This window comes from Schistosoma mansoni, chromosome 3, assembly GCF_000237925.1.
Source record: "Schistosoma mansoni strain Puerto Rico chromosome 3, complete genome".
NCBI classification, from domain to species: Eukaryota; Metazoa; Platyhelminthes; class Trematoda; order Strigeidida; family Schistosomatidae; genus Schistosoma; species Schistosoma mansoni.
In genome coordinates, this window is record NC_031497.1 from 22,606,640 (window position 1) to 22,660,658 (window position 54,019).

The 54,019-nt window shown below is 35.7% G+C and overlaps 1 protein-coding gene and 2 non-coding genes across 3 annotated transcripts; 1 reads left to right on the forward strand and 2 right to left on the reverse strand.

The window, feature by feature from the left end:
• Positions 1-5,142: 5,142 nt before the first annotated feature.
• Smp_134750 (hypothetical protein) lies at positions 5,143-35,673 on the reverse strand (the record flags this gene model as incomplete). Its single annotated transcript, XM_018799677.1, has 8 exons — positions 5,143-5,413; positions 8,030-8,100; positions 11,023-11,556; positions 13,222-13,396; positions 14,428-14,565; positions 15,533-15,669; positions 18,564-18,890; positions 33,973-35,673. 8 exons carry the CDS (start codon positions 35,671-35,673, stop codon positions 5,143-5,145), a joined length of 3,354 nt encoding a protein of 1,117 aa, XP_018651442.1.
• On the reverse strand, positions 23,578-23,643 carry Smp_tRNA_01298_Gln_TTG.1.1. The gene has a single exon. It is a non-coding gene (tRNA).
• A 2,471-nt stretch (positions 35,674-38,144) lies between the features above and the next one.
• Positions 38,145-38,211, forward strand: Smp_tRNA_00850_Gln_TTG.1.1. Its single transcript has one exon. It is a non-coding gene (tRNA).
• The last annotated feature ends 15,808 nt before the right edge of the window (positions 38,212-54,019 follow it).

Genomic DNA, 54,019 nt, shown 5'->3' on the forward strand with positions numbered 1-54,019 from the left:
TATCGACAAACATTTTTGTCTCTTGTCATAGTGTTGTTCAATGAAAGTCTCAAGTACAATTATTCAGATTAGCAACTGGTCAACCGTAGAACATCTCATAAATTTACCATGACATTATGAACTGAAGCATGTTTTTATGTTATCATTTCGGACAAAATCCCCTATTTACCTTAATGTTTGTTTCATCATTTATATAGTATTCATAATATTGTAGTGTGGTCTACTTATATTCACATAAGTAGTATATGGTGATGGTCAGACATAGAATGTATTTTAGCAGAAGATCGATAAGGAAAGAACAGGAATGAAGCACAATCGGTACGAAAATGCATGAACAATGAAATTAGAGAAGATGGACTGATAATTACAGAAGGAACAGTGAAGATTGACACAATTGGTTGTTATTTTGCAAATTAACTGTTGACTGCATGGTTATCAAAATTTAGTGAAATAGTCTATAATTTGTGCTTAAATACATTAGATTGTTCCCCTTCGTGTTCTTGTGCACTACATTAGTGTTGATGAATAATACACTTAGATTAGTTTCTCCTTGTAAATACCAAACATTATTACAAATCTTAGTCGCCTCAATTGTGTTCTATGCTAATTCTTCTTCAACTTAACATTTGTGATAATACTCAACTTACAATGTGTACGTGTGAAAATTGATTCGTTTGGAGTTAATATTCTCCATAAGTGGCATTCTATGAACTTTTCTTATTTCTCCATGTATTCCACAAAAATTTCTTTGTTTATTTGTTTAAATAACATTGGAAAAGTCTTTTACAACGTATCATTTATGATGCCTACTCATCTTAGGAATGCATATTTAAGAATATTGTTTTTGACTTATCTTTATTTTTATGCATTAGATTTCATGAGAGATCAACAGATATAAATCGAATTGAAGCGATTACTGAAATCTTTCTTCTTAAAATTAGTATCATCTGTTTTAATTAGATAAGACTTTTTCATTGACTGGTCACCCAATCTTGTATTATCTTGTATCCTAGTTATATGATTGAACTTAGGCAAGGATAAGGATAAACAACATCGAACGATCAGTAACACTCCATGAATTTATTCATGTAGTTGTTTCATTACTCTGTACTTCCTTGATTTTTTGATATTGTACATGGTCTTGTTTTTGTAAGATTCTATCTGTCCTATGCTGTTACTCAAATGGCCACAATGGTTATCAGAATTTACTGAGATAGTCTGTAATTTGCGATTAAATACATTCTATTGTCCCCAGTCGTGTTCTCATTCCCTACAACATGAGTAAGGAGTTGACATTTGGTCAAAACAGAAAAATAAAAACAAATATATTTAGGATATAATTAGAAAATAAAACAGTTAAGTATCAAAGAACACAATTACATTTCATAAGTTGAAATATCACAGTTACACTTCTCATAATAATAATAATAATAATAATCAACCTTTCATTTAATGTTAATACATAGTAACTAAGGGAAACAAACAAACATACAAATAAACAGTATACAATTAGATGATCAAATTTTACAAACAAACAAAGGAATCTAACAAAAATATACTACAGATCTAATTTTATATAAAAACAAAATGATTTCATAATATATCTTATAAAGATTCAATTAAACTTTACATAGAAACATCTATATTACTTTTTATTGATTAATTAATGTATCCATGCAAAAAAATACAAAAAAGTAGTATATATATATGTGATAAAATTCAAACAAAGAGAATAATAATAATAATTCAATATTCACGATTATCATTTTCAATATTCAAAACAAATGGATTAAGTGTGAAATGTTCTAGGCAACACAAAATAGATATATTCGAGAAAATAAAAAAAGAACAATAAAGATTTCACTATTCCATTGAGTTATACTTTAAGGTTCCAGATCATAACTATTCAACACTTTTATAGTAAATTTAATATGAATAAATAAATAAAGAAGATCGATATAGTACTACTTTTTATGAGCGTTTGTCTTTGGCGTTTTTGTTGTTGTTGCTGGGATATCCACAATATTTGAATTAATAGATAAATAAAAAAATCGATATAGTACTACTTTTTATGAGCGTTTGTTGTTGATGTTGTTGTTGCTGGGAAATTCGAAACATATGAATGAATAAATAAATAAACAAAAAAGATCGATACAGTACTACTTTTTATGGGTGCTCGTTGTTGTTGTTGTTGTTGTTGTTGTTGGTGGTGGTGGTGGTGGTGGTGGGAAATTCACAACATATGAATAAATAAATAAATAAATAAAATCGATATAGTACTACTTTTTATGAGCAATTTTTGTAGTTACCGTTGTTGTTGCTGGGGAATTCGCAACATTTTCAATCTTACAAACATTATTATCCGTGTAATAAAATGTTGTCTTTTTTAAATTTCTTCTTAATCTGTTCAAATCAATTAATTGGTTTAAACAAATTATTATGAAATTGTATAAGTAAATAAATAGTGAATGACAAAAACGAAAAAGGAAACGTGGATTGGTAAAAAGAAAACGTTTAGGCTAGTAAAAGTTTTGGTATAAAAAATCGACAACAAAATACCATGCGTATATTTATCTACTATTCTAGATATAAGTAGTAAAAGCAAAAGCCAAAAAAAAAATAATAGAGAGAATTCTTGTAACAAATATATAAATTCAATATTTTTAATCCCTGAGGTCAGTTGGAGATTGTTACTACCTGTTAGATTAGTTTATTTTTCATTTTTTTCAATAAGTTCAATTAGTTTTATAATTGATCAGTCTTTAATTTAATGACTGATATAGAAATGACTGATATAAGATATTGGAAGTTGTTCTAAAAACAAACAAACAAACAAAGTGATCAAAAGAGAGTGAGTTGTTTAATTTTAAATTCACAATATAAACATACATATCATACACAAATAATAATAATACACAAGCATTATAAGCAAAGATGGATAGTGGCTGGCAGTGGAATCCAGGACGCGCGTTTCCAGCCAGTGTCTGAGTGGATAACGCGATGGCGTTTCAAGCGAAAGGTACTGGATTCGGGTCCCAGAGTGAACATCAACTCTAAGATGCAGGTACATCCAGCTGACGAGTCCCGAATAGGACAAAACGCATGTCAAACTGGATTCCACTCTTAGCCACTATCCATCTTTGCTTACAATGCTTGTGAAATAAGGCTATATTGAGGCAATACGCACAGTATGCACATATGCCAATTAGAGACTGACCAGTTGCAGTCCTAAACATCAATGGGAAGATTCAAACAAGTAATACTAAGTGAATTTAATAATAATAATAATTGTTATTATTATTATGATAAGGGTAACATTTTAAATCCCATAAGTTTCTGCCAGAATATAAAACATTTTAAAAAAGGATACACAACGTTACGTACTATATTTCTGAGTTGATAGTTTTGTGCTAATGGCTGATTATTGCATTTAGAACGTGGACTTCATAATATAATCTGTTATAACTATATTGCTAATAAACGACCCAGCTACTCCTATTGCTTAGTATTCTTATACAATGACACTCGACAAGACCCCAAAAATCAGAACACGTTGAACAGGAACGAAATTGTATTCAAAATAACAAGGGTAGGTGAACAGCAATCAATCATTAAGAAAAAACGTTCATGTATATATAGTATATGCATAAGAAGCTTCTAGATATTTCTCCAATAATATGCCAGAGCTGATTGATATAGAATTACCCAATCAGCGTGCGCCATCACGATCATGCACATAATGTGCCTTAATCCGGTTTATTTCCTGCTAACATAATCATACTCTGAAAACAAATAATATCAAGACATCTATCAAGGAAAAGCCTATATATAGTCACAGAATTTAATCAGATCGATACGTCTTACTGGTTGAACGCTATATTCGGATCCTAAGCTAGTTTCGTAATCCCCAAGCTAGAACTGCACAGCGACTTGAAGACGAGAGAAAAGGCACAAAATATGTGGGAAGCACTTTACTCCAAGGTTCGTTTTATGTACAGAAAATATAGGTATTTTATAGTATTTTAAAAGTCCTTGGGTTTTCCTGAAAATTCTAGAATACTACTAAACATAGTAGCAGTATATTAATCAGCCAATCAGAATCTCTACATGTGGCTTTTCATCTTCGCTATGTTACTAACAAAACATCTAATCAAACGCTGATTGAATGAAATGCTCCTTAATGTTTCCTGAGCTTGTCATGTCGATTGCGAGAAATTTTCAGGATCATCCCAACACACATTGAGTCTACCACATCTTAGATAACTTTGAAATCACAAATTACATTATTTAAGGAATTAAGTTTTCCTACAGATACAACTATCTGATATGATAAGCCAATCAGATGTATCCTAAAGGACAAATGAATTTCATTGGCTAAGAAATGGATTAATTCCTTAAGCGGGAGAGTTGTATATGTATGAATGAGTTCATTTTGTTCAGTTGTCCAACATACTTTCTCGATCACTCTTGTCTTCTCGCTCAACTAGTCAGTTGGTTGGTTAGCTGATAGCACATCGTGCATCAGTATCAGATTTTGGACACTGCCCATCATAACAAATATCATAGTTTCGTCACAACAATGTTAAATACATCACTTTAATCGTTACAATATAATAAAGTTCGGACATTGTTATATATAAAAAACGATAAACCAATTGAGTAATAGTTAATTCATTTCTGCACTATCACTTAAAAAAAAGAACCATTCCAAAATGCAAGTAGAAAGAATTACATGAAAGATTTCTTATTTGAAATAAACATAGTCTATTCATAAGTTTTGCAGTAATAAATATTAGTATCTTCAGAATGCGTTTTTTGGAGATTTCAGTAATTTCCTAGTTGAAATCATGAGTCAATTGAAGCCAGACCACCATGGAAAACCTACAAGCACTGGAAGGCCGATTCGTTTTATTGTGGGACTCCTCAGCAGTGCGCATCCACAATCCCGCCTCAAGAGATTCGAACCTAGGACCTATCAATCTTGTGCCGGAGCGCTTAACCACTAGACCACTGAGCCGGCATCCGATGGTGTTAATGTCTGACTTCAACTAATCCACAAAGTTAAACAACCGTCAATTCACCGATACATTTTTTTAATACAATAAAACAAACTTTTTTTTATATATGAAAGAAATTCTTACCTTAACTAATATTCCAAGTTGATCTTAATGGGTTACTGTACGGATGATTATACATATTAGGATGTTTGAAATATGGTTCATGTAGATTATAATGATTAATTTTTGACGAAACTGTACCAGATGTTGTTGTCATTAATGGTATTGAGGATGATGATAATAATGAATTGGTCGTTGTTGTTACTGATATTGTTAATGGTACAGTATAATCTACTTGTCTATGGCAGTTAATTGATGGTCGAAATGAATCAGATTTTAATTGATCTAATGTATCTCTATAATACAAAAGATATTAACGATATATTAAGATCTAATGGATTGTTCAGACAGAAGTCAATCATATGAGGTATACTTTCAAGAACTTTTTTGATTAGTATGTTCAGATGCATAGGTATTATTTAACTCCACTTTTACAATGCGTTTAAGTCATTATATTGTATGTATACTTTGCAAGGACATTCTTTTCATCAGGCTTTTCAATACATAGTACATCACCACACCATTAGTTTATTTATATCATATGGAACATTTAGTCAGTTCATATTACTAAAGGATGTCAGTCGTTAATATCAGTTTGGGAGTTACTCATTGAATTACACCTACATGTTATCTCTCAATGAAGATCTCAGATATGGTGGTCTTTTAAAGTACTAGAAGTCGACATCATGTACTTCGAGAGAAACTGAATAAGCAAACAAATTTACTCTTTAACCAACTGATAGATTACCACTTAAATTTAGACAAGAATAAAGGCCATTGTAAAGTTTTGAAATAAACACTAAAGGATTACTGGTTTTATACAATTATAATTTAAATGATCATATCTTTCTGAATATAGTTTATTTACACACTGATATAAATTTTAATAGTTGAAATCATGAATCAATTGAAGCTAGATCACAATGGAAAACCGAGAAGCACTGCTTAACGGCCGTTTCTTCCTATTGTGCGACTCCTCAGCAGTGCGCATCCAAGATCCCGCACTCGCGAGATTCGAACACAGGATTTACCAGTCTCGAGCCAGAGCCCTTGACCGATAGACTGCTGAGCCGGCATCCAACGGTGTTAATGTCTAACTTCAACTGATCCACGAAGTTGAGCAACCGTTCACCAATTGTCTTCAGTGAGTTCCTATCTCACAACAGACGTGCTTTGAACTCCACTGGTCACTGCTTCTCACGAGAACTCCTGGATGTACTTCTCGAAGTCAGTCACTAGTGAGCATATGATTATATTAATTATCAGAAGGGGTTGACTCACGCTTTCAACTATGAAAATACTAAATCTCCACAAAACCTCTTCTGATAATTAATATTATCAAAATATGTTTCTATACTACTATAATAATAAATAAGTAGTAAATTTTTCATAAATGATAACCATCATAAACAGCTTCAAAGATGTATCAACTAAAGATAAACAGTAATATAAATTGTGAATTATGTAACATCATATATAAATGTATTGTTATGTTATATAAACTGTATCACAAGACAAGTGCCAAATTGAAATTTCGAAGAGAAAAAGAAATGAGTGAAATCAAAGAACATTGCGTTGGGAATTGGAAGAAGACATAACAGAGTTTAATAGACAAGGCTGGTAGGTGACCTATGCTTCTCTATGAAGGGTAACAGAAGTAAGTAAGTCATATTGCAGTTTTCCTGGGGATTTTCTTTATATTGCTTGTTGTTTACTAAATTTACTAAAATTACCAGTAGCTGAAAATTTTTTTGATTTTTTTTACTATTTCTACGAAGTTTGAGCAACCGTTCACCAATTGTGTTCAGTAAGTTGTTTAACTCCACTGGTCACTGTTTCCCACTAGAACTCCAGGACATGTATCTTGAAGTCAGTCAATAGTGAGAATATGATTATAATCAGAAGGGGTTTTGTGGATATTTCAGTATTTTCATAGTTGAAATCATGAGTCAATTGAAGCTAGACCACCATCGAGAGACTGGTAGGTCCTAGTATTTATTTGTTGACATTAAAGAAGTTTCATGTAGTGTATAATAATGAAGGTTATGTAAACAAAAGCAGTCATAATAGGTCATTCAAATTCATAAGATATCTTCTCTTAAATCTAGAGTTAAATGTCCTCTTGTACATTACACTCCTTAACCCCATTTCGTTTCTTGTGAATTATATTTATATTTAGCCTTCCATAGATGATATTATATTCACTCGATTGTTAATTATCTTGTTTTGTCTTTTTCCTTTTGCTTGTCTAAAGTGTTTCAACTTTTACTAATGATCAATCGCGTCAAGTCCCATGTTATCTGGGACTAAATATGTAACTTAATAGGAAAATAAACAGATCGTTAATGTAACATGTGATATGTACTTTTAATTGATACTGATATCTTTGACATGAAGTTCAGTTACTGACTTATATGGGTAACTTTAAATTTGTTAACCTTTTAGGAATGTCGTCACCGTGATTAAAATTTCTAAACTCCAGTAAACGGTAGATAAAATTATAACAATCTACTACATTGAATTCACTTAGTGTTATTTGCTTGTGTCTTTCCATTGTTGTTTAAGATTGAAATCGATCAGTCACTTGTTCGAATATGTTCATCATATGAGGATTGTCTCGATATTGCCTTAAGTCACAAGCTTCATGAGCAAAGATGGATAGTGGCAAGCAATGGAATCCAGGACGCGCGTTACGTCCTATTTGAGACTCATCAGTTAGATGTACCTGTATACCAGAGTTGATGTTTAACGTTTGACTTGAACGATTTTGGGTTCAAGTCCTAATGTGAACATCAACTCTGGAATGTAGGTACATCCACAACATAATTCATATATGCACAAGTTCTTCTAATATCAATGAGAAAACGTTAGAATTCAAACATGAATAGATAACTTGGATTTATTCAACATACCTAGCTTTTTGTAATCTAAACATGACAGATTTATCATATAACTCGTTCGACTGTGATTCTTTATTAAATGACTGTAGTAGTAATTAAAAAAAAGAAAAACGGAAAGAAAAAAACAAAAAAGAAAAAATGAGAATGAGATTTTCTAAAATGCATCCGTTTTTCACTTGAATAGTCATATTTGATCCAAATCACTGACAAATATACTTGATGTTGTTTACTTGTGTCTTCCCATTGTTATTTAAGACTACAATTGATAGGTCTTTTATTGGCATATGTGCATCCTGTGCGAACTGTCTCGATATTACCCTAAATTACAAACTTTATAAGCAAAGATGGATAGTGGATAACAGTAGAATCCAATAAGAGACTGATCAATTCAAGTCTTAAATAACAATAGAAAGATACAAGTAAACAACATCAAGTGAATTTAAAACTTTACCCCATAGTACAAACAGGTGGCTATTAGGACTCAGTAGCTAAGTGAATAACATGATGGCGTTTGAAGCGAACGATTTTGGGTTGAAGTCTCATAGTGAAGATCAACTCTGAAATGCAGGTACATCCAGTTGATGAGTTCCAAATAGGACGGAACGTGTGTCCTTGATTCCATTGCTAGCCACTATCCATCTTTGCTCACTGACAAATATAATTACTCACTTACGCCTGTTACCCCCAATGGAGCATAGGCCGCCGACCACCATTCTCCGACCCACTCTGTCCTGGGCCTTCCTTTCTAGTTCTATCCAATTTTTGTTCATTCTTCTCATGTCTGTCTCTATTTCTCGGCGTAATGTGTTCTTTGGTCTTCCTCTTCTCCTTTAGCCTTCAAGATTCCATGTGAGGGCTGTCTTGTGACGCAGTTGGGTGATTACCCCAATGTGTGTCCTATCCACTTTCAGCGCTTCTTCCTGATTTCTTCCTCCAGTGGATGGAATCTGGTTCGTTCTCTCCCACAGTAGGTTGTTGCTGATAGTGTCTAGCCAACGGATCCGAAGTATTTTGCGTGGACAACTGTTAATAAACACCTGTATCTAATGGATGATGGCTTTGGTAGTTCTCGATGTCTTCGCTCCATACAGTAGAACTGTCTTGATATTTGTACTGAAAGTTCTGATTTTGGTGTTGATTGACAGTTGTTTTGAGTTTCAGATGTTCTTCAGTTGTAGATATGATGCTCTTGCTTTGCAGATCCATCCGCGTTTAAGAATAGAATTGATAAGTCGTTTATTGGCATATGTGGATACGTGAGGATTGTTTCGATATTGCCTTAAGTCAAACGCATTATAAGTTGAGATGGATCGTGGACGAAACGCGCATACTGGATACCACTGCTAGCCACCACCCATCTCTGCCTATAAAAGTAGAATGGTTTTCAATTTCTAGATGATAATTTCTTTGTTCAATGTCTAATTAATCACAGATACATTAATTAGCTAGTGATTTTTAACTACCAATGAACCAGTGTAAATTAAATATCTATTTTACTTCAGTTTTTGAAGTGTTATTAGTTCACTTCCAAAGATTATTATTTGAACACATAAATATTGGTACAAGGGGACAGCAGATGTATATGCGACACGCAAAAAATTGTCATTTCATTTAATTGTGTGTAGACTATGATACTGCCCGGGTGCCCAAACCGAAGGAGGTGGTTTTCTTAGGGGGCCACACCCGGAGCCTTTCACCTAAAGGTCTGATCCACAAGGTAGTGGAGCATTGTGAGGAGATGCAGTCCCATGGTAGCCGGTGACCAACGATTGATTCATACACCATTTGTTCTGTCAGGATACTTGAGCCCATGTGCATCATTGGTTTGGAATCAGTGTTTTCCAACTCCCCTAGGTTGAATTTCCGTGTCCACCAATCTGATTAATGCGCCGAACATTCGCTTTTCGTCCTCTCAATTTTGTAAACAACACCTCCGCCACGAGAAGGTAGTGTGTAGGACTTCCTTGGCATAGGCTGTACATGGGTGGCTGTGTAAGAGCACTTCGAGAGGGAGAGCGGACTCTCCCCACTCTCGACCGTACCATGGCAATTGGGGGCCACTTCAGAAGAACATCTAGATGATTTATTAATTATATTCATATGAATAAATAGCATTTTCATAGATTTCCTGAAATTCTAAGAAGAAGCAATCACTAACAGAGTCATGCAGTTCTACACTGTGACATTAATTTGTTGATGGTATTAAATAAAGATTGTGATATTTCACAAATTGTTTAAAAGTGAAAACATATGCACCTGAATTATGAAACCTGAATTTGTTACATTTCATTCAATGTATGTTTGTGTGTAAGCAACACTGACGAATACTGATTAAGGATGAAACATTCATTTAGTTCGCCTTGTTTGTGTTATATTCCGTGAGATTTATAAATGGTAACTTTGAGAACTATCTCTGGACCAACATGATATGTGTATTTCCTATTGTATAATTGCTACGCAACTAAACTATTCATATTTGTGTCCCTCTTATTATGAACTTTATTTTGACCTGTAGACTATTACTGTACGATTTACCATTCCTGAGCTATACCCGGTCTATTAATTACCATTCCCCCCATTCACAGTCACATTTGGCTAAATCTTGTACAAATGTTGTTTCCTATTTTATTAGTACGATGTGGTCTGTCTGTTTGGTATATAAATCCAGTATGTTTGAGAATAATGATTCATGTTGCAGAGGCTGTTATTGATGTTCTGGACTTAATTGGCTGGGCTAGGCAGATAGCATAACTGATAAGTACTCAAGACTGCTCATACGGCTTTTGTGTATCATTGATCTGATTGACAGTTCACTCCTCTCTAATTGGCGGTCTTATCACGTCATATATCAAACAGGGCACGTACGCACACAGACGCAATCGACATAACAGTTTGTCTACGGCTCTTCGAATAACATCGTTTCGTGGTGAAACAATCACTATTATAAACACTATTTCATTCATTCGTTTATTACTATAATAATTAAAAAAACGCAATCATTTTACCTCATATGAATCACTATTCGGTAATTGATTCATTGAATTAAAATTAACCGGTTCCATAATAAGACCCATTTGAAATTGTTTCAATAATGATTGTACAGAAGAAGCAGCATCTCTTGCTTTTTCTTCAATACGATAAACACTATTGGCTAAATCTGCATAATCTGAACGTAATTTTTCGAGTAATACATTGGTTGAATGATGATTTGTAAAATCAAATGGTTTCCGTTGATTGGGACAGTAATTATATGGTGAATGCTGATTAGAATGTCGACCATAGTAATCAGTGATATGATTTGGATCATGATGACATTGTAGATGATGTTGATTATGATAATGTCCATATTTAGTTGGTGTATAAGTAGGTAAATTCAATGAATCTTCTTTAATCATTGGTTTATATAAATTTGTTGGATAACTTTTTCTATTATGATCATCATCATCATCATTAATATCATGATTAGTTGTTAATAAAGTTGATGGTGTTTGTGCATAGTTTCGTGTACTTTCACGAATTATGGAAGCTTGTTTTTGTTGCTATGTAAAATTACATCCAGAGTAAAGTAAACAATTTAGTATAAAATATATAAAGACCTTTTAAAAAGACTGATTATAGCTTGCTTAAATCTCCGCCTGTAGCCCATCCGTAGGCTACTGCCGGTCCCAAACCCGTATAAAGGAGGAGGGTTGAGCATGGGGTTATCTATCTATCTATCTATCTATCTACCTATATATATATATAGATATATATATATATATATATATATATTAGTTTTGCACTCTTGAATCAAGGAATCGGCGAGACTACAATTTGTGGACGACCTTTGAACGAATCTTAATTAACCTTGAAAAATATTAACCAATCAGGAAACAGATGGCATAGAGTAAAAATATATTATACAAAATCAATGAATTAAAGTGGATACACTTCTTTTATATGGTCCTAAATCTTGTCAAGCTTAGAAAAAGGTTCAAAAGTTCTATAATCGTAATGCATAAGGTAGAGGAACTCATCCATATGGCTCCATAATAGTCGGTCTCTGGAGCCATGGTAAGGTCACAAAAACGCTCTCAGCCTCGACCACATAGCTTCAGTATTGTTTGTGTGTGCTCTGGTTGTGTAAGTTTATCATTTTTATTATGGGCATTTGCCTGCAATACTCGTACAACTGAACAGCCGAATCTTCAGTAAAATCTGCAATTATTGCATTCAATGTTGTTGGTGCTTTTATCGTGCAGTTCGTGGCAACTATTATAATATTCCTTAGACTCAATATGCATCGAGCGATAAAGTTTCCTATTCTAGCAAACGTTTTCCTTCAAAATATGTTACATCAGAGGACAACATCACGGTAGTCTGCTCGAAATCTTCAAGTCATTTAATTACCGCAATTACAAATAAAGGAACTTATTAGTAGTCTCATTTATTGTAGCTACCTAAGTGTCAAGTCCACTCTAAAATCCTCTGTGAACCGTCCGTCAATCAACACAAAGTACTAAAATTGGCGCTGTGATCGTGAAATCCTTTAAACGCTTCTGATTAGCTCGTCCATAAATTATAGTCTCACCAAGGAATCTTCACTAAGGTAAACTTGCCTTGTAAAAATAAATTTTATTCTGAATACTTTAGAAAGATATAAATACTTTTGTAAATGATTCTGGATAGTCTGTGGGCATTTTTGGTACAAAATAATTATTAGTACTAATGGATTTAAGAAATTATAACCTGAATTAAATATGCTAACATCCTGGTTAGTTTACGTTTCTGTATGTCGTTAGTTAACCTATGATAGTCTATCACTAATGTTATGATTCAGCAGAGAATTTACTTGAAAAATGGAACAAATCATTATTGATAGACGAATTTGTATTTTCAGAAGGGAGTTGGGGATATTATAGTAATTTTTTTTAATAGTTGAGATCATGAATCAATTGAAGTTAGACCATCATGGAAGTTAGACATTAGCACCGTTGGATGTCAGTCGGCTCAGTGGACTAGTGGTTAAGCGCTCGCGCGCGGAAATGATAGGTCGTGGGTTCAAATCTCACGGGACAGAATAGTGGATGCGCACTGCTGAGGAGTCTCACGATAGAACGAAACGGCCATCCAGTGCTTCCAGGTTTTCCTTTATGGTCTGGCTTCAATTGACTCATGCTTTCAACTATGAAAAAAATGTATTCCTTAACATTATTTTTACTTACTTTATTTAACAATCCATCAACCATTTCATGAGCTTTATTCAATGCATGTTCTCTATTTTCTTGTATTTTTTGTATATCATATAATCTTTGACGTAATATTCTATTAGCTGATGTTAAGGCATCAACTCTTGGATCACTTGGTATTGGATTACTTAAAGTTTGTTCATATTTATCTCTAAAAAAGTTAAACAAAATACAAAGATATAAAGTAAGTAGTTAATGGAAATAGATTATTTTTGTTATAATAAACTAAATATATTTTTAGAAGGGGGTTTTAGCAATTTTCTAGTGAGAAGCAGTGACCAGTGGAGTTCAACGACACCTGTTGTGAGATATCAACCCACTGAAGACAATATTGGACGGTAGCGGAATTTCGTGGATTGATTGAAGGTAGACTGTTGTATCCCCTGGCGAATTATGAATCATAAATCTGAGGTCCATTTATGGACAAATGTAATACGCCTATTCCTATTGGATAGTTGTTAAATGAGTAACCTAAATCTGATGTCTATTTATGGACAAATATAATATGCCTATTCCCTATTGGATAGTTGTTAAATAAGTGACCTAATTGTTCCGTGTTCCTCGTATCATAACCTTTATTTTGACCTTGGAACTATTATTATTGATTACTTTCCCCCTAGCTACAGCCACATTGGCCAATTACTGTACAAATGTTATTTTTCTATTTTTGGTATATTTTGGTCTGTTTGGTTAGTATATATAACCCAGTATGCTTGTGAATAATGATTCATATATTGCTGAGGCTGTTATTTGTCTTCTGGACTTAACGGGCTGGGCTAGGCAGATAAGAAGGACCGAATAGCACCCAAGACTGCTGCGTACGTATTTTCGGTATCATTGCACGTTCATATACAATAACGAGTTGTAAATACGTCATAACATAGACATTAATACCTTTGGACGCCAGGCGGCTCAGTGGTCTAGAGGTTAAACGCTCGCGCTCGAGACAGATAGGTCCTAGGTTCGAATCTGGCGAGGCGGGATCGTGGATGCGCACTTCTGAGGCCTCCCATAATAGGACTCAACAGCTGTCCAGTGCTTTCAGGTTTTCCATGGTAGTCTAGCTTCAATTGACTCATGATTTCAACTATATAAAATTACTAAAATCTTCACAAAACCCCCTTCTGTTAACTATCTATTAAAAAAAAACACAACTATGGCATTCATTTTTATAAAATATACCTTTCAATTGTACCTAATTCCCTTTCAATTGAATGACATCGTCTCCTTAATCTATCCAATGATCCAGAAGATAAGTCTGAATTTCGATGAAATGAAGAATTTGGATGATGAATAGGACGTAAATTATTTCGACGTGAACTAAATAGGTATATTTTAAAAAAAATAGAAAACAGTTACACAAGAGAATCTGTTAATAACCTAATGAATAGTAATATCAGTTTCTTTTTAAAAGTCAATATTATATTTGCATCAATCAATTATAGTACTCAAATTAGAGCATAATATAGTGAACAAGAAGATGGGTGGGGACAATCGAATGTATTTGACATGAGAATTACGGTCTATCTCACTAAAATCTGACAACCATACAGTAAACAGTTAATTTCCCATTTATCAACTAATTGTCTCAATCTTGATCATTCCTTCTGCAAATATCAGTTCATAGTCTCCGATCATTATTGTTCATACATTTCATATCAATTGCGTTTCGTATCCGTTCTTTCGTTATCGACCTTCTACCGGAATACATTCTATGTCTGACCATCACCATATACTACTTATGTGGATATAAGTAACCCATACCACAATAATACTTAATAGTATTGAAAATGAATTAATTTATGACTTAACAATAAGTAGAATTTACTTCTATATGATCAAAGATTAGATAATTGAAATAATGGAATGAAATAATTAATCATGAATTAATGATACTTAATTTCATATTAAAATATTTTGAATTATCAATAATGTCGGACTTCAACCGATCCACGAAATTGAGCACCCATTCACCAATTTATTCAGTGATTTATTATCTCACAATAGACCTGGTTGAACTCCACTGGTTACTGCTTCTCACAAGAACTCAGTGAGTTAAGGGCTCGCATGCGAGACTGATAGTTCCTGAGTTCGAATCTCGCGAGACGGGATCGCGGATGTGCACTGCTGATGAGTCTCATAATAGGACGAAACGGCCGTCCAGTAGTTTCATGTTTTCCATGGTGGTCTAGCTTCAATTAACTCACGATCTCAACTATATAAGATTCATTTTATTGTTAAAAATTATAGTCGAAAAGATTACAATAAACAACTGCCAATTACTTACTGAATACTCTTGTTGTATGATTCATTTTCACATGAATTGTTTTCAGTTTGTAGGTTTGTTGAATGAAATTGTTTCGGTAGATTATCTGCATACTCAGAATGAATATATGTAGGTGAATCTGCATTTTGTTTATTTATCTGTAATTAATATATATATATATATATACTTTATTATAACAAAACTATTAAGAACTTAGCAAAAACAATTATATACTCCTTGTTGCTATGCAAGAATCATGTAGGTACTTTGATGTCTTGAACTGTTATGTCCCGATAACAATAGTGAATGGTAACTTTGGGATCCATTTATGGACCAATATTATGCATATAATTTTTATCGTTTATTTGCTAAATAACTAAACTATTTGTATTCATGTTCCCCTTATCATGAGCTTTATTTCGACCTATAAACTATTACTGTACGATTTACCATTCTTGAATTATCCCTAGTCTATTCATTGCTGTCTCCCACATTCACAGCCACATTTGGCTAAATCTTGCACAAACGTTATTTCCTATTTTATTGGTACGATGTGGTCAGTCTGTTTGGTACATAAATTCAGTATCTTTGAAATACAATGATTCATACCGCAGAGGCTGTTATCGGTATTCTGGACTTCACTGGCTGGGCTAGGCAGAAGCAGGACCGATAAGCACTCTAGACTGCTCGTACAGTTTCGTTCGCTGCTCTCTGATTGGCGGTCTTATCACATCATACGTTAACTGGGCATCTACTCGACCACAAGTTATAACATGAACATTAACATATTTCAAGTAAACAATTTTGTTTATAACTAATAACAACAATTTATGAAGTAATATTCACTATCTAAAGACTAGTAAAAACAAATGATCACTTAGTAGGAGAATGATATAACTTTTTGAAGTTATTTCCACGAAGAAGACATTATCCCTGGATATACTCAAGAAACTAGGCAGTGATTTCAATTTATCATGTAATTGATCGCAATGAAACATCAAAACTGAAATCAAAATTACTGATGTTGAAAATTCAAAGTCTTGAAGTAATAAATTAGCTGTAGGAACGTATATCAGTCAATCAGTCAGTCAGACACAACATATAACTTCGTACGTACGTACATCAGTTTGAGCTGCCATACCAGACTAACGGAGATGCAGTTGTCGATTCAAATCCCATAGTCGTAGAAAAAGTAAGAGTATAAGCATAAATGTGAAAGATTAGGGTTTGAAGATGTTATTCAAGGAGTATAATACAGTGAAATAAATTTGGAAAGAGAAAAAAAAGAGACATGAAGAATTCAGAAGATTAGAATTTGAGAGAATACGAAGAATGGATGCACCTTCGCCATTGCAAACGATTTTCAGCCATGTCATTCAAGGTCTCTAACCATCAGTTGCTATCATCTAGCAGATGGTGGAAGTTGGTAAGCTCTTAGATGTGTTGTAATTTTTTTTATAAATAAAGTACACTGAACTGATATCTTCGAGTTTTTCTTGTAGCTCTGAAGTTTACACGAAGAATTACATTTTGCAAAACTACTTACTAGTTTGTTTGGTGAGCTAAACATTAATTGTATAGTGAAAATTAACTTCTCAGTAACATAGTAAGTTTCAATCTAATATATTATCATCCATACGACTAGTATGAACTAATATTAGAAAATGCTATCCCGTTGAGTTCATCAATGTCTGTTAATATACGATTATTCTGGTTAGCATATGTAAATGAAGTAATCTCATACGATAATGACAATCATTCAACAAATGATGTCAAAAGAAGGTCATTTATTCTGTATAATCAAGTTACGATATGGTTACATATGATAAATCAATTTAAATTTTGTTGTCAGAGGTAAAGGATAATCGAAATGTAATTGGTATCCAGGTTGTCGAGATGAGCAACTATAATTTATAAATAGAAACAATGGGTACTGTCAGCTGTTACACAAGTAAACAAAAAAATAATTTTAGCCAAATAACAACACGTGATATTGTACGAGTTTATAAACGTTAGCATGGAGTGTCATACACAGTAACAATTACAGATGTTAGAAGTGAGGTGTTGTGTTCCTTATAGAACACTCCTTTCATTTCGAAGAAAAGCATCACGGATGAATCCCATACATCATGAAACCTCGAACTTAAGCTTTCTGATGACTAACTTCAACTAATTAATATCAATTAAACTAATAAGTATACTATGACATAATCAATAGAGCCCAGTAAACATAAAGAAATGACCTACACAACATTTTTCATTAAATATACGCTGTTCGACTAAAATTACATCCATCTAGTTTATTCACTGTACAAAATTGTAACTGTATTATTTTTATAGTTGAAATCATGAGTCGATTGAAGCTAGACCACCAAGGAAAACCTGAAAGCACTGCATGACGGCCGTTTCGTCCTATTGTGAGACTCCTCAACAGTGCTCATCCACGATCCCGCACTCGCGAGATTCGAATCCAGGACCTACCAGTCTCTCGATGGTGGTCTATCCTCAATTGACTCATGATCTCAACTCTATAAAATAACTAAAATCTCCACCAAAGCCCTTCTGATAATGATCATGTGCTCACTAGTGACTGACTCTATGAGGTTTTTCTTGGAGTTCTAGTGAGAAGCATTAACCAGTGGAGTTCAATCACGTCTGTTGGGAGATATCAACTCACTGATGACATTGGTGAATTGTTGCTCAATTTCGTGGATTGGTTGAAGCTAGACATTAACACCATCGGATGCAGGCTCAATGGTCTTTTGGTTAAGTGCTCTGGTGAGAGACTGGTAGGTCCTGGGTTCGAATCTCGCGAGTGCGCGATCGCGGATGCACACTTCTGAGGAGTCCCGTAATAGGAGGAAACGCCCGTCCAGTACTTTCAGGTTTTCGGAGGTGGTCTAGTTTAAATTAACTCATGATTTCAACTATGAAAATACTGAAATCTCCACAAAACCCTCTTCTGAGTAACTATATTACTTTATAATGATTAATCTTAAATTCAAAAATAGTTGTCAAAATTCAATAACAACAAAGAAATTGTATAACGTACATGACAATATTCTGAATGAAGATTTGTACAATGTTGATTATAATCTGGTTTATCATTGAAATCCAAAAAATAACTAATTGGTGAATGAACTGATCTATTATAATCTGAATCTTTAATAATATTTCTCTTATTATCAATTGGAGATTGACTTCCCTGTGTTCTTCGATTATTTGAACTATGTAGTCTTCTTTCATGATGATCAAGATGATTATGATGATTGATGTTATCATTTTGATGATATTCATTTTTATCTAAACTATTATTACGTACTTTCAATGAACTACGAACTTGACTATTTGATCTTGAAGATACTTTTCTAGGTTGTGACTAAATATAGAAAGGTTAAAATAAATTAAAACAGTAAAACAAATGATCATATTTGAATGTATTGAATAAGTAATATTGCGGAAACTTCTTCTAATGTCATTTAATAGTCACTGTCATACATCTGATATAGTTGAACTTCATTCCTAATGACTTGTGATCAGAAATTCTGGAAAAACCTCTAGAAATCAGGAAGATATTTGTCTGGCTAATTTTTTATAATTTAATATACAAACTTTGGAGAGTTTTAAAAGATGAATAGTAGCCAAAAAGAAAACTTAGATCAAACTATTATCATCTTTATTCAAGTCAATATAATTAAAATATGCTAAATAAACAGGATATTTTATATATTTGAATTTAATTGCATAAATAACACCATTTTCAATTTAATAGTTGAATTCATGAGTCAGTTAAAGCTAGACTACCATGGAAAACCTAGAAGCACTGGATGATCCTGCCTCGAGAGATTCGAACACAGGACATATCTGTCTCTCACACGAGAGCTTATTCTCATGACCACTGAGCCGTTATCCAACAATGTTAATGTCTAACTTCAACCAATCCACTAAATTAAGCAACCATTCACCATTGTCTTCAGTGAGTTGATATCTCACAACAGACCCGGTTGAACTCCACTGGTCACTGCATCCTTCTAGAACTCCAGGAAATACATCTTGGAGACCGTTACTAGTGAGCATATGATGATTATAATGAAAGTGGGATGGTCTAAAGGTTAGGCGTTCTCGCGAGAGACTAATATGTCCAAGGTTCAAATCTCGCGCGGCGGGATCGTTCAATGCTTCAAGTTTTTCATGATGGCTTCAACTGAATCATGAATTCAACTATTAAATTATTATAATATCCACAAAACCCCCCTTTCTGATTATAAACATTATTTTCAATTTAAGAAACAAAACATCTTGTACATGTGCTCATAAATTAATAAAAACAAGTTTTGAAAATTGAAAATACTGCAAAGAAAATTGAACAAGGACCATCTTAGATTATAAAAAGAGAACATTTATTTCTTTACAAATCGTTTATAGATCATGTTTCTAGTTAGTAATATAGTCTTAAAATTATATAATATGGAAAAGAAATGTCAATTATGAGAGACACATACTTACTTACTTACTTACTTATGCCTGTTACCCCTCGTGGAGGAGCATAGGTGAGAAACACGTTTAATATTGATTTAATCAATGTTTGTTATAAACTCTTGATGATAATACTTTTAAATATTCAATAATTTAATAAATAAATTAAAACAATAATAGTGAGCAAAGATGGATAGCGGCTATCAGTGGAATCCAGGATGCGCGTTTCGTCCTGTTTGGGACTCGTCAACTGGATTTACTTGCATTTCAGAGTTAATGTTCACTCTCGTACTCGAACCCAGTACCTTACGCTTCAAACGACATCGTGTTCGAGTCCTAGAGTGAATATCAAATCTGAGACGCAGTTACATCTAGCTGACGAGTCTCAAATAGGATGAATTGCGCGTCCTAGATTCCACTTCTAACCACTGTCCATCTTTGCTTATAATGCTTTTGAATTAAAGCTATATCGAGGCAATCCTCATAGTATGCATGTATGCCAATAAGATACTGACCAGTTGCAGTTCTAAGACATCAATGGGAAAATTCAGACAAACAATACCAAGTGAATTCAAAATCTTTCTAGTTAATACCTTAAGTATGATGATTTGTGATATGTTATTAAACAGTGAAAGGTTTTTTTACCATATGAGTTTTTCCTAATGTAGAACACTGTTTATAATAATTTGATATGATTAAACATGGATAAAATCCAATTCCGATGAAAGTATGATGGATTTGCATAATAATAATAATAATAATAATAATAATCCCTATTGATAAATAAGGTAAATAACCGAGCATGCTCAAATTTCCTTAAATACAATATTTCATAACAATTATGTTTTTAAAGTCACTTAGTATTGTTTGAATAACGAGGTGGCGTTTGAAGCGAAAGATACTGGGTTCGAGTTCCAGAGTGAACATCAACTCTGAAATGCAGGTACATCCAGCCGACGAGTCCCATATAGGACGAGACGCGCGTCAAACTGGATTCCACTGCTAGTCACTATTCATCTTTGCTTACATTTATGTTTTTAGTTTGTTTAAAGCTCAATCAGATGATACTAGGTCCTTAACCTGTGTATGTATTACCTTTGACTGTGATGATAATTTTGAAGAACTAGATAAGTAGCAATCAAATCTTTGACGATCAGTATGATTACCAGTAGTATTTTTCTTTTTCTTTTCTTTTCTTTCACTGTACAATGTTTTTAATGGTAATTTATTATGATTCCGTGAACATAATAAATCATGACTCAAACTTCTGTCTGAATATCGATTCATTTGTTCATGACTTGTTAAGCCATTGTTCAACACTTTACATCCAGTAACTGATTGACATCGACGAGAATTCGGTTTAAAATCATCTTTCTTCTTTTGAGTTACCGGTGTTTTAGATTTAAATGTCTGTAATGTTTGATCATCATTTTCTGAAGTAACTAAACATTCTGTAGGTTGATTTTCATTCTCATTAGTTTCTTGATCTGAAATAGGTGTAACACTATCAAGACAATCAGTATCATGATCTTTCATTAATTGTTGTAATGAATCAAGACTAGAATTTATTTTTTTACTTGGTACTGAATTGTTAATTAGATTTGACATTGAACAATGTCTTTGTAAACTTTTGATTTGTTTACCATTACCATGATTTTTACTAGCAATTTGATGACAGTCAATATGATTTTTATCAGTGTTCGACTTTGTTATATCCATTTTAAGATCCTTTCGTTTGTTCATTGACCTCATGTCATTCAATTGAGTTTCTTTATCTTCTAGTCCCCCTGATGTCTTAGACCATTTCATATCGTATTTGGTTTGTTTCTTTCCATTGAAAAACTTTTCTTTAAATGGATTTTGATTGTGTTTAGATGTCAGTTGATTGTTTTTCTTTAAATTGTTTGTAGGACTTACCTTATTATCAATGAAAGGTACTACATATTCAACAATATTTTGATGATTTCGATAAGAATTCATACATTCATTTGGTAATATAAGTGAATGAACTGGAATTTTCTTATTCTTCTTCTTCTGTTTTTGTTGCTGTTGTTGGTGATGGTGTTGTCTATCTGGTTTATCTTTTTCATATGAACTTAAATATATTGGCCCATGAATTGGTTTACCATTGACATCAGTTAAATAATATGAATTCATACATTGAATAGTTGAATCCTCAGAATATGTTTCAGGTTGAGAAGTCAATGGAATTTTTGATGGACATAATAAAGTTGGTGTTATAGTATCCAAACTATTTGAAATATCCGTTTGACAAGTGGATGATTTTAATTCTAAATCTGAAGTATCATCAATTGTTTCACTTTCTGTTTCAAATTCTTTTCTTTGATCAATTGAAGATTCAGATGAAGTAATTAATTGAAGTATTGGTTTTAAATGATAAATTATTGGTGAAAATTTTGATTTTAATTTTTGGCGCTGTTTCATCATTCAAATGAATTTATATAAATAAATGAACTTAAATTAGACGATGAAGATTGAATGAGTTCCCTTATTTGAATTTGGTTTCATTGTTTGTTTGTTTGTTTAGTTTTTTTTTTGTAGAAAATCAAGTTAGACTCCATATACTGATATACCAGCATATAGATATATATAATGAAAAAGTGATAAGTATGTTATATTAAAAGAAAAAGGGGTAATAGATTGAGTTAATTATAAATGATTGATTCTATTCTAATCCAATCATTAGGTGAGTTTAAGCTAGTGTTTTTTTCTTTGTTATTGTTGTTATTGCGATTGGATATCTGTTCTTCTTCTTATTATTATTATTGATAGCTTTATTCAATATTATATTTTTGTTACAATAAAAAAATTTTCAGCACAAAATATTACTACTTGATCGATCCTGAGGATGAATGTTGGGTGGTTGCCAGATAGAAATTAGTACCCTAAGAGTCAACATCTGAATAGTATACAATCTTTTCATTGTATATTGTCAATACCGACGATGTCCTGATTGAGCTTTTCTGCAACTTTTACAATGGAAGATTGTAAACTTTTCATAAGCACACTTTAATAGGTTGTCCGATTAATGAACATTATAATGTGATAAGATGGTGGTTGGAGGTGGTCAACAGGCCACATAGCAACTTGATCGATAGCATTCGATCAGCACTAAGAAGGACTTGACACGCATAACATTGATCACCACCCAGTGATCAATCAATTGTGAAAACATTATGATGTGTTAAATCAAGTAAAACAGATAAATGTCGATAGTGTAGTAATAAGAAGACGAAGACTATCAGAACTATGTAATAGATTAGCGCAATACATTTTGAACAATCTGATCACACAAAATATACTTGTTAAGAACATTTATATATAAAAATAAAAGGTCAACTAGATTCAACTTAGTATTGTTTGTTTGAATCTTCCCATCGATTTTGTTAGGACTGCAACTGGTCAGTCTCTAACTGGCATATGTGCATACTGTGCGTATTGCCTCGATATACCTTAATTCACAAGCATGGTTAGCAGAGATGGATAGTGACTAGAAGTGGAATCCAGGAAGCGCATTTCGTCCTATTTGGTACTCGTCAGCTGGATGTACCTGCATCTCAGAGTTGATGTTCACTCTGGGACTCGAACCCAGTACCCTCGCTTCAAACGCCATCGCGTTATCCACTCGGCCACTGAGTCCTGATAGCCACTTGCTTGTGCGATGGGGTGAAGTTTAAATTCAACTTAGTATTGTTTGTTTGAATCTTCCCATCGATTTTGTTAGGTCAACTAGACTGGAAATGGGGGGTAAGAGAAGACAATGATGATAATAATAATTAAACTAATGTGAAAACAATTTGACACCTAATCACTCTGGATAATAAGCTAATATTATCAGGGTAGGTGTAAGGAGAGAACAAACTGTTTTTGAATACACATAGGGGGTTTGAATTTTCATATGGCTAAGGCTTCAATAAACTTTAGTATACGCCCTCTTATACTTTCATACAACACAACAAAAGCCGAGTTCAGATCGATTTTATCGCCTGTTTCGATTATATGTTTAGCAATAGAGGATGATGGATGTTTATCCTCTACTCTTATCGCGTCATTTGATTCTATTTGTTTCTGCAACCATTTTGGTACATGTTCAAATTGTTTTTACATTATTATTATTATTATTCTTGTCTACTCTTACCCCCCCCCCATTTCCAGTCCAGTTGACCTTTTATTTTATATATAAATGTTCTTAACAAGTATATTGTGTGTGATCAGACTATCAGAAGGGTATTGCGCTAATATCTCATCACATAGTTCTGATAATCTTCGTCTTCTTATTACACTATGGAAATTAAAACAGATAACTTGTTGAAATATATTTAGAGGGCAGAAACAGGTAGCACAGAGGTTCAAGCAGGTTACCAAACCCATACTGTTCAGTTTCAAATTCGAAACAATTTTAATAGTAAGATAGAAATAAATTCATTTAGATAGACATAAGATAATTAACTTTTTATTAATTTAATATAAATACAATAGAATCGGTTTAAAATTACAAATTTCGTAGTTTACATGTATTTGAACATATCAGTAGTAATATACTACTTATTTTTAACTTATACAGATGAAATAATAAAACATGAATGCTCAAAGATATACTTGGTCGAAATAAAAGATAAATTATGATGGATAGTGGCTAGCAGTGGAATCCAGGAAGCGCGTTTCGTCCTATTTCGGAATCGTCAGCTGGATGTACCTGCCACTATTCATCTTTGCCTATAATGCTTGTGAATTGAGGCTATATCAAAGCAATACGCACTGTATGCACATATGCCAATAAGAGACTGTATTGTGGAATCAAATTAGATGTTAACAAAGTTCTATGTTGGTTGGGACATATCAGCATGGTGTATCTGAAATATTCACGAAACTTGTGCTCCATATAAAACTTAAAGCCACGTTCACTATAGGACGAAGATATCTAACATTGTTCAGAAAATTTATGTCTACTAATCTAGTTTATGAGAACATTCAGCGATATACTTACATACAACTTACGTAGGTTGTCTTAAATCAATGATAAATAAGTTTTTCTGACTTAATATCGATGAAATTGCCTACAGTTTATTAAAATTCAGATAATATGGCTCACTAATGTTGTAATGTATGAACAAGCCAAGTCCACATGGAATATATATATATATATATATATATCGTATATGGAAAATATACACCAAATCTTCAGTCTTCCATTTGCATCTGTTGTGTCCTGCAACTCAAGATGGTTGTAGACTGTCTTCTACAGATTCTCTTCTGGTCTCACGATTGTTACGAACTCGCTATGCGCTTGGCTTCCCGAGACTCATGTTTTTGGCTGTCGACTGTAGTAACTCTCATGCAGTGCACCGCAGCAGTCTTATTGGTAGTTTCCACCACACTATGGTTTCACCGATGCGATCGTAAACGATTTTAGGCCGTTTCATTCACAGTCTTTAACTATCGGTTACGATAATCACGTGGATCCCAACCAGGTATTCTGTACCTATTAATCTGACTAAGTCCAGTTGTTAGTGACTTCATGGACTGATGCTGTGTTTTGATATGGCCGCCCATAGCTTTCTTCCAGCCTCCTCCTACACCAGAAGGAACCGCTTGTCAAACTATTCAGAAAGCAATTTATATCATGAACTGAAGTTATTTGGAAACCTTTGAAAACGATGAAGGATCGGTCAACCATTAATTCTTCGTTTTAAACTTTCTTGCAGCGCATAACGATCTGACACTCAACTGAAACCAGTGACATCGATTTATGTGTTAAGTGCAACATATTTACTAAAATCTCCACAAAACCCCCTTCTGGTTCAATCAATCGTTTTTTTTGTTTCTTCTTTGGTCAGGTAAATAACATATATTATTGAAGTTGGTTTTTTTCAGGACATTCATAAAGTAAACATACGTAGATAATCGTGGTTGAATAAACAAAAATCCGTATATATGTATGTATGTATGTACATATGCTTGTCTATTTGTTTGTGCTTCTATATCAACTAATTATAATTTAATGACAAATTTAATTATAAGTTTTATTAAATGTTATTGCCTTATCTAAATGTTCAATGAATTACACCATAGATATTTTAAATTTGGCCTTTAACATTAAAAATGATAGTAGGAATAAACAATAAGAGAAAATGGTAAGCAAAGAGGGATAGTGACTAGAAGTGGAATCCAGGAAGCGCATTTCATCCTATTTGGGACTCATCAACTGGATGTGCCTGCATCTCAGAGTTGATGTTCACTCTAGGACCCGAACCCAGTAACTTTCTCTTTAAACGCCATCGCGTTATCCACCCAGCTACTGAGTTCTGATAGCCACTTGCTTTTGCGATGGGGTGAAGTTTAAATTCACTTAGTATTGTTTAGTTGAATCTTTCCATTGATGTTTTGGGATTGCAACTGATCAGTCTCTAATCTTTGCTTAACATGTTTGTGAATGTAGGCTATATCGAGGCAATTCGCACAGTATGCACATATGCCAATTAGAGACTGACCAGTTGCAGTCCTAAACATCAATGGGAAGATTCAACCAAACAATACTAAGTGAATTTAATAAGAGAAAATGTTATACTTCACAGATAATATAGAAAGATCTTTATATAAATAATTAATTAAATAAACTTGTGAAAAGGTTGAAGAATTTTAACTGTTAAGGTATATCAGAAGAGGGTTTTGCGGAGATTTTAGTAATTTTATATTGGTGAGATCATGAGTCAATTGAAGCTATACCAACATGGAAAACCTGGAAGCACTGAACGGCCATTAAGTCCTATTGTGGGACTCCTCAGCAGTGCACATATACGATCCCGCCTCACGAGATTCGAACCCAGGACCTATCAGTCTCGTGTGCAAGCACTTAATCGATATATAAAAATAACATGAAGAAATTAATCACATTCTTAGTATAGAGTTGTAGAGATTGTTGAATTTTATAATTTCAATCGATTTACAATATTGTGTGACATTAACATAGTTGGATACCAGCTCAATGATCTAGAGTTAAGAGATCGTGAATGAGGCTGAACGACCTGGATACGGTGTCGTAGATGCTCACTCTCGAGGAATCTCATACTAGGATGAAATGGCCATCTAGTGCCTCCAGATTTTTAATAATGGTCTAACGGTTCATAATTTTAATAATCGAATTCAACTGGCATATACATTCATATATGACTGTAAAGTTTTGAAAATGAATAAGTTCAAAGAATATCCTCACACAATAATTGTTTTATAATTTAATGGTTATTTTTAAATCAACATTATTATTATGTTGTACAATAGGAGTCTGATGCTAAAACATTCCCAAGTATCAAACTTCACTCAATGTGAAAAAACATACAAGTTACATGTTATAACAGTGTATGTCAAGTCAAGATAAATTCTATAGGCATTACATAAAAATAAGTAATTCATTCATAGATTTTAACAGTTACCAGGTTTTATATAGTTGAAATCATGGGTCAATTGAAGCTAGACCACCATCGAAAGCCTGGAAACACTGGACGGCCGTTTCGTCCTATTGTGGGATTCCTCAGCAGTGCGCATCCACGATTCTGCCTCACGAGATTCGAACACAGAACCTATCAGTCTCGCGCGCACGCGCTTAACCAATAGGATTTGGTTACCAGGTTAAAAAATCATTGATGACAAAGTTTATGAAATATGAATAACCTGGTGACAATAGGAACAATGATTTGATTGTTTTTTTTTTTCCTAACCACTTTACATATAATTTATGTTAAGCCAAAGCTATAGACAGTACATGCTAAGAAATAGAAGACTTTTCTATAACTTCTATTCACATTACCACTTAACTTCTATTATCACTTTTTTAAATACCATCTTCTAGATAAATAAATTAACTTGCTTAATATAACTTGACTCATCCCAGTAGTGATCAAGTACATCTTTGTATATCAATCTTTGAACTGTATATTATATGAATATTTTAGTGATACCATTCGAATACATAAACCAAAGTGAGTAGAAAGTTAATTTTGAACTTGTTACTTAGTATTTGGGAGTAGAGGGCTATTCACCATAAAGTCAAAGTTGAACAATTACTACTTTACCAGAAGGGGGTTTTGTGGGGATTTTAGTAATTTTATATAGTTGAAATCATGAATCAATTGAAGCGTACTGCTGAGGAGGCCCATAATAGAACGAAACGGCCGTCCAGTGTTTCCAGGTTTTCCATGGTGGTCTAGCTTCAATTGACTGATGATTTCAACTGTATAAAATTACTACTTTATTAAAATCTATGCATGTTAAGTTCATCAGTCGATTTTTTGTAGAATTACTGAATATAAGAATGATAAATACACATTTTAATTTTTTTTTAAAGTGATTACTGATGAAATTCAGGATTGATGTTTCATTCCCTTCAGCGAATGATATACTGATCCTTCAAAGGATGGTTATTGGTTTAAAGTTAAAGTTCAAATAATTAACAGTGAGATGTAGGTACATTCAACCAATGAGTTACAGATATAAAAAAGTGTTTATCCTATAGTCTGATATTAACTACCATAGAGACCATGTAAAAACGAGTATGGAAAATTTCGTTTTGTCTATACATTCATATAATTTACAAATTCAAAGAGATAAGTATCTTCCTAAAATATCTATCAACATTTTATTTTTTTTTTAAAGAAAAGAACTTTAGGCAATATCGAAGCAGTTCGCATAGGATGTACATATGCCAACAAGAGACTGATCAATTGTAGACCTAAGTAACAATGGGAAAATATAATTAAACAACAACAAGTGAATTTGATTTCTATGTGTTTACCGGTAACATACAAAACTGAGATTTAACCTACAATAGAACGGAAATTTTACTTTGCTGAAAGGCTAACCAACCTAAATTTATAATTCACTTAGTATTGTTTGGTTGAATCTTCCCATTGATGTTTAGGACTGCAACTGGTCAGTCTCGAATTGGCATATGTGCATACTGTGCGTATTGCCTCAATATAGCCTTAATTCACAAGCATTATAAGCAAAGATGGATAGTGGATAGCAGTGGAATCCAGGACGCGCGTTTCGTCAACCAAACAATACTAAGTGAATTTAAACTTCACCCCATTGCAAAAGCAAGTGGCTATCAGAACTCAGTAGCTGGGTGGATAACGCGATGGCGTTAGAAGCGAAAGGTACTTGGTTTGAGTCACAGAGCGAATATCAACTCACATGCAGGTACATCCGGTTGACGAGTCCCAAATAGGACTATCCATCTTTGTTAAATTTATAATGTTTAGAAAATATACATACAAAGTAAGAAATCACCGTTAATGATTAATTTTTTTGATTCATGCACATCAGTAGTCTAACAAAAAATGGTGAGCATAGTAACTGAGCAATAAACCTCTTCAAATAAGAAAAGACATGATTTTATTGCATAATGTTTCTGGTGTTATTCAAACGTAGTAGATTACAATAAACTTTCTTAAATAACAAAGTATTTCAACTTGGTGCAGAAATATTTTCTTTAACAAACTGATACTACTCATTTCCAGTTTTTAGTAGTTACGATCTCTTAGCTTAATACTATATTGTCTAATGCAGTTTGGCATTGTCAGCATAAAATATCTCAACAAAATAAGGAAATTAATAAAATCATATTAAATTCAATGAAATCTTTGTAGAAGAAAATTACAATCTTCATGATAATGAATACACGTTCATGAAAATAAGTGTTTGGTTAGATTAGAATTTATAAAAATTTTCTTGTTGGAGTTCAAAAAGGTCTGTTGTGAGATAGTAACTCACTGAAGACAATTGTGATTGGTTGTTTAATTACGTCGATTGGTTGAAGTTAGACATTAACACTGCTGGATGCCGACTCAATGGTCTACAGTTTAAGTGCTCGCGTGCGAAACTGATAGGCCCTGAGTTCGAATCTGGCGAGGCGTGATCGTGGATGCACACTGCTGAAGAGTCCCACAATGGGATGAAACGGCCATCTAGTGCTTCCAGGTTTTCCATGGTGGTCTAGCTTCAATTGATTCATGATATCAACCATTAAAATTATTGTATATTTGTTATATACAGTAGTGTAGAGCTTTGTATATTACTTTTTGTACTTCAATTATAATGCCACAATCTCATTGTACCAGAAGATATATGTATATATGAAAGGAAAATGTGGATATAATGAGTGATTCGTATGTAATGAGATAATGCATGCCAATTATTTAAAGGATTTTGAACGTCTGTCTGTGAACTTATTCATAATAACATCAAAAGATTCATCACACCCACCCTACTAACTGCTTTCAATACTTTATACAACACAAATTAATCAAGTACAGAATGAGAACTTGCTTCAAATAATTAACAAATTACGAGACGATTAGGTTGTGACATAAACTATTGATAATGAAGATGAAAACGGATCATAAGCAAAGGTGGACAGTGGCTAGCAGTGGAGTCCAGGAAGCGCTTTTCGTACTATTTGGGACTTGTCAACTGGATTTACCTGCATTTTAGAATTGATGTGTCACTCTGGGACTCGAACCTGGTACCTTTCGCTTCAAACGCCATCGCGTTCGAGTCCCAGAGTGAAAATCAACTCTGAGATGCAGCTACATCCAGCTGACGAGTCCCATATAGGACAAAACGCGCGTCAAACTGGATTCCATTGCTAGCCGCTACTACACATCTTTGTATATAATGCTTGTGAATCCTCATAGTATGCACATATGCCAATTAGAGACTGACCGGTTGCAGTCTTAAGCATTAGTGGGAAGATTCAAACAAAAAATATCAAGTGAATCGAAACGGATCGTTTATTTATGTTCCATAACTAAGTATTAAACCAAGTCCTATAAATCATTTAGAAATACATAATCCAGCTAAATTGGCTAATTAGTTCATTAATTCATAAAATCAGTCAAATGATTTTCAGAATACTGTACAATATTATTGATAGTTATTATTTCATTAGTGATTAAATACAATGTAGTTCTATGTATTAAGGGCCTAGATGATAAACTGTCCATTACATTATTTAATCAGTTCATGGTCAATCTCCTCTCTGATTGACATGCCTGTTCTCTCATTTCCTTACTGAATAAACTAACGTTTCCGGTCAAATATATTGATGTGATTTCATATTATCATACAATTATCTGATTCTATTCATATGTAGACCAAAACAAAAGACAAATGAAAGTAGTGCTTAATAGTAAACAACACGAATATTCATTTGCAGGATTAGCCTGACTGGAGTTAGTCGCGTATTGCTTTAAACCACTTGAGAATATAAAGTTTTGTTTTTAAAAAAAACCAAAAGTTATCAACAGACTTTCATTGAAAGGAAAAGTACTTCTGTCAATTGAAATTACTGGGACATTAATTTACATAGTATTGTCTCTAATTAGAGACTGACCAGTTGCAGTCCTAAAAATATCAATGGGAAGATCCAAACAAACAATACTAAGTAGATTCCAACTTCAACCCATTGCACAAGCAAGAGGCTATCAGGACTCGGTCGAGTGGATAACGCGATGGCGTTTGAAGCGAATGGTACTGGGTTCGAGTCCCAGGGTGAACATCAACTCTGAAATGCAGGTACATCCAGTTGACGAGTCCCGAATAGGACGAAACGCGCGTCTAGGATTCCACTACTAGCCACTATCAATCTTTGCTTACTGGAACATTAGTTTATTTGATTGAAAACCATTTCTACTGTGCAATCATAAATTAGAGTTGGTAACTTAGTAGCTATATAAGAAGCGGTGAGTTTATTGACAATTATACCGGTGTCACGTAGAGCTTATATAAGTTATAAGTGTGATATTGGAACGATTAGACATTGATTACCTAGACGCTACCTACACCGCGAATAGAAAACAAAAAGTGAGAAGTGACTTCACTTCGATAAGTAGATTATGTATAGGACCAGAGGGTACTAATTAAAATCTTAAAAAGCTTATAGAAAACATGCCAAAACTGTTAGTAAACTCGTTATTTTTTCAGTCAAGTTAAAGAAGGCAAGCTGTTTTCTAAATTTCCTTGAGAGTTCTCATAGAGCACTGATTAGTTTACTTATCTCCAACATCATGCTCTCTGAAGAATTTTATAGGCAGTTATTGGGGGGGATTCTAACAAGAAGTTCATCTCAGTTTCTATTATTAACAGTTTTGTGCAGAAAAAAAACTGGTCTTATGTCTATTCAACTGAATAAACTTACTTTGATAGTCCGATATATTTTTTCAACGGATATTAACTATTTCAACACAAAACAACTCAAGGGTAAAGATTCAAAAGCTGTTAAATGGTGTATCGATCTTTAGTAACTTGTAACAGAAAGATTATGGGTAGTTGTAATACCCTATCACCTTAAATATAAAGCTTTTATTGCCCTGATTTAATCTACCCTGTATAATTTCAAGTGTTACTTGGATTATATAGAAAGATTTGGAAAGAACTTGAAACTAAGCAAAATTTCAAATTTTTTAAGGAATATCATTAAACAGTTCACAAGTTTGTTAATTATCCACGCTTACAAACGACTTTCGGGGAAGTTATAATTTATTGACAACCTCTAAACGACAATAAAGTGACTCTAAGAAACTTCGATCATTTACTAGATTTAAAGAAGGGTTGTAAATTATCATGAGCAAACGGGATTAGGTGTTAGAGTTTAGTGATACGGTTAGGAATTAGAGATAGGGTTTCACGAACTAACACCAGCTATAATGCCAGGATGATATTTGTCCTTTTGTATGAGTGAATTTTCAAGGGGTGCTATCTTAAATCTTATTGGTTCGTCTAAAAATTATGATCCTAATTAACTTTCACTGATTGAACACCGAAAGTAATATCTCTGATGCCAAAATCTTATCTGAAAGTTATATAACGGAAACAAATATGAAAATATTTTGTGACGCTTGATAACAGATACGTAGCGAAACCCAGTAGGATAAATATAACTTAACCACTAGATAACACATTCAGTCGACGCGGTACTAAATCGATTATGATACTAGGCCATATGATTCGCATAGTTTGACGAACAACTGAGAACTAAATAAAGGCTAAACGATAATTCGTTAACACAAGTATAAACAATCGACGGAGAGCGAATGAATAGTAGGAAGCAACCATTTACATATAAAAATAGCCTAAGGATTTTTCACCCATTAAATGAATCATGAATTAGTTTCGTATGATACATCAGGAAGCAAAGAAACTATCAATTAGTAATGTAATCATTAGCATATCAACGAAATTAAGGAATTACAATCTCTGCATTCAGTTCAGGTCAAAATATATATTTAGTAGTAGACATCGTAGAGTCACACAATACAGTAGTATATTTTGTATATTGACTATTCTAACATTTGAAAGTAATAAGGTAGTACAAATATTTTGACTAAACTACTAAGCAATAAAAGTAACTTTTAAATAAACTTAATTATTAACCTGTGGTAGAGGTCTGAAATTTATGTTCATAGTGATCTATCCGTTACTTTGAAAGATCAACTTTAGATCAAAGACTTCTACCTTCTCATGGCATTGCTTTTATTTACAAAATTGAGAGGACGAAAAGCGCTTTAACCGGGTTGGTGGAGACGGAAAGTCCACCTAGAGGAGTTGGAAAACTCTGATTCCAAACAAATGGTACACATGGACTCCAGTATATTGAGGGAACAAATGGCGTACGAATGAATCAATTGTTGGTCACCGGCTACCATGGGAATGCATCGCCTCACGATGCTCCACTGCCTTGTGGATTAGACCTTTAGGTCAAAGGCTCCGAGTGTGGTCACCTAAGAAAACCACCTGCTTCAGTTTGAGCACCTGGACAGTATCACAACCCTCACACAAATCAAATAAGATTTGTATGGCGCATATATATCTGGTGCTTCCTTGTACCAACATTTATATGTTTAAATAAATAAATAAAATGAATAATAGAAAAAAACGATCATTAACCTTCAATTAATAAAGTAACTTACATTATGAACTGTACTACTCAATATTGATCGTTGTTTTTTTGATTTTTTCATCATAATTGGATAGGGATCATCTTTATTCGGATATTGAAATGATTTATTTGGTTTATTCTCTTTTTGTAATAAATGTGTAAATTGTTCAGGTCTACATAGACTTAATCTATGGGTACTATTGATACTACTATTATTATTATTAGTAGTAGTAGTACTAGTATTATGATGATGATTTATTTTGTTTAAATGTTTCAATTCCATATCGAACTTTCTAGATTGATGTGAATTTAAAAATCGAATTCGTTTATGTTGTTGGTGTTGTTGTTGTAAAGATTTTTGTCTTAAATATTCATAATGTGCAATTTTATTATATTTTGCTTGAATTTCTGCTTCATTAATTGCTTTCATTAGATTAGCTTCTTTTATTGGTTGTTGAGAACATAAATAATAATAATGTTTTAATACTTCTGGATTAGGTTCAGGTAAATTAGATTTATCATTATAGGATTCTATAATAGGAGTATTATGATGATGAAGGGGTTCCCACCAACATAATGATGAACTTGTAGATTTAGGTATTTTTAAATTGTTTGATTTACTTGTTGGAATACTATGACGTGGTAATGAAGATTGACGAATTCTTATTGGATTAGTTTTAGGTGAATGTGATAGTTTTGGACTTGAAGGTAATTGTAAACGGGGTATATTTGGTTTTTTAGATTGTTTTTTATTTGTTACGTAACTATCGTTTTTATGATCGATACTTAGTTTTTCTAATTCTGAAGATATACTGTCACTATGCGATAATTTACCAATTTCAGAATCATTGTATCTAAGTCTGCTTGGCTGTGAATTATAGTCTCCGGTAAATTTATAAACTTCAGATTGTTTAAGAATACGTGTACAGGCTGTTGAAGGAATATAGATTGGTAGAGGTGTACTAAATGGTTTTAACTTCTGTTCAATATCATCTGTATTTATAACTGTTGGGGAATCTTGTCTGTATGTCAACATTCGACATGATGTTGTGAATTCGTCAATACAATTAGAATTCGTTGGTCGAGATGATGTAATTAAATCATCTTTAATTAAATCACACGAAAGACTTGGAGGTGACAAAGACATTTCTCTTAAATAAACAGGTTTCTGAGGATAGTCGTATGAATGGGTGAAAGTAGTATTATTTGTAGGAGGTAAATCTATACTTGATTTCCATTGATAATCTCTTTGACGTGGAGTATCCGGTGTAGCTGAGCCAACTCCAATACCTCTGAAATCATTTAAAATATTTGACTTGAAATCAAATTTTGTTTGATAGTGATTAGGAAGCTTTTCTTCAGATGGTGCTTGTTGGATAGTTAGATCTTCATGAACATTTGAGGGTTGAATCTCCTCATTTATGGCGGACTTTTGACTTACTGGTGTAGTGACAAACGCATCAGTACATTCTTCCACATTTTTATCATTTTCACCAACATATTTAGGTGGAGATGGAGTCGTTATCGATAACTGTGGTAGTGATGATGCGAAATCTTGCGAAGGCAACATAATCTGTTTTGTATCCAATGATTCATGTGTAATGGCAGATCTAGCCCGATTTAAAATATCTGTGACTAAGTCGCGTGACATCTTCTCAAGATTATCTTCAAATTCCAATACATCCTGATTATTTTCATCTTGTTCCATGGAAAGATTTGTCATTGTCGTCATTTCTATAAAGATACATAGATATACATATCCAATATATGTCACAGAAAAAGAGCGTTTGGTGTATATTAATAAAAGAAGAAACCATCACATAGTAACATTATCATTTGATGACCAAAAGCAAATTGTTTCTCTGTTTCATAAGGATTTTAAATATTAAATTTAGAAAAAAAATCGCATTTGATAAGGCTTGTTTATGGCAGAATATTTTGGAACTTTTTGTTCCATCAGGATACAAATTGATTTGAAAATCATCATATAAATTGTATTCAAATATTACTTACTAACTTACTTACGCTTCTTACTCCCAATGGAACATAGGCCGCCGACCAGCATTCTACAACCCACTCTGTCCTGGGCCTTCCTTTCTAGTTCTATCCAACTTTTGTTCATTCTTCTCATATCTGTCTCCATTTCTCGGCGTATTATGTTTTTTGGTATTCCTCTTCTCCTTTGACCTTCAGGATACCATGTGAGGGCTTGTCTTGTAGCGCAGTTGTGTGATTTCCTCAATGTGTGTCCTATCCACTTGCAGCACTTTTTCCTGATTTCTTCCTCCACTGGATGGAATCTGATTTGTTCTCTCCCACAGTAGATTGTTGCTGATAGTGTCTGGTCGTCGGATCCGAAGTATCCTGCGTAGACAACTGTTAATGAACACCTGTATCTTCTGTATGATGTCTTTCGTAGTTCTCCAAGTCTCCACCCCATACAATAGAACTGTCTTGACATTTGTATTGAGAATTCTGATCTCGGTGTTGGTTGACAGACAATTGTTTTGAGTTCCAGATGTTCTTCAGTTGTAAATATGCTACTCTCGCTTTGCCGATCCGCACATTCACATCTGCATCAGATCCACCGTGTTCATCAATGATGCTGCTCAAATATGTAAAGGTCTTCACATCCTCCATAGCTTTTCCGCCAAGTGTAATTCGATTGGTGCATGCTGTATTGCATCGGAGAATCTTGCTTTTCCTTTTGTTTATATTGAGATCTACTGCTGCTGAAGCTACTGCTACACTGGTCGTCTTCTCCTGCATTTATTGTTGCGTGTGTGATAGAAAAGTCAGATCATCTGCAAAGTCTAAATTGTCCAGCTGCATCCTACCTGTCCACTATATCCCGTGCATCTCTCCAGTTGTTGACGTCTTCATGATCCAGTCGATCACCAGGAGAAAGAGAAAGGGTGAAAGTAATCAACCTTGCCTAACACCGGTCTTTATTTCGAATGAGTCGGTGAGTTGTCCTCTATGAACGATTTGGCAGTTTAATCCATCATAGGAATTCTGTATGATATTGACTATCCTCTCAAGTACGCCGTAGTGTCAAAGAAGCTTCTATAGTGTTGTCCTGTCCACGCTATCAAATGCTTTGTCGTAGTTAGTAAAGTTGATGTAGAGTGATACCTTAACGTTATTTATCACTTAAATAACGAACCAATTAGACCCATGGTATTGGGTATATATATTTGAACAAATATAAGCGATTTTTCTTATAAAGAAAATACAACGATGTCAAACGGTTTATAAGACTTATATGTAGTTTTATGATGTGAAAATGGTTTGATCTACCAAAACGTTACTTCTATAGAAGGTATAAATAGAAATGGTAATTAATTTTTTGAAATTAATTATATTACTTATAATAACTTAGTAACATGTGTAACATTTAATTACGCCAAAATATTGATTTATAGTTAGATTTTTACCAGCACTAGTAATTATAACTCTTTCATATTTCGATAATGTGACCTCATTAGAATCTTGTTTCAAATCATAGTTCCTGCTGAGTAGATTGAGTCTATAGTAAAAAATATATGACTTGTAATATTGACCCTTAGTAAAATTCTTTATGTGTATTCTTGAACTTGATGATAAATTCATTTTGTGAACTTATTAAATAAGTTTGTAAATACATAATGATATGAATAATGACAAATTAGCCAAAAAAGAGATGATTGGAAAATAGTAGTAAGAAATACCACTAAATAATCTCAATAATGAAAACGTGCTACCATAGACCAATAACTGGTTTCATCTGTTTGAAATGAGCTTCTTCAGTAATAAACCCAAACAGATTTAAATGGAGATTTAGGATTACTCAGGTTACGAAAATTAGACTAGTTTATGTACATTCCATGTTATCAAACAAGATTATCTTCGAATTTACTTAGTATTGTCTGTTTGAATCTTCCCATTGATGTTTTAGGACTGCAACTGGTCAGTCTCTAATTGGCATATGGGCATACTGTGCGTATTGCCTCGATATAACCGAAATTCGCAAGCATGGTAAGTAAATATGGATAGTGACTAGCTTGTGAATTCAGGCTATATCGAGTCAATACGCACAGTATGCATATATGCCAATTAGAGACTGACCACTTGCAGTCCTAAACATCCATGAGAAGATTCAAACAAACAATACCAAGTGAATTAAAACTTCAACCCATCGCACAAGCAAGTGGCTATCAGGACTCAGTGGCCGAGTGGATAATGCGATGGCGTTTGAAGCGAAAGGTACTGGGTTCGAGTCCCAGAGTGAACATCAACTACGAGATGCAGGCAGATCCAGTTGACGAGTGTTGAATAGGACGAAACGCGCGTCCAGGATTCCACTACTAGCCACTATCCATCTTTAAGTTTATCTTCTGATATAAATTAGTAATTCAGGTTTTTTTGTAGTTTTTGTAAATAATACTGTCTAGAATGCAAAAGAAACTTTGAAATTAAAACCGGTTATCAGTGTGAATATAACACGAACAGCAACAATTAGCCGAATTATAAATTTTTTTATTACGGCTAATTTTTGTTGGACTGATAATAAGTTTATTCCCTTGATTATACTTTTCTTTACGAAAAGTTAAGTGATAAAACGAGTTGACAGTCAGGAATGTGTTTTCAAACTAACTAGGAAATACTAAGAAGAAATTTAAGTACAGTGCTATTTATCACATCGGAGAGATTAGCTGGATGTTTACGCAGTTTTTTTGTCGATAATCCATTCAAGTTTATAAATTTTGTAATTGGTTATTGTTTTTTTTTTGGGGGGGGACAATAACGTATAGATAGCAGTCATTCGCAACTACAATTTAGATTAACAAATTGGATACTTTGGTGACAGTAATAAATGATACTGAACGAAGAGATCTGAAGACAGATTACTTAGAAGTACTAACCAACTGGAGGTATATTTAACGAATTGAGCCTCAATAAATTGCGCAGTACCACTCGACACTTTTGAATTTCTATAATGTTTACATTCAGATTTGATGTAATTATCAAGAATTTTTTTAAACATTTAATATAATCTCAATGAACTAGTTGCCAGAATAGAGATTTGCTCAATAGAATTGATTAGCTGTTTAGTTTTACTGTTGGTAATCGACAGTTTTTAATGGTATTGGTTCTTTGCACTAAGTATTTAGTGTGTGATATATTGTTTTATCTATATAAAAATCGGAAAATAAACCTGACTGAGAGATTAGTAACAGATACGTCAATTAGCCAACACCACACGTTTTTACATCAGATTGAACTACGTGGTTAATTGTGGTCAAAGCTATGCACGTAGGAAAAACGTTACTTTGTTATGAGCGTCTATTTTTATTTTGACTGTAGCACCCTGTTCATAATGACTTCTAGGGCTCAGATTTTTTCGGATGACATAAGATAAGTATTCTCTGTTTCCTACGTAAATGATTCAAGGGAATCTGGAAAAGTTACTGTGAAGCCCCAAATCTTTCGAAACCCTTTGTGTTGAATTGTGCATTTAAAGATGCAGTAATAATAAGTATACTTACTTATGCGAAACCTGTAGGACATAGGTGAAGGTAAAATAGCACGAAGGCTGATTGGGTTTTGGATTAATAACATTAAAGAGTTCTGTAAGTACTTCTGTACTACCGTACCATGATAAATCCGTAACATGAGTTGCGTATATTACTCAAAATAAGCCGTTTTAGTGACATTATGTTTTTCAGTTTGTCAATTAATGGAGATAAATATAAAATACTCTATGAGCACAAAAATCTAGTCACTCAAACCTAATATTGCTTAGATAATCGCTAAATTGACCTACAATAATGATTCTATACACCATAAGCTAAATAGACCGTTAGTGCCAGTCGCTATTTAGAAACTTTCTAATCTGACTGCTTGTACAAATTCATAAGACATAGTCTAATAAATTGTCTTTTTATATCGACCTTTCCACTCAAAAATACTAAGTATATGTTATATTAGGATGTCTGTATTTTAGTTTCCCAGATCATACTGATATTTGGGTATCCATTAGTTTTTAATGGCGTCACTATAAATTTATTTGCTATTTAGACCACATATTATCGTCTCCTCGATACAAAAATTCGTTTTCAGATCGATTAAAATTATAGAGATAAAAGTTAAACCACAAGTCTTTAATAAAATCCCGGTTGGATTAAAACGTAAAACCTAGCAGGTCTCTGACTCATTAACATGCTTGATGGTTACTTCTCTTATCATAAGATGACCGATACTGTATTTTCATTAGCATTTGTACATATGCACGCATACTTTGATCAACAGTTTGATTATTTGAATTTCGCGTTTAATGTCAGCGCATTATCTCACTCACTATCCTTGGTTCTATGTGAATTCGCTCACAATCGCTAGTAGGAAAATATGGATACAAATTCATTTGTTATATTTCGAACTTCGTAAAATCTAACTTTTGGAATTTTTTGCTTTGAAATGTATAGTTTGCCTTCATGGATGGACACTAACATTTTCCAAATAAAAACGGCTTACATGGCGTTAGTTAACCTTACCACTAGACGGTAAGCTTTAGCAAGTAACTTTAACTGAGTGTAGTCGTCCACGAATCTGATTTCCAAGATTCCTTTTTTAAGTTTGTCGATAGCCCTTTAAATCAGCGAATTTTCTATATTCAATAAAGGTTTCTGTCTTCCAAAGGGATAACCCAAAATTATGAAGGTAAGGCAGTCCCGTAGTCGCATTAAATGTTAGCACGCAAGTCACAGCAACTTGGTCATGAGTTTTTTTCTCTGAATCACAATAATCCCCAAAGTTTGACACCTCAAGTTTTTCTAAACTCCCAGACTGTGAAACAAATATAATTTATATGTAAAAACTGATTTAATGATATCATGAAAAGATCAAACAAATAAAATACTTTTTGTTTGAGTTTCATGTCTAAAATGAGGACTTTCAAGCTTTCAACAATATCTTATGCAGGATAATAATAAAATGAGCACTATGAACTACCGAAAACGAATCTTAGTCGACCATAGGGACTTTCGGCCATCGGCTTATTGTTCAAATCGTTAACAACTTCCTTCCAATTTTTCATACAGATTCTTTATATATTTTTCAGATAGCACTTAGGAATATCTTTAGCTTTCCTTTTTCAAAGTTATGTTACGCGAATGCAATCAACAATGATAATTACACTATCTGAAAATTTGTACGGCAAGCAAATATTGCGAGACAAAATAAACGTTGTCTACACGATAGTCTTAATATCAACTGTCATAAAAACCTCATTTTCGGTTCAAAATTCGGTTAGCCAAACTATGACTTAGTAACAAACTTGATGAAATTAATTTTTCTCTATAAAGAGATAATTTAATTTTTAAACTAGAGGTAAACAGAGGAAAAATCCTAACCTCTTCTACAACAACGATTTCTATGACAATCGAGATAAAAATTTCGAGATATTTTACCTAGACAATTACAAGGTTAAAATATGGAGATAGAAATAAACACTATAAAAACACTGGAACGTGAATTGAGGATTTATAAACATATTGCCTGTAAAGTAAATTTTATCCAGTCCCCTTTCTGCGCGATTGAAGAGCGCAAAAGTGAGTCTACATAATTTAGTGGAACTTTCTCCATACATCTCCGCGCGCTATTTAAAAAGGACAGTGGTATTTTTCCTCGTTGAGTAAATTCTATTGTTTTGATCGTTATTAACGTATCAAGACCACTGTTTTATACTTTGATTGAACTTCTTTCAGTTAAAGTGTTCGACTAGAGTATCAATTTTGGTATCCTAAATAGTTTTATCATCGGTACTCCAGAGAACCTTGTTTTTCTATTGTATCTGTTAGTACTTTGGTCCTAACTATTTATAGTTTTTTCTACTTTTAGTCAAAACTCACTTTCTCATCCTAAAATGACTGGAAGATGCAACAAAAGCATTTGCCACCGCCCAGGATGTCGATATCCCGTTGACAGCGGCATGCAGTGCGATGAGTGCAAAGGTTGGTACCACGACGTTTGCACGAATCTAACGCCTGCAGCTTTCAAGCGGCTCAGTAAAAATGGATGCCTATGGCTATGTCAACAGTGCTGTTTGGATGCAAATAGCCTGTTAACCGAGGCCATCTCAATAGTAAATGCCGCGAAAAAGTGTCTCGGCAAGCGCGGTCGGGACACATCAGTCAGAACTCAATCTGTCGACACGCAGATTGACGTAAGGCAGGTCCAAGTGAGACCCAACCTCCCAAGTCGTCCTGAACCTTCCGGAATCCCACAGTACGCCTGACGCAGCTGTGGTTACTACTCCAAAGAACGTTGGCGATTGGGTACGGGTCGTAAGGAGAAAACCGCAAAATGACGTAAAAGGGAATCCTACCCCCACCAAGAGGGTCGACAAGCCGAGGTCTGATCACAGCGACAGATCAGTCATTTTCCATAGAGTCAAGGAGAGTGACAGCTTAGAACCGAAAGCTCGTTTTGAGCATGACATTATGTTGATAAAACAACTACTCAACCAAGTTATGCCCCAAAACATCTCCGGAGTCACCTTGCTAAAGGTGTATAGACTAGGAAACCTAGCGCATCTGAAGCCAAATCAATCTAGACTACTCAAAGTCGTTTTCAAATCCCCAAACGAACACGACTTAATCTTAGATAATGGACACAAACTAAAGGGTTCAGGAGTTTTTCTCCGTAAGGACTTACCGTTGGCGGACCGTGTAAAAAGACGGGAAGCCGAAAAAGAACTACAGCTCAGATTAAACGCTGGCGAAAAAGACCTGAAAATTGTAAATTTTCGGGTTGTGCGGCTTCGACAGAAGATGATGCTGAAGCCACTCTGGGTGAAGCACGAGGCCACCTAAATAGGCTTCGGATCTGTTATACCAATGCCCGGAGCTTACTCAATAAGCTACCGGAACTAGGTGTACAGATTGACCCAACTAGGCCAGACATAATCGCAGTCACAGAAACATGGCTGACGCCGTCTATAGATAGTAGGGAACTTGATTTCGAGGGTTTTACATTAGTAAGGGCCGATAGAATACAAACGCGTAAAGGAGGGGGAGTAGCTCTATTCATTGGGAATGCTATTCCATTCACCATTATCGACAGTGTATCCCATGAGAGTGGGACGTATGAATTAGTTTGCTGCCGCCTGAAATGCAGGGGACAAGAGTTGCTGCTTAGTTTGACCTATCGCAGTTCAAGCTGTGAGGTAAACGAGGTCCTGCTAAGCAGTCTCAACACTTTATCACGAAGTGATCGATGTCTAATCCTAGGGGACTTTAATGCACCCATGGTGGACTGGGGAAACCTGCGGACTGAATCGTCAGCAAATTCCTTCGAACAGGAACTAGTTGATGCGGTAATCACATGTGCCCTAGTGCAACACGTGAAGGAAGCAACTAGGTACGACCCGGGTTCTGCATCATCCTTACTAGATCTTATATTGACTCATTATGAGGATGACGTTGCAAACCTGGATTACATGCCACCCCTAGGCAAAAGTGATCATGCAGTTTTAAGCTTTGACTTCCATATAACTGTCGATCACGAGCACGCCTCAGCTCAATCCAGACCTAACGTCTGGAAAGCAAACATACCAGACATCATGAAATCAGCATCATCAGTAGATTGGAAAATAGACCCAGAGTCATCAATCGAAACGGCTTGGGACGTATTCCGGAATTTATACTTAAAAGTTACCGCCCCCCACATCCCTTGGACTACACCTAAGGGGCCGAAAAACTCCCTACCGTGGTTCAGTAGGGAGGTTCGCATCCTTCTCCATAAAAGAAGGAAAATGTGGGACAGATTTAGGTTACTGGGGACTGATGAGGCAAAATCTCAGTATCAAAAGGCTCGAAATACCTGTGCCTCGACCCTCCGTAAGGCCAGAAAGCTGTACGAAGAGAAAATCGTTAGGGAATCCATAGAATGCCCTAAACACTTGTATTCGTATATAAACCAAAGGATAAAAAGAAGAAAAAATGTTCCTTCACTATGGGGAGACAGTACTGCCACATCACTAGTGGAGGACGACTTTGGCAAAGCTCAAGTATTCTCTAAATACTTTAGCGATGTATACACCATAGAAACACCCTCCTCACCAGTCCATGAAAATCCCCCCACACAAGCACTGGACAGCGTGACCATTAAAAAACTCGATGTCTTTGGTCTGCTAGTTAAGCTTGACATAGGTAAATCCACTGGACCCGATGAACTGCATCCTAGGTTACTAAAGGAATTAGCTAACTTTGTTGCGAACCCTTTAAGTGTATGTTTTAATCTATCCGTAACCCAGGGTCGTCTACCAAAAGACTGGAAGAACGCCATAGTAAGTCCAGTCTTCAAAACAGGTACAAAACATAAGCCTGAGAATTACCGACCAATTAGCCTAACTAGTGTGGTTGTTAAAATCTTAGAAAAGATTATTCGGAAGGAGCTGTTAAAGTATCTCGATGAAAACCGGATTCTCTCCGAAAAGCAGCATGGTTTTAGAACAGGTTACTCTTGTCTCACAAACTTATTAGTCGCTCGTGAAAGCTGGTGCGCTCTTAAGGACCAAAAGTTACCTATAGACGTAGCTTACATCGATTTCAGCAAAGCCTTCGACAAAGTTCCGCATAACCGGCTGTTATATAAGCTAAGGAATGTCGGGATTGGAGGCAATCTATTGATGTGGATAAAAGACTTCCTAGTTGGGTGTCAACAAAGAGTAAGGGTGAACTCCAAGTTGTCTAGCTGGGAAACTGTGCTTAGTGGAGTCCCCCAGGGTACAGTTTTGGGGCCAGTGTTATTCCTCCTGTACGTAAATGACCTCCCTCGTCTACTATCATCATCGGTCTTACTCTATGCTGATGATGTCAAGATATGGAGAGCGATACAAAACAAGGGCGATAGCTTAGAACTTCAAAATGACCTGGAGAGATTATCTGAATGGTCCCAAACCTGGCAATTGCCGATAAACACTTCCAAGTGTATTGTGATGCATATTGGCCACCAGGGTACAGATACATACACGATGAATAACACTGAGTTACCTATTGTCCAGGCACACAATGACTTAGGCGTCATCGTTAGTCAGCAACTAGGCTGATTCCCGAAATAGTGAAGCTCCTGTATGGTACTAGACTGACCAAGCTAAACCTATTCCCGCTGTCATATGGAAGAATCAGAGGCGACTTGATTACAGTTTTCAAATTGCTTAATGACAAATTTGCACCTGATATGCCCTCATTTTTCTTGTCTTCCAAAACAGAAAATCTACGAGGACACTCCAAAAAAGTTCACAAGCCCCGAACGAATTACTTGTCAGCTGACTACCGACTTTCCCATCGAATAATCAACGAGTGGAATTCATTACCTCAGCACGTGGTTGAGGCCCCATCCGTCGACTCCTTCAAAAGAAAGTTGGATCAGCTGAGAGACCATCATTGCCAGGACTAACACAGGCCATCAAGCCTCCTGTCCTTTCCAAACTGAAACTGAAAGGCTTTTCGAGTTGTGTGAAATTAGTTACATCAGTTGATTTCACACGAATCTGGCTATCTGAATGATACGTTTATAAATATTAAGTTTTCGATTAGCCTGAAAATCTGTGTTTTATTCGATGAAAAAAATGTATTAAAGTCCCTTACATTCAAACAACAATCCAGATCTGCTAATTTAGAAGCGCTTATGAGGATCTCCCCAAAATCGTTGAAAAAATCATTGATTTGCCTAAAATAAGTTGATAATTCGAGTAAAAACCCAAAGTCAAGCAAAAGCTAGTGTACTGCCCTGAAATCTGAATAATCCTTGAAGATATACTATGAGAATATTGACAAAAACTCGAACTTTCCACTATTTTTGAGAGGATTACGTAGCTTGTGAAATTTCTAAAGTTTAAATCGTTGTTTTGAAATTTCTGAAAAGTTTGCTAATGATAACGCCACAAATTCGCCGAAAAATTACGAAATTTTCCCTAAAGAAAGAAATTGGGATTGTGAATACTTCATTCTGACGAAAACCGGACTTTTCCTGATCTTCTAAACTACTCAGAGAACTTGAGAAACTGAAGAATTTAAAATTGGCTATGATGAAATTAAACTATCATCTTGAATACGTTTTTAAACCCCTGAAATAGTAATAACAAACCTTGCGGTATTTAAAGTATGTTGCTAGAAATGCATTATATGAAATAGTAAAACAATACTAAATGAAGCTGACTAAACCAAAGTTAGGGATAGTGAATGATTTTTGAAATTAATTGAGTTTTTCTAAGTTACGATACATTAACTTCTTTGATTTTAAATGCCATGAAGTTAAATTATGACGCAAGTTATCCAAGGAGACATGGTAGGACATTAATAATGAGGAAGTTAATAAAGTTAGAGTGAAGACATGCCCCACTTTTAATATTTGTTAGTGCTGCCCACCCTCCGTATAACCTCTGGCCTTTCAGAATCAAAATATCTTATTTCCGTATGTCCAAAGATGTACTAGAAGTACAGTGCTTGACGACGTTGTTACGTGTGTCGCTTTTTTATTCGAGGATCTTAAAGTAGGTTAAATCATGTGTCAGAAATCTATAGGTTATCATAATATTTGGGAAACAGTTGATGCGCTAATAAGCGTATAATCTAAGCTAAATTGGTGTTGTGAGAGATGGGAAAAACGGCTTACCTGAGGCTGATTCGGTAAAGACGCTTAGCCAAGCATCTCTAGTTAGGGGTTTGTTCGGAAAAACTAATAATGTCAGCCTCAATTTCAAAGACACAAGAATATTTGACTTGGAGTTTATTTGCATCTACATCTACATGAACAATTTCAGGTAATTTGAGAAACTATAATTTTCAAGACAAGTGAATATCCTACAATCACTAACTGCCGGCAAAAAAATATCAAGTAAACTTTAGGGGATTAACCTGTGTAACGAATAAGTATACTTGTACTGAAATTAATATCCAAATCAAACTGATATATAGTAAACTAAACAACAATATGCCTTCATCGCGACCGAGTTATCTAATTATCACTGTTCTTTCACCTCTGTAGGCGCAGATTATTGTAATCGATAGTCTTGAAAGACCTGTAAATGAAATCTGAATAAGATTGACTTTGGCTGACAGTAGACACATATAAAGTTTCGTGTAAATATCTTGGAAATAAACTGTTGGTTTGGATGACAATAGTGTCCCTGACCGACACGAAAGTTGGATGTAAAATAGAGAATTACTGGTAATATAGCTTTAGGGATTAAGTGGACGTCTACACTTCGTAAGTGAGAGTAAACCAACTAAGGAAGAGTTAACTAAGTGTCTTGCGATGGTCAAATTTCTACTGCCGGTGTCACTTGAGCCATCTTTTAACCCATAAACCGGCTGTAATCATACCAAAACCCTATTTCCCTTGTCCACTGACCAGTCTAACATGTCTGAGTACTGTAAATCAGTGTCGTTAAGATATGCCACGCATATGATGTTACCTTGTTTTTATCTCAAAACATTCTATCCAGTGACCATGGTGAGCCTGGTAGTCACATTAGAACAGTACAGAAACCATACTCGGACTTCCCAGGTCTAGATGTATCGCTAGAGATCTTCCAACTTCTTGGGGAAATTATAGATCCCTTATCCTCAACAAAATATGTAAGTCTAAGCCCCCACATGAATTACTGTTCAAATATTGTGTCCAACTTATCTTACTCCCGCTTCAACTATAATTTGTGAATATCCACAAAGTATTATACAACCATTATTGATCAACGAACACGAGATGGCCATGGTGAGTGCAGGGCTTTCCAAAGCAAAATATTCAGGTAAATTCGTGTTTACCACGACAACTAGAAGACTACTGTGTGAAAAATATTTACGCTGCGTTTTTCTTTTGTTTTCACTCGACTTTCGGGACCTGCAGTATCTGCGCCAAAAAGAAAAGCAATGGAATTTTCAGTTTTTCCCGTAAGAAATACCAAATAAAGCAAGCTTTTGTTTTTGGTGTGCATTTTTATCAATCGCATGGTGTACATGTGCACGTGTATCTATTTTTAAACATTTTGCTCACTCACGATTGCATAGCGATAATGTTCTCCAACAAATATATTTGTTTTTTCTGACTGTTCTCTAAGCAAATCGTAATAGATAATGAAATTGAAAAAAATCAAATAATTCAGTCGTCTTCTTTACATATATCACACACCACACGAATAATTGGCCCAAGGAAAAACGTTCGAGAGCCACTAAATGAAGTAAGCTGTTGAGTTTAAACATTAGGGTGGTGGTGGGGAATTTACTGATGCATAGCAAAAGACTAAGTAGAAAAAGAATTTTAGTATTTGTTACAGCTGGGAATCTATGATAGTTGTGTTGGAGTCCACATTGATGGCCCAATAAAACATACAAGATCCGCCACACTTGTTTGGTTAGTTATAGACAATGTCCCAATCAAAACGTCACTACTGGTTTTCCTAATATGAAACCGGAAGTAGGCTAACTGTAGTGTTTGTACGAACTAATGGTTCCTTTGTAATTAGTAACTGCTAGATTTCGGATTCTAAATATAATACGTTCATTTATGCTCACCTAGTTCTACCCACCTTAAATAGCACTATTTCGGGAATTTCCAGTTAGCACATAAATTCGCATACGTCCAATTGTCACATTAATTTTTTCACGAAAATCACTAATCATAAAAGTAATGATATACTATTTGTCGCCAGAGCAGGAGGAGTATTCCACATCAGATTGAAAACCGATCTAATGAATATGCTCAACTATGCACACTTCGCGGCTACTTTTGTGCAAAATGAACATGGTCAGGATCTTTTTTGAACGCTTGCAAAAGAAAGTCTTGCTCGGAAACTACCTAGCGCTGCGAAAATTCCAAGGAGACCTATTCATAATTCTTAAAATGTCTACTCATGAACTCCAACGTGATGCACTGTGGGTTTTTTAGTTTCCTGAACAATAACTTCAGTAGGACTTACCAGACTTTTATTTGACCGTAACCAAGAACTTCCAAACTGATTGCTTAGTTCCCCACGAAGCATGAACATGTGAAATTCCTTTTCTTTGTAAATGACCTTCAACCTTCAGTAGAAACAGGATACCAGATGTTATAGGACAAATCCATACCTATTCATTGACTTATAGTGTAAAAAATTCACAAAATAAATAGTTCTATTTGTCTTCGACATCGATGCTGACCTCATTAGTTTTACCGGACACACCTATGCTGAGGCCGCTCGACCACGCATCCACACTAGATCATGAGCATATACGCCGTGCTACGCATCCCTTGAAACTACTGTAGTGGATGTCGAGTCGTGGACGGACTATGATCACCACTACTATTCGATTACGCGTACAAATATGACTTGGTTCCCTTGATAGCCCGTAAACCAGAAGGCTTTACTAGTCCAGATCAAGTATATTTATTGGCGATCTCGTGGTATCGAAATAATACCGAGACGTGCCAAAGAGTACAAGCGAACAAGCAGTGCGTGAGCAAGCTCGAACCAAACCAGGCGGTATATGGAACAAGAAGTGAAACGGATACAGTTAAACAAATACAGTAAAACAATCTCTGGTACAATTGGTTACAATAATAATAATTGTTTCTATTATTCCAATCGTGTTCTTATCGAGACTGGCCGGTCACTACAGGAGCCCCCCGCTAGAAAGGATTTACACTTTCGATACGTAGCGGTTTCGTTCGTGGGACTGATCGCGAAACGTGCAATTGTAGGACGAAGGCGTTGGCAGAACAGGGAGTGATCGTTGATCCTCGAGTTGCCACTAAAAGTCTTTGACATAGAACGGTACCAGAAGGAACGTACTGTATTGATTGCTTGGATTAGCATGCTACACCAGAGTGGTTTGTATCCAGAATCTGAAGGTTGCGTTCGTAGAGGTCCGGACCAGAAACGCTGCAGACGTAGGACGAAACCAGATTGAGCCAAGGAACCAGATGCGACCAGGATAACCATGTTCGGGACCAAATGTATATCATACGTATTTGGAGTCAGAGAGATCGACTGAGTGCGTTGACTATAGCGTGGGTGATCAGGCCAGCTTTCGCCAAGATTGACTAAAGTCGACGATACCAGAACAGCGATGGTCAGAGGCGTAGGCTCGGGGTAAACAAAAAAATGAAAGAAAAAGAGAAAAGTGTAGCTTTCGTGTAGTATAGGGGTAGATTCCTATACTGTATCCGTAGTTGGTTATGAGGTTAGTCGAGAAAGCGTACGGGTAAGCGTACTCGGCGACCAGAACGTGAGACGGTAGTCTCGTTCGAACCTCGTGAGCCTGCAATCTCATCCGCAGTCAAGGGCGGTGTGGTCTGCAGGTCTGGACGTGAGACGGAAGTCTCGTCCGTAGACGGGGCAGATGACACGTGCTGTTGACTGGGACGCGAGAATGAGGTCTCAGGTGCATCTAGCGTGGGATCCGAAGTAGATGTAGAAATCCCGCTAGAAGCTCTGATGGGTCTAACATTGGGTCTCGGCTTATGAGGTATAGCATTGTCATCGACGTGTGCTGGCTTGAGACGATCAATGCTGACTGTTTCGATGCGGCCACGTCGATCAACCTTGAAGGTCTTTTCGTGACGGGAAATCACGTGAAAAGGTCCTTCGTAAGGCTGTTGTAGAGGTTTGCGTACCGAATCTACTCGTATGAAAACATGTGAACAGGTAGATAACTCTCGAGGGAGAGCGACCTGTCGATGTTGTATACGAGTTGACACCGGAGTCAGTGTTCGCATGAATGCAGACAGTCGTTGGACGTAGTCTGATTCGCCGAACTTAGTGCTGCTCCGTGGTGTGAAAAATTCCCCAGGCAGACGCAATGTCGTGCCGTAAACAAGTTCAGCGGCGGAACATTGAATATCTGCCTTTAGACTCGTTCTGATTCCCAGGAGGACGAGCGGAAGGGTTTCGTACCAATTGTTGTTTTCGTGTGCTCGAAGAGCACTTTTAAGTTGGCGATGAAACCGTTCAACTAAACCGTTTGATGCTGGATGGTAGGCGGTAGTGCGTATGCGTTCCGTACCAAGCAGCCGTGTTAGTGAGGAGAATAATGCGGACTCAAATTGTTGTCCTCGGTCAGTCGTGACAGTCGAGGGACAACCGTACATAGCTATCCATCGTTCTACGAAGCGGTGAGCAACTGTCTCCGCCGTAATAGACGTGATAGGAATAGCTTCGGGCCATCTTGTGAAACGATCAATGCATGTGAGTATGTGATCATACCCGTGCGATGGTGGTAATGGTCCTACAATGTCTATGTGAACGTGATCGAAGCGAGCATCAGGCGTAGCGAAAGTGCCAATAGGGGCAGCTACGTGCCTGTGCACTTTTGATCGTTGACATTGTAAACATTGTTTTACCCACATACGGACATCTTTATTCATTGACGGCCAGACGTATCGTGCAGCTATGAGGCGTAGGGTGGCTGCGATACCAGGATGAGATAGACCATGAAGGGCATCAAAGACGAGACGGCGATAAGCGGAGGGTACGATGGGTCGAGGGAGGCCCGTGGAAGTATCGCATAGGATAGTACCAGAGCTAGTAGCTAGGGGTACTTCCCGGCATTGAAGGGACGTAGACTGTTGTGCTTCCGTGCATGAAGTATCGTTTGCTTGGGCGGCGGCCATAGTAGGTAGATCGAGCACTGGCAAAGTAACTGCATTCAGTTGGATACGTGATAAAGCATCAGCAACACAGTTCGACTCGCCTTTGACGTGACGAAGGTCTGTCGTGAACTGGGAGATATAGTCCAAATGTCTGCACTCTCGTGGTGAGTAGCGGTCAGACTTGGTATGCAGAGCATACGTCAAGGGCTTATGGTCGGTGAATAAGATGAAATTACGACCTTCTACAGCGTGCCGGAAATGTTTGATGGCGCAGTAGGCTGCTAGCAGTTCGCGACCAAAAGCGCTATATCTCGTCTCCGTGGGAGTGAGGCGTCGTGAGAAAAATTCGAGGGGCTGCCAACTACCGGAGATATTCTGTTGCATAACGGCTCCTATGGCGAAATCCGATGCATCAACCGCTATACTAAGCGTGGCTGATGGGTCAGGATGCACGAGAAGTGTGGCTTGAGCTAGGGCCGTTTTGATATCTGAAAATGCAGTACGTGCGGCGTCGTTCCATTCCAGTTTGCGTGGATTACCGCGAAGTAAATCAGTTAACGGTCGTAACTGTTCTGCCGCGTGCGAAATGAAGCGTCGGTAGAAGTTGACCAAACCGAGAAATGCCTTCAGTTCCTTGAGTGTGGACGGTACAGTGTACTCCATTATAGTACATACTTTATCCTCACAAGGTAGAATACCCTCATGCTTAATAACATGACCTAAGAATTTTATTTCCTTCTTCCCGAGTTCACACTTATCGGGGTTGACTATTATTCCATTATCCGAAAGGCGCTGGAATAGTAGCGTCAGGTGTTGATAATGTTCATCTACGTTTGATGATGCGATTAGCAGGTCATCAATATAGACGTGAACAAAATCTAGGTCTCGTACAATGCTATCGATAAACCTTTGGAAAGTTTGAGCAGCATTCCGTAATCCAAATGGCATTCGTAGGAACTCAAATAAACCGAAAGGAGTCGTGATGGCAGTTTTCTCTATATCTTCAAGAGCGACTGGGATCTGATGATATGCTCGTACCAGATCGATCTTGGAAAAAATTGTCGTGCCCTTGAGTGATGCCGTGATGTCATGTATGTGGGGGATGGGATAGCTATCGAAACGTGTAGCTGTGTTTAACGCTCGGTAGTCTCCGCATGGTCTCCAACTAACCCCATCCTTCTTTCGAACCATGTGGAGAGGTGAGGCCCAAGGACTGTGAGAAGGACGAATAATACCAGTAGCTAGTAAATTGTCAAACTCACGTTTAGCGAAAGCTAATTTGTCCGGTGCCAGTCGGCGAGGTCTTGCTGTGACTGGTGGTCCGCGGGTGACTATGTGGTGTACCACACGATTGGTCACCGATGGAGTCTCCTCGAGAGGTTTAGTTAATTTGGGGAATTTCTGAAATAAAACGTGGAATAAATCGTCACGCGAATGAAATACACCTGTGATTCGGTACGCGTTTGTGTGGGCTTTAGAGCCCATAAAGTTGCTGTTCGACGAAGTATCAATTAGCTGCAGCCTACGTGAATCGACTAGCAATTCATAGTGCTGTAGGAAATCGATACCGAGTATAGCTGTGGGAACATCGGCAATGATGAACGTCCACAGATACTGTCGTCGGTTGCTCAGGTTGACCGTAAGTTGTCGTGTACCATAGGTGGGAATGACTGAGCCATTCGCAGCGCGTAGTCGAAGCATAGTGGCTTGAGACTTACTGTTACCGATAGGTACGACAGAAACTTGGGCACCCGTATCCACAAGGTACCTAGCGTTGGTGCGATAATCGTGCACGTAAAATAAACGGCCAACCTGAGGTGAAGTGCCGGCGAGTACGGCCGCATTTACTCGCCGGCTGAGAAGTTTCCCGCCTTGTATGAGCAGGGAGCTCGACAATGACGGGCACCGGCTCCGAAAGCACGGTGAAACCAGCACCAACCTGGACTCGCTTCCGAAACCGCCTTCTGGCGTGGCTTGGAAGATGCCTGCTTGGGGCGAGTCGTTACGGCTTTTCGAGATTGTGACCTGGGTCGGGGGACGTAGGGGGCTGGCACATTTGCGCGGTCTCGGAAACTGAGACGAGTATGGATACATCTGTCCCTATCCCCATGAGCCGGAGGTCGTCTAGCATCGAGATCAACGTTAGAACGGGAAAAACTAGCAACAAAATGGTCGCCTTTGGTGTTAACTCGTGCCAGAATCTTATCTGCTATGAGGGCCACCTTGTTGAGCGGGGTGTCCTCGAGCAGAGCCGTAAGGGTTGGCTGGATACTGACTGGTAAGGCTTCGAACCACAACTCTTTGACTATCTCAGAGTCAGCTGTCATGTTTCCTGCAAGGGATTGCAGGCGCGTGAGGTGGTGGCTCGGCTTAGCATCACCCATAGGGTGACGTGCTAAAAGTGTCCTCAATCTTTCCTCTCTTGATGGGAGGAAATGTCGAAGGATGGCATCCTTAAGACGGTCATA